We start from the raw sequence: 63,293 nt of genomic DNA, 5'->3' as shown, positions 1-63,293 counted from the left end.
ATGCAACGTCCGTTATTGTCCTTTTACTGGATAAATGTTTCGTACCTTTGCGCATAGCTGGATTCAACTTATATCAGCTTGTCTTGATCTGCAACTGATTGCTCCTAATTGATGTTCTGAACTGGTCTTTAGTTGGGCTGGTGAAATAAGTTGACTCGTCAGTTGAATTGATTTCACTTTTGTTCAGTTGAACTGATCTTCAGTTCGGTTCTTCATCAGTTGAACACTCTTTCAGCTGGCCGGGCTTCTGAGGTTCTCCTGCTGAACCACCTATCAAGTGAACATTCAGTTGAACTCATTTACGAAACATTAGTTGAACTGGTTCAGTTTGGTTGATCAGTTGATGCTTTCAGTTGGTGTCTTTGACATAGTTTCGGCTTGTAACTGATTATTTTAGTTTCAGTTATCTGCGCACTAAGGTAGATTATTAAAAACAAACAAACAAGTTTTGTTCACATCAAAATTAAGAGTGCGAACATGAAATGTTCCAACAGATATATTTCCAAGCAAGTGACCCATACATATTGCGCATGATCAGACTAAACCACAGTGTTCTGACAGGGATCATCACAGCCTTTCGACCGAACGTCCACTCCCACATACATAATATCCCCGATCATGCTTTACGGGTGGATTTGTCCTTGTTAATGCTTTACCGCTTCTCAATCCTGATCATAACCCGGTCGTGCTTTACCGGGGTGGAGAGCTCCCCGGACACGTTCTCCGGCTTCCAAACCCGTTCATAATTGGTCACAAGACAATTCGCATACCTCGAAACATACAATATTTTCTTTTTGCACATCGAGTATACTTACACAGCGTTGTACATACTAACACATACAAATGCATGCCCAAGAATTTTTTTTTCCAGAAAGCTTGGCGCTCGGGCAGTAAAAACTCCCGCCCGAGCGCCGGCCTGCGGCACACGAAAAAACACTTTTTTTTAAATATCACAATTTGAGCAGTCACACAAAAATGATAATAACTCACTCGTCTCTCATCTGAAAATTACGAATTTACTATCAAATCGAAGATATCGAAAAGTACTACTTTTATATGTTGAAATTTTTCCAGAAAACCGACCAAAAATTCGCAGAATTCGAAATGACAGCAGACTCGGTTTTTGAGATCTAAAAACTCGTTCAAAATCATTTTAAACATTATTGCTCAAACTTTGCATAACATAAACTAATTTTTGCACACAATATGAATCAAAATATTTACTACGACAAGATCGATGCGAAAAATATAAGATATACATGTCTTTGCATCAAAACGCCCGAAGAACGAATACCGACGCGGTGGATTACAGGAGATGACTGGGAGACGCTTGCTACACGATTTTTTTTCGAAAAAAGCCTTAAATGTCCAAAAAATTGGAAGGAGGAGGTGGCTGCTGAAAGGAAATTAGAACCCTACTTCTCCCTCTCAAAATCAACGTGTGTGTTTGTGTATTGTGTGTGTGCGTGTGTGGGGTAATTGAGGGGGTTTAATTAGGAGTTAATTAGGATAATAAAAATACTAATAAACAATTAACATGTTAAAAAAATTATTAACCTATCACTAACTTACTAGAACCCCTAATTTTTAAATAAAATGCACAATGATAAACTTCCAAGATTTTTAATCCCCAACTAATCAAATTAGTATTTTTGAAAAGTTTAAAATCTTAAAAGCACCTAATAAATTAAATTAGGCTTTAAATTTGCTAAAATTTCATAAATCATTTAAAATATCAATTTTCTTGACTTTATATAAAATAATATATTTTCATAAATTGCCTAAATCATCACCGGTCTCTTTTCCCGATCCCGTATCGAATAGTCTCCTGAAACATACAACTCAAGATGAAATTTTAGCGTGCTTCAAATAAACATGTAATAATTTAAAATAATACAAATCATAAATCATACATCGTTAAAAATCATTTCAAAATTAAATAAGTAATTTAAAAAATTTAATAAATGCATGGGTTTACGTGTACTGATATTGGGTTTTACAATTCATCCCCCACTTAAATAAATTTCTTCATCGAAATTAAATCTTACCAAAAAATTCCGGGTAGCGACTTCTCGTATCTGCTCCGGCCTCCCAAGTAGCCTCCTCCAGTGATTGATTCAGCCACTGGACTTTGACCAACTTGGTTACTTTGTTCCGAAGTCTCCGTTCATGTATGTCTAGAATTCAGATAGGTCTTTCCTCATATGACAGATCTGGAGCAAGTTGCAATGGCTCATAACTCAAAACATGTGAGGAATTTTCCATATACTTCCTCATCATCGAAACATGGAATACATTGTGTATTCTAGTTAGATTCGGCGGTAGAGCTACACGATAAGCAAGTGTCCCAACTCTGTCAAGAATTTCGAATGGCCTTATGAATCTCGGACTCAGCTTGTCTCTCTTCCCAAACCTCATACACCCTTCATGGGTGCTATATTTACGAATACGTGATCTTCTACGGCAAATTCGAGATCCCTCATTCTCTTGTCAGCATAAATCTTTTGGCGACTGTGGGCGGTCTTCATCCTGTCTTGGATCTTTACCACCATGTCTGCAGTCTGTTGAAAAATCTCTGGGCCAAGTTCTGATCTCTCATCGAATTCATTCCAATGAATCGGCGATCTGCACTTCCTTCCATACAGTGCTTCGTAGGGAACCATACTTATAGATGATTGAAAATTGTTGTTATAGGTAAATTCCACTAAGGGTAGCTTCGATTCCCAATTCCCATGGAAATTGATCACACATGATTGCAACAAATCTTCAAAAATCTGAATCACTCGCTCAGACTGGCCATTTGTCGGAGGTTGGAATGTCGTACTGAATAGCAACTTTGTCCCCATAGTTGAATGTAAACTCTTCCAAATGACGATGTGAATCTCGTGTCCTGTCAGACACAATAGATACTGGGATCCCGTGCAATCAGACTATCTCTCAGATATAGAGCTCTGCATACTGAGTCATGGAGAAAGTCGTCTTCACCGGTAAGAAGTGTGCCGATTTAGTAAGTTGATCCACTATAAGCCAAATGGCATTAGATCATCTGACTGACCTCGAAAATCCAACAACAAAATCCATGGTGATATTCTCCCATTTCAACTCGGGAATAGGGTGTGGCTTAAGCATCCCTGCTGGCATCTGATGCTCTGCTTTCACTTGCTGACAAGTGAGTCCTTCAGATACAAATCGACGAATTTCCCACTTCATCCCTTGCCACCAATACATCATTTGTAAGTCCGTGTACATCTTGGTACCCCTGGATGGATAGAATACGGAGATGCATGTGCCACTGTCAAATTATCCTCTCTAATCGAATCAACACTAGACACCCACATTCTTTCTCTGTACCTCACAATACCATCAGACACTGCATAGAGTACCCTGCCCTTGGCTTCATCCTTCAGTATCCATTTCGGTAACTGTTCATATGAAAGCTGACCCTTATTGATTCGGACTAGCAAAGAAGACTGGACTGTCAGATTAGAAAACTTGGGAGCTCTGTCTTTAGGATAAAATTCTAGGCCAAACCTCTGAATCTCCTATTAAAGAGATCTCTACCCTGACAGCTGTGCTATGACTGCTACTTTCCTGCTCAAAGCATCTAACACAACATTAGCTTTCCCTGGATGGTAGCTAATTTCACAATCGTAGACTTTTACTAACTCCAACCACCGTCTTTGTCTCATGTTCAGCTCTTTATCCGTGAAGAAGTACTTGAGACTCTTGTGATCATTGAATAACTGACATTTCTCGCCGTAAAAATAATGTCTCCATATCTTCAACTCAAAGACAACGGTAGCTAACTCGAGATCATGAGTCGGGTAGTTCTTCTTATGCACTTTCAACTGTCTGAAGACATAAGTTATAACCCGACCATTCTGCATCAGTACTGCGCCTAAAACGAGCTTAGAAGCATCGGTGTACAACACAAAATTTTCTTGCCCTGATGGCATGGCTAGAACCGGCACTGTGATAAGAGCTTGCTTCAAAGTATCGAAGATCTTCTGACATTCCTCACTCCATACAAATTTAGCATTTTTCTTAGTCAATGAAGTGAGTGACACTGCAATCGAGGAAAATCCCTGAATAAATTTTCTGTAGTAGCCTGCCAAGCCTAAGAAACTACGGATCTCTGACACGTTCGTCGGCTCAACCCATTCTCTTATTGCGGCCACTTTAGCTGGATCCACCTCAATGCCACTGCTAGATATAATATGTCCCAAAAATGCTATTTTCTCTGACCAGAATTCACACTTACTGAATTTTGCAAACAACTTGTGCCTCTGCAAGATTTGCAAAACTATACCCAAATGCTAATTGTTCTCCTCATATCTCTTCGAGTATATAAGAATGTCGTCAATGAATACTATATAAGAAGTCAAACTGATCAACTGATCAGTTCAGCTGGAAACATATGTCTTCTCAATTTGAACATTCAGTTGAGTTAGGTCATTTCAGTTCAGTCTAGCGAAGTCTTTAGTTCTGATCTTCAATCTTTTTAAAAAACTTAGAATCATCAGTTTTACGATTTATTAATACTTATAAGAACTTTAGTTTATAAACTTCAGTTCTTAATCCATTTTTACTTTGATTTCGTAATCAATGACCTCTCAGTTGTGTTATTTCAATTTGGTTTTTCATTTCTTTTACGGAATTGTTTGTCAAACTCTGAAAATCATAAATTCCAACAAATGTCGTTTGAGCGTTTGTCAATACAAATGGCATTATTGTGAACTCGTATTGTGCATAACTTGTTCTGAGTGATGTCTTCAATATATTTTCTTTCTTGACCTTTAGCTGATGATAGCCTGATCTTAAGTAGAGTTAAGAAAAAATTGTAGCCCCTTTGAGTTGATTGAACAAATTATCTACCCTTGGAAGAGGGTACATGTTCTTGACTGTTATCTTGTTCAGCTCTCTATAGTAAATACTCAATCTCATGCTTCCATCTTTCTTGTTTACAAATAGAAGTGGAGCTCTCCAAGGAGAGATACTTGTCTGATTTTCTTCTTGTCTAACAACTCTTGGATTTGTTCTTTTAGTTGTTTGAGTTCGGCAAGAGCCATTCGGTAAGGTGTTTTTGAGACTGGTGTTGCACCTGTTAGCAAATGAATCTCAAACTCCACTTCACGGTCTAGGATTGTTCCACGTAATTCTTCTAAGAAAACGTCCAGAAATTCTCGTACTACTGGTATATCTTCTATCTTGAGATTGTCTTTATCTCCTACTTGATTCACCATTGCTAGATAAATGTATTCATCAGACTTCATGACTTTCCTAGTTTGGGAAGCATAAAGAAGAGATTTTTCTTCCTTGGTCTTGCCATGTTATACAATTTCTTATTTTTTATTTAATCCAACCGTTAGCACCGGGAACCGCATAAGTCATCAAGCAGAATCGAACTATCTATCGAAGTGCTAAAAACAGGATGGTAAAACCAAGCAGGATGAAGTGTCACCGCATATAAGTCAAGCTGCGAAGATGTCGCGCCGTTCGCATTTCTCGTTGTTAGCTGGTGGACAAAACAACTTGCCGTTCAAAACTCGTGCTGCTATCTGAAATTTCACGGTCTTCACATATTTTCTGTCCATTTGTAGGAATTTCGGAATTTGGAAGTTGGAAAAATTCTTAAATAAGACAAAATTGATTTCGCAAAAAAATTGGTAAATCATTTAGTTCTATTTAATTATACCTGATCATATATTCTGAGTTTCCCAAATTTTAAAAATTTCTAAATCATTTTATGTTATTCTCTGCAGTTTAGACTTCATAAGAATATAAGATAAATTATTTTATTTTTAATCATGATGAATAATTTAAAAATAAAAATTTCGATTGAAAAATCTTGGTGCATGTGAATGATGGTGTTTGTGTATATCATAGAAGAGTCTCTTAGTAGCATTTTTGCCGACCCCTTCATTTTTTTAGTGAAATGGATAGCAACGATCAATATTTATAAATTGCTTAAATTTGCTCACTTATTGAAAAACTCTCACATATCATATTTCCAAATTATCCCTTTTTCACAAATTAATATTGTGAGAACCCGAATTTCCAGCAGAAGATAATATTCAGAAGCTGGTATTTTTCCAGCAGACATGTATTTTACAGCAGATTAGAATCCAGCAGCAGCACGAAACTCCAGCAGACAGTTACCAATTCAGCCATGACTTGTAACTGAAGCATTTAACACGGAATAAAGATTGTTAATGGCAGATTATGGCCATTAATTGGGAGGCTAACAGTCAGAATTTTGCCTATATATAACACTCAAATCTCTGAAATGGGTTACACAAATCTTGAGATTATCACTTGAATTTTCGAGCTAAGTGAGTGCTGATTTTCGAGCAACAGAAACCAGTAGCAAGAACAAGCTGATTTCAGATTTGAACCGAAACACTTTTAGCAAATTACTGTAAGTGGGCTTATGTATAAATATCTTGAAATCCGTTTGATAATTCTGTTTTAAAGTTCAGTTTCTGCATGATTTCTAATATATGATTTTGAAGCACTGAAACTCCCTAGTGAACTAATGGTAGGAATATATATTCTGAACATTTCTGAATTCTGATTCTGATTCTGGCCTCACCCCTTAGAGGAGAGAACATATAGGGGACTGATATCAGTTTAGCCATGAAATTCACTAACGTGTTCAGTGCTTACTAATTCTGATTTCTGTTCTGAAACCTGCAAAGTCTGAATTCTGAATTCTGTTATGAAATACGAGTTTCTGTATATTATTGTATTACTGTTTCTGTATTAAAATGATTTTCGAAAACTGGGAGTTAATCCCGCCCCTGCTTACTGAGTGACAATCATATCACTCACCCACCAAACCCATCTTAGATAAAAGTACTGAAGAAATGTTAGAAGAAGAGGAGCAGATCCAGTTCTGGGGCTGGTGAAGAAGACTGTTGTTCTCAGTTTATGTTCATTTTTATTCCGCTGCATCTGTTAAGATACTGTAATATTTGGTTTTACATTTCCGCTGTAAACCATCAGTATTCGAGTTGTAACAGACAATTGATTTATTTCGTATTATGAATAAAAGACTGGTTTCTGAGTTTCTGTACTTCTGAGGCTTGTTGTTTTCGAATGTAATATTTGAGAGCAACGCCGGTGTCAACCAACCCCCGTCCCGGGGCGTGACAGTGAAGTGGTATCAGAGCAGAACCGGGTTTCATAATCTGGGGAGGAGGAACTAGAAATATTAAGTTCTTATAGACTTCTGAAAATAAGTCCTGAAAGTTACTGAAAATAAGCTATTGTTATAGACTACTGAAATGATAGACTGAATACGTACAGTTAGGAAAATCAGTAGGGAAACAAGTCAGTAAACCAGTATATCTGAAACCAGAACCAGTAGATGTAGACCAAAACCAGTAGATGGAAACCAGTAGCCGAAACCAGAATCAGTAGATGGAAACCAGTAGATCTGAATGCAGAAGACTGAGTCAGTAGACTCGGAATGCAGCAGACAATGCTGGAAAAGCAGCAGACTGATTGCAGAAGCATCAGAGTTGCAGTAGACAGTGTATTCCAGCAAGGAAATGCAGTAGACCTTGCAAATGACATGGAAGTTGGGGTGTTTTTCGCGCCAACTTCAAACGGCCATAACTTTTGATCCAGGAGGAATTTTTACTATTAAAAGTAGGCGTTGGAAAACTCTCGACGAGGAGAACCTAACCTGGAACCATCAATCAATCTAGCACCACCGACGAACCCCAAAATCCTCCGTTTAGATAGAGATATCATCATTTCCGTAAAATTTTCCAACTTTTCGAAACTTTGAGGAATTTTCATTTCCAAATGGCTTAGTATTTTTACACCAAACTTGGCACCATTCATGTTCTTGATGTCAAGGATTTTTAGTAAATTTTTCACGTAATTCTAAGACCGAAATTTTTGAGCTATTTCTTCTGTTAATTGTATAGGCAGTACTGATTCTGTTCATTCCAGTATTTGTCTATAACTCGACCTATATTCTTGAGCTCATTTCTGAACCTTTACCCTTATGTTTTTGGATGTAGGATATGACGGACCAATCTAGCTACATTAAGACCTTAGAGAGGAAGCTATAAAAACTCAAGGAGAATAACTAATGCCTAGAGTTGGACAAATATGAGTTAGAGCGTCGAGCAGAGCACTTAGAGGGTGATGTTCAACGTTATGCTCACTATCTGCATGAAGCAGAAGAGAGGAATAGGAAGACTCAAGAGGAGTTTGAAATATCCCAAGAGACTGTGGTAGAATTCATCGAGTTACGTGATACACTACTCGAGAAGATCCAAATACTCAAGGATCAGAATCACCAACTTGTGCACCAGCACAATCAGTATAGTGAGCAGACTGATGCTCAAATTCATGAGTTGCAGAGTACTGTTGAAGTTCTTATTGACCAGAATGTGGTTCTGCATGGCCATATTGAACATCTACAAGCAGTAATAGCCAACCAAGATGAACCTGAAGAAGAACCAGAAGAGGAAGAAGAAATGGAAGAGGATCCTATGGAGTTGGGATTAGGAGAAGTGATAGATTAGACATTCAGTAGTAGTCCTTTGTATTACCATGTATTCCAATTGCATTCATGTTTTCAATTTCGATGTTTCGTTGTAATTGCACTTCTTGAGGAATCAATAAAATTTATTTCAGTCCATTGGTTTCATAGTTAAACTTTGAGCAATTACTCTATCATCATGCTTCAATTATTTAGTCTCTATTCTGCCATCAACCTTAGAACTTTCTTAATTGTAGGAAATGGATGGACGACCAGTTAGAAACAATCGCAATCCTCGCTACGGCAACCGCAACAATAACCAAAATTATGAGGATGCACAGCAACAACCCCAACAACCACCACCAGCGGTTGGACTCAGTCAGGCCGATTTGATAGCCATAGCCACAATTGTGGCAACTACGCTGCAAGGGTTTGTCAACCCAAATGCTAATCAGCCACCACCACCACCTCCAGCTCAGAATGGAACGAAGTAGCACTATGAGGCTCTCCGAAGAGCAAGAGTTCCGAACTTTGATGGAAGCACCGATCCAGAGGTGGGACAGAATTGGATGAAAGAGGTGGAAAATCATCTACGACTACTTGAGGTTCCCCAAAGGATCAGAGTAGAGGTGATTACACCTTTCCTTGTGGATAAAGCTGCCAAATGGTGGGAAGGAGTCTCACCAGCTATGATAGAGGCGGGACCTATCACTTGGCAAAGGTTCCGAGAGGCATTTCTGAGGCAGTACTTTCCGACAGCAGTTCGAGTGCAGAAGCTGTCAGAATTCGAAAGCTTGGTGCAAGAACCAAACATGACAGTGGTGGAGTACTCATCCAAGTTCCACTCATTGGGAACTTACTCCCCAACCATCATGGGAGACGAAGCCTTGAAGATGCATCGCTTCAAGAAGGGATTGAACAGCCGTATTCAATCTGCACTTGCCGTTATCGAGCCCAATAGTTTTGATGAATTGATGGGAGCCGCCATCAGGGCTGAGAATGACATCAAGAGGTGTAAAGGCGAGAACAAACTCAAACGTCCTCAGCCAAGCCAGTACCAATCGGGCCAGCAATTCAAGAGGCCTAGGTTTTTAAACAACCAATTTACCAGTGCTCCATCCAAAGGAACCACTTCATCTCAATCAAACAAAGAAGGAGTCAAGTGCCAAACTTGCGGATTCACACACACTGGTGAATGTCGTAGGAATTCTGGAGCTTGTTTCCGTTGTGGGAAGATGGACCATCGCATAGCTCAATGTCCTATTCTAGATCCAAGGAATGGTCCAGCAGGTGGAACAACTCCAAATAAGTCTAAGGAGAACAAGCCCAATGCTCGAGTTTATGCTATCACTCAAGAAGAGGCGGACAACTCAAATGATGTAGTAGCCGGTACCATTCTAATCAATAATATACCTGCTTATGTGTTATTTGATTGTGGTGCTACGCATTCATTCATGTCTAAGAGATTTGCCAAGAAGTTAGGAGCTAAGCCTGATAACTTAGAAGAACCATACAGAGTAGCCGCTCCTGCAAATCGAATTTTAGAAACTCGCACTCTATATCGGGATATTAGTGTTCTCATAGAAGATCAGAATTTCACGGCAAACCTTATTCAACTAAACATGGTGGAATTCGACGTAATTCTTGGAATGGATTGGTTAGCCAAGAATCATGCCTTAGTAGACTGTCATAGAAAGACGGTAACCATCCAAGCTCCACACCAAGAGAAACTCTTATTTCATGGTAAGACTAAAGAACGAAAGACTCTTCTTTCTGCTTCTCAAACTTGGAAAGCCATGAAAAGTGGAGAAGAAGTTTACCTAGCTATGTTAAGCGAGGTAAAGAAAGAAATCTCACTTACGCTAGAAGAGATTCCGGTAATACAAGAATTCCCGGATGTCTTTCCTGAAGAACTCCCTGGCGAACTTCCCGATCGCGAAGTGGAATTTGAGATTAACTTAGTGCCCAATGCTACACCAATTTCAAAAGCACCATACCGAATGGCTCCAGCAGAGTTGAAAGAACTCAAAGAGCAACTTCAAGAGTTGTTGGACAAGAAGCAAATCCGACCAAGCGCATCTCCGTGGGGAGCTCCTGTCCTATTTGTAAAGAAGAAAGACAGAAGCATGAGGATGTGCATCGATTACAGAGAGCTGAACAAGATCACGATCAAAAACAAGTATCCGCTTCCAAGGATAGATGACTTGTTTGACCAACTCAAAGGAGCTTCAGTCTTTTCCAAGCTCGACTTAAGGTCAGGCTACCACCAATTGAAGGTCAAATCAGACGATATCCCAAAGACAGCCTTCAGGACAAGGTACGGACACTATGAGTTCACAGTGATGCCGTTCGGATTAACAAACGCTCCGGCAGTATTCATGGATCTCATGAACAGAGTGTTTAAACCATTTCTAGACAAGTTTGTTGTGGTATTCATCGACGACATTCTAGTATATTCGTCAAGTGAAGAAGACCACAAAGAACATCTTCGTCTCACCCTCCAGAAGCTGAGAGAAAAGGAACTATATGCCAAGTTCAAGAAATGCGAATTCTGGCTAGAGAGCGTCGCATTCTTGGGACACATAATATCAGCAGCAGGAGTATCTGTCGACCCTAAGAAAGTGGAGGCAATCTCGGATTGGCCTAGACCAAAAAATGTGACAGAGGTACGAAGCTTCTTGGGACTAGCAGGCTATTACCGAAAATTTGTTGAAGGATTTTCCTCAATAGCCATACCTCTCACCAAGCTCACACAGAAGAACTCTAAGTTTCAATGGAGTGAAAAATGTGAGCAAAGCTTCGAGACTTTGAAGAAGAAGCTTAATCGAGTGGTAATTGGAGCGAACATCTGCCCTTAATTGAGTTCGCATACAATAATAGTTATCACAGCAGCATTGGAATGGCACCATACGAAGCCCTGTATGGACGAAAATGTCGATCACCACTGTATTGGGATGAGGTAGGGGAAAAAGCCATTGTTGGACCCGAAATGATCCAAGAAACAGTGGATAAAGTTTCTATGATCAAAGAGCGACTCAAATCTGCACAAGATCGACAGAAAAGCTGGGCGGACATGAAAAGAAGGCCCGTGGAATTTGAAGTTGGAGAGAAGGCATATGTGAAAGTGTCACCCATGAAGGGTGTAATCCGATTCAATAAGGCTGGGAAACTGAATCCCAGATACGTCGGACCATTTGAAATTCTTGAGAAAGTGGGAACACTTTCTTATAGATTAGCACTCCCACCCGACATGTCAAGAATTCACAATGTATTCCACGTATCGCAGCTAAGGAGATATATTTCCGATCCTAGTCATATTCTTGAAGCCGAACCACTATTGATTGAGGGCAATTTAAATGAAGAGCTGAAATATGAAGAAATTCCGATTCGAATTGTGGATCACAAAGACCAAGTACTGAGGCGACGAACTATTCCATATGTCAAGGTACAATGGTCAAACCACACCGAAAGAGAAGCTACATGTGAGCTGGAAGAAAAGATGCGAGCACAATATCCCTATCTCTTTGAAGATCAAGTATAGCCAAGTTTCGAGGACGAAACTTTTCATAAGGAGGGAGGGACGTGAGAACCCGAATTTCCAGCAGAAGATAATATTCAGAAGCTGGTATTTTTTCAGCAGACATGTATTTTCCAGCAGATTAGAATCCAGCAGCAGCAGCACGAAACTCCAGCAGACAGTTACCAATTCAGCCATGACTTGTAACTGAAGCATTTAACACGGAATAAAGATTGTTAATGGCAGATTATGGCCATTAATTGGGAGGCTAACAGTCAGAATTTTGCCTATATATAACACTCTCAAATCTCTGAAATGAGTTACACAAATCTTGAGATTATCACTTGAATTTTCGAGCTAAGTGAGTGCTGATTTTCGAGCAACAGAAACCAGTAGCAAGAACAAGCAGATTTCAGATTTCAACCGAAACACTTTTAGCAAATTACTGTAAGTGGGCTTATGTATAAATATCTTGAAATCCGTTTGATAATTCTGTTTTAAAGTTCAGTTTCTACATGATTTCTGATATATGATTTTGAAGCACTGATACTCCCTAGTGAACTAATGGTAGGAATATATATTCTGAACATTTCTGAATTCTGATTCTGATTCTGGCCTCACCCCTTAGAGGAGAGAACATATAGGGGACTGATATCAGTTTAGCCATGAAATTCAATAACGTGTTCAGTGCTTACTAATTCTGATTTCTGTTCTGAAACCTGCAAAGTCTGAATTCTGATTTCTGTTATGAAATACGAGTTTCTGTATATTATTGTATTACTGTTTCTGTATTAAAATGATTTTCGAAAACTGGGAGTTAATCCCGCCCCTGCTTACTGAGTGACAATCATATCACTCACCCACCAAACCCATCTCAGATAAAAGTACTGAAGAAATGTTAGAAGAAGAGGAGCAGATCCAGTTCTGGGGCTGGTGAAGAAGACTGTTGTTCTCAGTTTATGTTCATTTTTATTCCGCTGCATCTGTTAAGATACTGTAATATTTGGTTTTACATTTCCGCTGTAAAACATCAGTATTCGAGTTGTAACAGACAATTGATTTATTTCGTATTATGAATAAAAGACTGGTTTCTGAGTTTCTGTACTTCTGAGGCTTGTTGTTTTCGAATGTAATATTTGAGAGCAACGCCGGTGTCAACCAACCCCCGTCCCGGGGCGTGACAAATATTAGTAATTTTTTTATAAAATTTAACATCACTATTATCCCATTTAGTTGTTTTAGAGACTTGATATTTGAACTCCATTTTTTTGTTATTTGCACTCGATTTAAGAATAAATTCGACACATATTTTACGCATGAATATAAATAACATAAAATGAAATGTAAATATCAACTCCTTTTATTTTTAGTATAATTAGATACTAATTATTTAAAATTTCTTTTCATAATTTAAAAATACGATAATTATATAAACAAAATACATATGACAGTTACCTATTTTGATTAAACGAATGTCACTATTCCATCTCTTTTTTTCTTTGCGTAGAGCCTTCTAGCTACCCGGCTTAGAGAAAGGGGTGAAAACGGTCATTTCATATCATAATAGAAGTAGGGATGGCAACTTTCCCCACGGGTTTGGGGCCCCGCGGGGAAAACCCAAAATGGGGATGGGGATCCCCGATTTTTTCGGGGATGGGGATTTTTTTAAATCCCCGATGTATTTCGGGGTGGGTATGAGATTACTATCTCCATACCCGAAATCCCCGAACCCGCCCCGAAAATAATATCAATAATAAAATAATAGTATTATTAACATTAATCATATAATAATAATATTATTTTTAAAATATTAATAATCTTATTATTATTAATATTATCTCTAATAATTATAGATAATAATAACTTTGGGTTTGAGAAAATATTCGAATTCTTCATCGTCTTGTCATATTAATATTTTTGAAACGGGGATGGGAAGTTGATCCCCGAAGTTTCGGGTTTGGGGATTCCCCGAACCCGAAAAAACGAGGATCGGGGCGGAGATGGGGGTAGGGATGGAATTCGGGGATGGGGATGGTAATGGCAAACCCGCCCCCGCCCCGGCCCATTGCCATCCCTAAATAGAAGCAACGTCCACATAAAGTTGGGAAATAGTACGCACTAACAGTTATAGATAGTATAATTTTAGATATAAACAGAAATAAAATTTTCTAGAGGCCTCAAAGATAAATTGAACATCAATAACTTACAAGAACATGGCTAAAAATTGAGATTTTAAAAATTAAAGGGAAAGTTATAAGATAACATTTTTAAAAATAATAATTTATGAGCTTATATTTGATTGATACCACTAGGGGTGAGCAAGAGTTCGGTTAAACCGAATTAACCGACCGAACCGAGCCAATTCGGAAATTCGATTCGGTTATTTCGGAAATTCGGTTTTCAAATTAAAAAAATTCGGTTATATCGATTAATTCGGTTCGGTTACGGTTTTCAAAATTTTGAAATCGGTTAACCAAATTAACCGATATAATAAATATTCGGTCACCGACCGAATTATCCGATTTTAATTCGGTTCGATTTTCATCGGTTATGAAAATTAATTCGGCCGGTTCGGTTATGGCTAAATATTTCGGTTCCGTTATGGCTAATTCGATTCGGTCGGTAACCGAATTGACCGAATACTCATCCCTAGATACCACCATGCATAAATTAAATTTTATAAAATTGTAGAAAAAGGAAGATAATTCATTGGAATGCTAAAATAATAGATAAAGAGAGTAGGAACATTACAAATTATAACTTATTTTTGCTTAGTATTCTCGAAGGAAAGACATAATTGGGCTCGTACTAATCTTATCGGATCGCACTTATAATATATTAAAATTTTCACTGAAGGATACCAATTTAAAAAAAAATTGCAAAGAAAAATCAAATGAAAGTTTTGAACAATAATATTATAAAGTAAAATTGAAATTCTGCAATGCAGTATGATTGTTTGAGAACAAGTCACAATACTTAAATGCAAAAATTACAATTTTGGTATATTAAAATTGCAATTCTTTTTCTTCCGTGACGTAGTGTTGATACGACAAACGTATGCAATGTAATATCATATCAACATTCTCACGGATACAAATTTTTTTTAATTGAAACATTCAGCATTAGGACTGATATATTTAACCAAAATTATAAGTTTTCCTACATGATATATACTTCTCAGTTTTCCCGTCTTATCTCCATCCATAGAGTTGAATATTAACTTTTTAATTAATTAAACCTTATGCGATAGTTTGTGCTTTTAGTATCAGATGTACAGTGAATAATCAAAGGTATCATGCAGATATGCTCATGTTATCCTGCACACCTGGTGTGCTGGTGTGCAGAGTAACAAATTCGATATATATATATATATTATATATATATATATATATATATATATATATATATATATATATATATATATATAACATGAGCACCACCTACGTGACGGTGCATGATTGATCAGCTTTTTTTAAAAAAAAACAAAACAAAAAATTTTTTGTGGTTGTGGGCGTGCCACGTAGGCAGGCGCCCACAGGTGTGCAGGAAATGAGTGTGCAGGGTATCATTTATATATATATATATATATATATATATATATATATATATATATATATATATATATATATATATATATAATATTGAAAAAAAATATCGGATACACCCAATGTTGTATAAAAGATTACCCTACTTTTTAATTTCATCTTTACTAGCTTTCAACAACGCTTCTTCTACCTCTTCCTCCACATCTCTTACCTGCCAGCAGTTCACATGGATCAACTGTTAATTTCTGAGCTATCATATATATATATATATATCGATCAAAAAATATCAGTAGTATTTATATTCTAAAATATTTATATTCAACCACAATGTAAAAGTTCCTTGAGGATGTAAATGATACAAGGAAATTAAGTATTGTAACAAAAACGCACTTGTATTTAATTGAACTTCAGTATTGTTTATTTAATATATGTTACAACCTGTAATGCCCGAGAATTTGATTACTGTAATCTGAAATGATTTGGGTATATTTATCGTAATCTGAAATTAATATGGGATGATTTCTTGATTAATTGAAGTGATTAAAGACATAATGGATCAGACCAGGGAAGCCGGAAAGAAGTTGGAAATACGTGCGCAGAAAGGACCTCGCGCATATGCGTGACCCTGCCGGGGCGCATATGCGCGAGGCAGGCAGAAGACCTCGTGCATATGCGCGACTTGGTTCCGCGCATATGCGCGAGGGTGGCAAAAACTTGTGAAGAATGGAAAATGGCCTCGCGCATATGCGCCAAGTAAGGGCGTGCATATGCGCGAGTTGCGGTGAAGCTACGCGCCGAGACATATTGTCTCGCGCATATGCGCCGATGTATGTCGCGCATATGCGCGAAACGTGCAGTAAGAAGAACGAGCCACTTGCCCTGATGCATGCGCGAGATATATATATATATATATATACATACAAACGTTAATCAGTAGAAAAGGAAGAATTGAGGAGAAAGTTTCAAGTTCTTCTTCGACGTGGAAGATTCGTGACTTGCGAGAAATCCGGCCGTCTGATTTTAAATCTGAGTACAGCACCGTGTTTCTAGCGACGACAGCTACAACTGGACGTAAGTTTTGTTACGTTTAGATATGATTTGAAATCATGATATTGCCAGAATCGAATTTGAATCATATATAGTGTTTCTGATACAGTAGACAGTGTGTATTTGAAATCGGATCGAAGAACAGACTGATTATGTAATTATTATAATTTTCGGAGTTGATTTGATTGAAATTTGATATTAGATTTGTATCATCGTTGAGATTATGAGTTATATCGATATTGATTATGAGTTCTGGTATTCTATTTATAATATTGGAATTGACGGGGTTACGGAGACTGTACTGTTATGCCGTCGAAACATCGGTGGGTCGATATTGATTAGATTCAGTAGTGACTTCGATTATATTGGGATATTATCGATATGGATTAGATTCAGTAGTGACTTCGATTATATCGGGATATTATCGATATGGATTAGATTGTATATGATCCGATATTGATCAGTTTATGTTTTGAGTTGTGTATTGATCAGAACATGCTTTGAGTTGAGCAGTATATTAACACGATCTATTTGATACGGCTATTTAAGATTTGATATGGACAGACCTGACTTCGATACTTCGACTTCGTCAGACCGTGAAGATAAAGGCAGAGACGGATTTATTCATGGACTGTACTGAGCTGTAGCCCAGCCCACTTTTTTTTAGCGACGGTTTTTCATAAACCGTCGCTAATATTTGCGACGTTTTAGTAAAACCGTCGCCGATGAGAATCGGCGACGGGTTTAATTCAAACCGTCGCTATTAGCGACTATTTTTCAAAAACCGTTGCTAATAACGACGGTTGTTTCAAAAACCGTCGTACATCAATGTCTTAGTCCAGTCAAGTCCCGTCCATTTACAAGGATGAGACCAAATTCATCCCATATCCTCTGATCCGCCCCACCTCAATTCTACAAAATTTCTCTTCCTAGTCCCAAGCCCTTTAGCGACAGAATAGAATTGCGGACTCCCGTAGAAATCGAATTGCTCATCGGCAAGGCAACAATCCAGGTAAGAATCGGCTATACATTTTTTATTTTGTTTTTTATAGCTTCTCTGTGCGTGATTTGTGGTTTCTTGATTGTTTGTTGTTGAGTTGTTGATTGACTATTACTTGTTTATTTGTTTAATAATTATTTTATTCTTGTTTAGGATTATAACTTGTACTATTTCAAAATGGAACATTAATCTTGTTTTGACATTACCTGTGTCTACTGCCACTACTGAGCGGGCTTATTTAGCAATGAAGCATGTGAAGACGGCACTTCGCAATAAAATGGAGGATGACTTTCTTGTCGATTGTTTGACACTCTATATTGAACGAGATTTACCTAAACATATTGATGTAAATTCTATTATTGATGAATTTTATGTTTTAAAATCTCGTAGAGCACAACTTCGTTGAACGATATAATGTAAATTTTTTTTAATAATATATAACTTATCATATTGAGTTCAAGCCCCCCCCCCCCCCCCCAACTTCTATTCCTGGATCCGTCTCTGGATAAAGGTATAAATTAATTTTGAGTTGGGATTGCACAACTCGAGTGAGGTCTGACTCGAGTTTTCCTAAATCACATACTTTATTTTATTGCATTGTTATTTGCAATTGAATACGATTGATATTTTTAGTCTATGGATTTATAGACAATGTATGTCTTGAGCCATAGGCGGATATGCTTAGTCGTAGACATTTGATCTTGTGACAGAAGGGCCGGATAGTGAGGACTCGTCACTGGCCCATTGCACTTTGTCAAAGGACATGATATTGGTGATAGGACCACAGTCCATGACGGTTAGGTCAGGACACTGGATGTTTGGTTATATCGACGTGGATAGAACTGGAGTCTTTTCTATTACTGTTGGTCGATATAGGAATACCACATCTGGAAACCGAGATCCCTAGGCTAGGATTGAGTCTAGTCTAAAATGTGGAGTCACGAGTCTAATTGACAGTTTATATTGATTTATGTTTGATATGTTCCTGAATATGATACATGTCGATTTATGTTCCTGATGATGGTACATGTTTAGAATAGGAATTATTCTTGATATGAATTTATGTTCTGATTTGAATACATGTTATGAATGTCTGTTATATACGTTTATATTGATTAAATGATTGCATGTATACATAGTTTATACTGAGAATGTAATTCTCACCGGAGTTATCCGGCTGTTGTCTTGTTTGTATGTGTGCATGACAACAGGTGGGATAGGATCAGGGTCAAGAAGAGAAAGAGGCTGGACTTGATAGCGTGAAGATCCGGCTTCGAAGCAACTTAGGATTCAGCACCGATATATATATATATAGTTGAACCTAGTTGAATTCTTGTACATAACACAAGATTTGTATGTTTATGTTTAGTATGTAATTTGAAGTAAATTACATTACGTTTCCGCTTTGTATTTTTTTTAAAAAAAAATTAGACCCTGTTTATTATAATTGATTAATTAGTCCCAATGAGGATTATAAAAATATGATTAGCGTCCGGGTCCCCACACAACCTTTAGTTTTAGTGATAACAAACTATAATTCATTGTATTAGTATAATCTGTATTTTTATGTGTATTACAAGTACCCGACCGCGTCTTTATTAAGATTCAGAAGATACCTATTCAACCAGTGTCAAGGCCTCATTCAATTGGCCTCATAAAACAGAGCCATCCAACCATTGGATTTATTTATTACTTCAGTTGACCGGTCAAAAGCATTCAAAGTAGTTTGTAAAGTTAAAACTTTTGATTCCTAACAGCACTACAAACAGTCGGATTTGAATATTCCCATAAGGATATTGCCAAGTCAACTATGTAGACAAAAAAATTAAAATAGAAAGATTGCAAAAATATCATACCTACTCTCTCGTATAACAAAAAATTTGCTAAATGGTGGCCTTTTGATAAAGTATGGCCTTAAAGCCGCAAAATCTGGAAGGATATTAATGAGCATTATTAAATGACAGTTGCAGCAACTGATGCTAATATGTCCATATTTGCAGGAAATAGTACAAGTTATATATCGTTGAACGAGAAATTTCAAAAGTTACTATAAATAAAGGATGCTTAGAAGAGTTGAAGACATGAAAAAATTCACGAGAACACATATGCAAGCTTGCATTCTCTAAGAAGGTTGCTGAGCATTCTTAATCTTAATATAATCTCCACTGCTCAACAGCCCTCACATCAAGAACATTCATCAGATATTTCAAGGATCATCAAGGGATTTTTTTAACCATTCAACCATTTCTGTTCTAGACGATCGAAGAGTTGTTCGACAGTTTGAATATGAAGATTCATCTCTTTATTTTATTGGTATTGTATTGGTTGTTTGACCGAGTGTCTCAACCATTCGAGTTTAACTATAAGTTTTGAATTAGGCAGTTAAAACCAAAGTGTTCTAGAACTTTTTTAAGTTGAAGAATGGGTAACATAGGGGCTGAATTCTTCGAACATCCATAAAAATTGTGCAATTTCCTTTACCACATCTACGTATATTGTTTACTTGCTATATTTGAGTATATAATTTAGGGATGTAAATGAACCAAATCGTTTGTGAGCTATTCGAAGCTCGATTCGATAAAAGCTCGTTTAATGAGGCTCGTTAAGCTAAACAAGCCAAACTCAAGCTTTACAGTATTCGGCTCGTTAGCTCGTGAATATGTTCGTTGGTAAGTTCATGACTAATCTTTTAGATGAAAAAAAATAATAGTTTTGATATTTGATTTATTGATTTTGCATATTATTTATGAAATATATAGAAAAAAATCTATTAAATTTATTTATTATAATAAATTTACAAATTTTAATAAAACTAATATATTTTTCTTTAAATATATAATTTACTTTTAATTAATTTAATGGAAATTTAAATTTATAATTCATATTTATTAAGCTTGTTTAGGCTCGATAAAGACTTGAATAAGCTCGTAAGCCATGCATATATTCGTTAAATAAAGCTCGAGCTCGACTCGATTATAAACAAAACAAGCTCAAACATTTAAGAGTTCGGCTCGGCTCGACTTTATTACATCCCTAATATAATCATCTTAAGAACCATTGGACTGTTTCTGCTAAATTGTAGTAATCCAGAAGTTTGGCAATTTCAAAATGAAGTCTGGATATCTATTTTGTATAATGTCAGTAGAGAATATAGGAAATGTGATAATGCGCAATATGGGGACCACAATCCATATCTAGATAATTTTTATAATTATCTTCTGATATTTCTGTTTTAACTTATCATAAATACTAAAATTATACTCTTGTTTCTACATATTAAAGCTTACAATCTATCATATACATTAAAGCTATTAACCAAAACCTTAACCGATCACTTTAAGTTTTGAGTTTCACATTAACAGACAACCTTCATCATACAATAATTCACATATAATGTCATATATCGGAGCCGGCAAAGGCCCAATGCGGATACTTGCCCACACTGGGCCAAAAAAAAAAAAATATGTGTATACTATAATTTTTAGAAAAAAACTAAGTATATATATATATATATATATATATATATATATATATATATATATATATATATATATATATATATATATATATATATATTTAGTGTTTATTTTTATTTTTACGAAATGTAATTTTAGTATTTATGATGCTTAGTATTTTTAAAATTTTAACTTTTGAGAACATGATTCTCAAGCTAGTTCCAGATTCAGGGAGTGATATTTAAGTTGTATTAGAGGAAAACCAGATTCTATATTCAGCTAAGAAAAACCTTTATCGGCCTATGTCTGGTAGTATAGCAAGTCAGAACAACTCTGGAAAAGGCAATCTTGCCGTTGCGAAGCCAGCACAACAGTTAATTAGTTGATACTAATCCAATATAAACTAAGCCTGACAGATATTTAATCCAACTGAGACTGTCCATTAGAGTATAATACAAAACCAACATATGATCTCCAGCTAGCAGCTATCGTTTTCGTTTCGAAAATTTGGAGATATTATCTTTATAGAGTTTAGTCCAAAATTTTTTGTGGATCACTAAACCATCAAGTACTAGAACATTTATTATCTCTTCACTTGCTAAGTGATTTCCTTTTATCGCTAATCTTGTACAATTTTTTTTCTGGGCAATAATGAACTTAAGTTATGTATATATCATGCGATTTTCAAAAATTATTAATTTATGAAGCAGGTTGGCGTTAGGTGAAGGTCGCCTCAATACAATAATTAGCAGTAGATATTTTAAAATTGATGGTGACTTGAGAATAATCACCGGCATGTGATTCACACATTGGCAAGCCTTCTGAATAATATTCATTAATGTTCCCCAAGGAAAAGGCAAACCACGTGAAAGAATGAGTGGGATGGCATATCTTCATCAAATATTTTTTTAGCGGACGGTCTCATGAATATTTATATATAATATGGATCAACTACACGGATATTTGAATAAAAAGTTATATTCTTAGCATAAAAAGTAGTACTTTTTAATAGATGACCCAAATAAGATATCCGTCTCACAAAATACGACCCGTGAGACCGTCTCACACAAATTTTTGTCAATATTTTTACCTTTTCAAACTTATAAATGGTTATATTACCAAAAGACTAGATTATTTTTGTCTACTAGAAATTAAATTACTGTAAAGTAAGTCAATGAACAAAAAAAGAAAAAGAAAAACCACTTGCAATTGAAGCGCAGGCAAAACTTTGTAATAGGAAGAAAGTGAGACGGACCTTGTGAATGATGTCTTCAGCTTGTTTGGCTTCATCGACTGCTTTTTTAGCAAGATTATCGAATTTATCCAGGGTTTGCTTAAGCTTGGAGTCTCCGGGGAGCTTCGCCTCCACCTCCTCCACGATCTTGTCCGTTTCCTCCGCTATCTCTTCAACCACTTCCGTCAATTGCTCCACCTTCTCTATGGCTTTGTCGATCCTCGCTGTAACAACATATATATACGAAAACTCAAATACGATCTACAAACGATCGACTAGTGAGAGATAAATGTCATAGAAATGATTTGTTCTTGATTAATACATATATACGTTACTGACCTTTAAGCCCTACAAAGATTCCTCCTTGGTAGCCAACTGCAGGTAGAATCACTGTTAGTAGTATGCCTAACAACCATTTTTTCCTGCATTAAAACGTTAAAAACATTTGTCAAGCATCCATTTTTTCAAAAAAATAACCAATGTATTATGCACGAAAATGATCCTCGTTTCCACCAAAACAAAATCATTTGCTTGCATATGTCTCAAATACAAGTTTTAGTTACCATGGCGAGGTAGAAGGATCTGGAGAAGATGATGCCCTGGGTACAAAGTTCCTTGAAATAGTGATAGCCCTGTAAATTTGCAAAAAAAAAAAAAAATGAAGTCAATCTAAGCTGATCGAATAAACAATAACTAAGAAACTCAGTGTAAGGGATTGCTAATTAACGTACGTAGAAATCCCATATTTTGAGTTGAATTTCAGGAACAGCTGAGATTGATCGATACAAGTCCTACAATGTCCCTGAGACAGGCTGCGCGGCCGAAGACATGGAAGATGGAGATTGCTGCAATCTTTAACATGAAGGTTGATGTAGCGGCTTGAGATTTTGGCACTCATAACTCCAATTTTTCTACAAAAAAGTCGCCTATTGGGCAAGAATGGAATATAATGTATAATGAAGTAACGACGAAGGACTATTCAATAATTGAGATGGCTGGTTTTTATTTTTTGTTTATTATTTTTATAGCTGAAAACACACTGTTGGAGTCTTCTTATCTACTTGTGTTGGTTGTGGGGCGTTTTTTTAATAAATAATTTAAAAATATAAATGTATTTCAAAATTAATTTTAAAAAAAATTCAAATATACTTTAATCCGTGCTTACGAAGCACGGATGATGCTCCACGTTGGAGCGACCTACTTCGTAAGCACGGACCACGCTCCACGTTGGAGCGTCCGCGCTTTGAGTAAGCACATATGCTCCATCGTCCGTCCACATGTCGCATCTTCTCTCCTCACGCCACTTATCCGTCCGCCAATCTCTGTCTCTTCTCTTTTCATTCTCTCCTACTTCCTCTTTCTTTTACCCTTCCATTTTCATTTCCTTCCATTTTCATTTCTCTATTTCTCTGCATATTGCAATTTCTCCTTTCGTCACCGAACAACTTTTGAGATCGTTGCTTATCGTAGAACGAAATTTATAAGATCGACAATTTATTTCAAAATGACAGATACTTGAGGTCCAAAAGATCCCAATGTCCTTTATTTACAAGCGACACATATGTCGTCAACAGTTTTTTCATTAACCGTTGATGATATTGTCAAAGTGAAGAGGTCAGAAAATTTGATTTGGAAGTTATACACTGATAATTATATACACAATCGTGTACTTATATATTTAAATCATATGGGTTTCTATGGAGTTTTAGAATGTGGCTCACAAGTTTTTGATAATCATTTGATTACTGCTCTTGTTGAACGTTGGCGACACAAGACACACACGTTTCATTTTATATGTAGTGAAGCAACAGTCACGTTATAAGATGTTTCAATAATTTGAGGTCTAATAATTGATGGTGAAGCAGTCAGTGGAATATATGTGTCACATAAAGTTGAGGAATGACAACACATCTGTTTGGATTTGTTGCGATTTGTGCCATCATCAAAACATTTGAAAGGTGGTCATTTGTCTATGACTACACTACACGATCATTGCATGTCTAACCTTGTTAATGATGATACTTCAGAAATATTGTGAAATATACCCGTTGTGTAGCGTTAATGATTATTGGAGGAATAATGTTCCCTGACTATCAAGGAGGGTCTGCTAGACTAATATTTTTGCAACTGCTACGGGATATTGATAACGTGAAGTCTTATAGTTGGGGTAGTGCAGTTCTAGCATTTTTATACCGTGAGTTATGTAACGCATCACGTATAGATAAGACTACAATTGCTGAACCTTTATATATCCTGCAGGTATAATTAATGTAATGTGATTATTTAACACAATATGAGCATGAAGCATGATTAAATGTGTTAACCCTTACCAAGATAGGTTAACATTAGTTGTACCTCGCATTGATCCAGATGCTATTATTCCAGTTTCTCCATATGATGCAGGATAATATTTAAAAATTATTGTGGTAATATCAAATATATCTCTTATAATATTTTGATATGTAATTGTTTTTTGTTAAATTGTAGGTGAAAAATTGGAGTTAGTTACACATATTCGCCAACATATACTATAAGAATTATAAGAGATTCTCTAGATCGTATGAATTATAATGAGGTATTATAGAATTTTAATATTTAATAGTGATTAAACGAAGATTATTTTTGTTTTGAATAAATGAATTTTTAATTTGAACATTTCTATTTTTTACAGTTTAATTGGATCGTTTACCAGAAGAATGACATACATGTAAAGACGATTATTGATTCATACGACAACAAAATATGGTGATGTGTGTCCCCTTACTTTCTTTGACATCGTGGAGATGCATCGTCCTAATCGGGTTATGCGAAAATTCCGAAGATGACAATCAATTTCAGTGTCTGCCGTTGACAATGATGATATGCATAATATCACGAGAATAGGTCATCGAAATACCAATCAGAGAGATTATCATAAAAATTCAATTGAGTTTTGGAATAGTAGGTTGAGGTATGTTGCTAAAGGGGTACGACACAGGCTGATCGATGCAAACTGACGAAGACTATTTCCAATGGTATAATCGAATAACTGTACGCACCATATCACCTACAATTAATGTCGTTGGTTTTCAACCATACCCGTACAATGCTTTTGCCGGACAATTTAATGTCCAAAAAATTTCAGTTGCCTTCTCTTTTTTCGCATTAGTCATCATTAGGGTGGGGAAGTGATATGCTTAGGCAACCAAGTGAGTTTGCAGGAACTTCTACTACTATTCCGTCAACTGATTTGAATATGGAAAGAACCTATGCTACTGAACCTGGTTTTTTCATTGATTTAGGGATTGCTGAATTTCGTTCGTTTGGTCAGCAGGATTTTCAAACTCCGTCTTGGTCGAACATACGAAGTTTTAAAAATTTGCTTAATGTTGGTCCTTACCATCTTGTGCATGACATTCAACTACAGATGAATGTTATTTCACCTATCACTTTTCCAGGTTACTCGAATGAGGAAATCCTGAATATGTAGGATTGTGTAGAGGAACGAGAAGACGCAATCCACCTGATTGTGGAACATGGAGCCATTTATATCATTGTAATTATGACGATGATTCTTCTATTTAATTGTAACTATATCATTTCTATTGTTGTATCGTTTGTATTGTTGCATCGTCTAAATTGTATTATTTCTACAATAGTGATCATTAGCGAAAGATAATATGCAAAAAATCAGAAGTCCCGAATAAAAACTAAGATACACAATTAAATAAAGCTGAAATAAAAGATAAGATGAAAAAAATCAAAAGTGAAGTCTGTGTCCTCAAATTTGTTGTTCTTCGTTTCGTGCTCATCTGCGAGAAGTAAATTAAAATTAAAGAACCCCAAACTTTAGACCATATTTTATGCCCTCCAGTGAACCCTTATATAAAGGTAAATGGAAGATGCAACTGCTTTCGTGGACTCTCACTGTCGTTCAAGCAGATGTCATTCTAACTCTATCACAAGAAATGCAAGTGGTGGCAAAGAAAATAAAGTTGTTCCATAGATGGTTTGAACATCAAACCTCCATGTTTTCAAAACCATTCGAGAATAAGACTTGCTATAAAATCTAGCAACTCTGGAAGGCCGGGCGTTGGGATGGGCTGAAACATAAGAAATTTAAGTTGATCTTAGCCGGTGACCTTTCATTGACCTCCAAATGAGAAAGTGTCTTCTTCAGTTGATTATTATTTAGAGGAGAAAAATTCTGATACCACAACCATACAGCTCCTGATTGCTACTGAATCTACTGTTCTTATTTCTCCACTGATCGAGTCTGACATTCGTAAAGATGCCTCTCAATTTCTTCTTCGTTGTGAAGGCACCTATGGAGCCAATGACATGGAACATGTAGAGGAAATTCACAATAATGAAGACGACCGGTCAGATTCTGCTGATACTAATGATGATTAACCTTCGCTCAAAAATGATCAGATTGCGATCGATTTCCATTTTTCAGAGGTCAATTTCCAGCTTGAAAAGGTTCGCAGACTCATGGTAGACTTCGATGCTCGTCTGCTCGCTTCTGATGTTGGTATCTCTAATATTCTCCAAGCAGTCATGAAGAATGTATCTGATCTTTCAATAGACATCAAACTCTAAATGAATGAGTTCAAATCCTCCACGAAACACATCAACAATGACATAGTCACCTTGTCTGCTAAGTTAAATTAAGCTCAACAAAGACTTGGAAATTGTTGACGGCCTTCAGGCCATTGGCACTCAGCTTCAAGAAATGTTAGAATTATTTCATAAGAGTGATGCCAAAAAAAGGGAAGAAGAAAAAGAAGGCAAGAGGAGGAGGCCAGAAGGAAGAAGGATGAAGCTAGGAGAAGAACCGTAGTGGAAGAGAAGAAGAATATAGATTATCATGAGAGGTGGTAGATCATGAAGCCGTGAAAGTTCCTGGTTCAGAAGGTAGTATAGGTATTTATTTTATGTACTTTGGTGTAGTTGGATTTACTGCTTTTTCATTCTTTGTAACAATGAAATTCATTATCTCAATTAAATTCATTTTTTAATACAAGCATTTGATATCTCGGGGAAAAGGTCTTTTCACCAAAAAAAATAAATAAATTGTTAGAACCCTTAGTTTTGGTGATAACAGACAATAAGTTATTGTAATAGTACAAGCTGCCTTTTTGAGTGTATTAAAGGTACCCGACCCCGTCTCTATGAAGATTCAGAATACTCATTCAACCAGTCTCAAGGCCTCATTCAAGCGATGTCAAAATACAAAGTCATCCAATCGTTGGATTTATTGATTACTTCAATTGACCTGGTCCAAAAAATTCAAAGCAGTGTGAAAAGTTCAAACTTTTGATTCTCAACAGCACCACAAACGGTCGGATTTGAAGTTTCCCATAAGGATTTCGCAAAGTCGACAGTACAGACAAAAACCTTATAATAGAAAGATGGCAAAAAGATTCTACCTACTCTCACATGACATAAAATCTGCAGAATGACAACTTTTTGATAGAGTATGGACTTAAAGTCACAAAAGAATGAAGCATATTAATCAGCATTAAATGACAATTGCAGTAACTGATAGGTGAAATATCTTTATTGTCGGGAAATAGTACAAGTTATCATTAAATGAGCAATATCAAAAGATATTATAAATAAAAGATGCCAAGAAGAGTTGAAAGCACGAAAAAATTCATTAGAACACAGATTCTGTGAGAACCGAAAATCTTGCAATAATGTAACTAAAATTTGGAAGGAAATTTTATTAGCATAAGATTCTTTTATTGTATTAGAATAAGATGGCCATGTTGAAATATTTATTGCCAAGCCAATTAAATCTACACATTGCAAGCAAATTTCGAATTTTGGGGTAGGAAATATTACAAATTAGTATATCATACAAGATGCAAGGAAACAAGATAAAGAAAATCTCGGATATTCATATAAATCAAGGATATATCTCACGAATTAGAAAGAGAAATCATCAACAATGGCAAGGATATTTGGAGTCAATATTAGGAGATTTGACATGAATTTTTGGTATGATTTTAGTACCAAAATTAGCTCCACCCTCCTCCCCTATAAATAGTGCATCAACCCCACTCATTCAATACACATAATTTCGAAATCCTAGAGCTGAAAAACTCGAAAATTCAGCAACTCTCCCTAGCCAAAATATTGCCCAAAAATCGTCCAAGAAATTAAGCCGAAGTTCTGTCCGAAGGAGGAGCAAGGAGCGATCCAATTTTCGAGTTAAGCATCCACGTTTTTAGTACATCCAAACACTGTAAGTGGGCTGTTTTAAAATTTATAATTTTGGTTTATGCATATGTGAGAAACTTTCGGTTTTTTTTTTGTTTAAAAAAATACGGTCGAGTACCGTCGTTTTATCTATACGTTTTTACGAACTTTTGGTACGTTTATGTTTGACACTGTGAGAATTCCCTGAAAATGAGTGGAATTCCAACATATGGCCCTTAACAGTGGGATAGAACTGTTTTATGGCCTCGCCCCCTTAGAGGATTAAAACTTAGGGACTGACGTCAGTAAACCATTAAAGGTGAAAAATCGCAGTGTTATCACGTTATGGAATTTACGTTACGATTATGAAAAGCATGATGTACGTTTATGATATGTTTCGAAAATGTTATTAAATTGGTTATGTTGTGTTCAAAGTCCCTCATTTACTGAGTATTCTCAAAATACGCATCCCCCTTACTCTCCCCTCCCAGATAAGTCCGATGAGCAGGTTGAGGACGAAGAGACGGATCAATTTTGGGTTGGTGATTTGCCAGATTAGTAATAGGCTTTATTTCGAATTTCTGATTTAATGAATTGTAAGACGCTTCCGTATTATTTACTATTTTATTGGATTTTGTTATTGTAAAGACAATGTTTATTTCGTGGAAATTATGATATATAAACTGGTTCGGTTTATACTGTGCTACGAAACGCTTGTTGTTTCGATTGTGTGATTGTTAAACAACGCCGGTGTCAATCTCGAGTTTCGGGACGTGACATTTAAGTGGTATCAGAGCCGCCAGGTTCATAATCCGAGTCGAAAAAAAATCGATTTCAAAAAAAAAAATATATTCGGGAATTCCGGCCAAACAGGCCCTTAGCGCGCGCCGCCGCATTTTTCGCCGATGCCGGCCGCTTCCGGTAGTGTTTCTTTGATCGGAGACCTGATCTAGGACCGCCTCAATGAGATGAACAAAAGCCCTTAAACAATTTCGGATTTCGTCTTCGGGTGCAACCGGAATTTCGGATCTATGGATTTGGCGTACGAACCCTAACGCCGAATCTTATGTCGTCCAAATACCCTATCAATCCTACTCTGATTTTCAATTACTTTTACCCAAACATTATAATATCCATGGGTAACGTTTACCAACAATCAATTTTGAGATCGGATCAACTAATCGGAAACGCCCAATCTCAAGTGAGTTAACCGAGTTTGAGCGAGTTCCGGCCAATTAGGTAGTTTTCCGACCGATTCTGGCCATGCCACCACCGGTTCCGTGATGCTGACCCCTTCGCCGACACATGCCTTTGCTCCGACCATACTCCGACGAGTCAACCCGGCGAGTCAACTCGGCCGAGTCAACGAGTCAACCCGCCAGCATGTGTCCTTCGATTTTTCGTAGGAAACTCCGAATTCGGTTCCGTCAACTGATCTGAAATCCTCTCGACATACTCTTCAAATACAAATGCCTATCTAAAAACTTTCCATTTTTGAAAATTTTCAAAAAAAATTAATTTTCAGTATCTTACTCTATCCTGATATTTATTATGTCTTAGTGATTTTGTTCTAGGAGTTTTATTTTACTTTTCTTTTTCCGTTGTTGCTATTTTATTCAGTACGACTTTTATTTCCTTTAGATTGGTCATGTTCTTTCTTTTAGAAATCAATAAAAATTTGTTCTATTTGGTTCATTGATTTCAATTTATTTCAGCACAACCTATTGTATGAACTTTACTCGTACAACAAATTCTTAGAACTTGCAATCTGTAGGAAATGGCCGGCAGACCCCCAAGACAGAACCACAACCCGCGTTATGCTAATATCAACCGTGAAGTCGGACAGGAGAATGAGCAAGGAAATGGACCCCCGCCGGCAGTCAACTTAAGCCAAGCTGATCTTATGGCCATAGCCACTATTGTGGCGACAACACTGCAAGGGTTGGGAAACCCGAACTCCAATCAGCCACCACCACCTCCACCACCAAATGGAGTCAAGTTCCACTATGAGTCACTCCGCAAGAATAGGTGTCCAACCTTCAGTGGAGCCGCTGACCCTAAAGTTAGCCAGAGTTGGCTGAAAGGTGTAGAGACTCAACATCGCCTATTGGGAGTTCCCGAGGCACTGAAAGTGGACGTGACTGTGTCGTTCCTGGAAGATAAATCAGGAAAATGGTGGGAAGCAATCTCGCCAGCCATGACAGCTACAGGACCAATGACTTGGCAGCGATTTCGAGAAGCCTTTCTGAAACAATATTATCCAGCCGAGGTCTGACTGCAGAAACTGAGTGAGTTTGAAAACTTCACTCAAACTCCGGATATGTCAGTTGTAGAATACACCTCCCAGTTCAACGCCTTAGGATCTTATGCTCCGGCAATCATGGCGGACGAAGTTCTAAAATTACACCGCTTCAAAAAAGGTTTGAACAGCAGAATCCAGTCGGCTTTGGCAGTCTACCAACCTGCGAACTTCTCAGACTTGATGGACGCAGCTATCCGAGCTGAAACTGATATCCAGCGCAGAGAGAAGGAGATTAGGAACAAAAGGCCTATGAATGACCAGTCCTCTCATGGCAGTCAGTCATTCAAGAAACCGAACCATTCCGGCAAACCATCTAAAGGGACTTCGCCTGCCTCAGGCTACCAGGCCATTAAGCCTTGCCCAACTTGCCACTTACGACACCTGGGAGAATGTCGTAGAGCCAGCGGCGTCTGCTTTGGATGCGGAAAACCAGGACACCGTATGGCAGATTGTGCAGCCGCCAGCAACAAAACAACTGGACCAGGTAAAGGAGACAGGTCAAGCCCAGGGGCGAATGCCAATAAACCACGGGAGAACAAACCAAATGCCAAGGTGTTTGCCATGATGCAGGAGGAGGCAGATGATGCAAGCGATGTTGTGTCAGGTACCATATTTTTTTCAACAAGCGCCTACTTGTGTGTTATTTGACTGTGGCGTTACACATTCTTGTATATCTAAGAGATTTGGTAAGAAGTTAGGACGTAAGCCCGATAAGTTAACCGAACCTTTCCAACTAGCCACGCCTACTAGTAGAGCCATTGAAACTGACGAAATTTACAGAGATTGAAAAATCAGTATTGGTAATTAGATTTTTAGAGCCGACCTGATACAGTTGATCATGGTCGATTTCAATATCATCTCAGGAATGGATTGGTTAGCAAGAAACAATGCGGTAGTAGATTGTAAGGGAAAGGAATATCCCTACCTATTTGGAGACCAGGCCAACTCAGTTTCGAGGACGAAACTTCTCATAAGGAGGGAGGGATGTGAGAACCATAAATCTTGCAATAATGTAATTAAAATTTGGAAGGAAATTTTATTAGCATAAGATTTTTTTATTGTAAGAATAAGATGGCCATGTTGAAATCTTTATTGCCAAGCCAATTAAATCTACACATTGCAAGTAAATTTCGAATTTTGGGGTAGGAAATATTACAAATTAGTATATCATACAAGATGCAAGGAAACAAGATAAAGAAAATCTCGGATATTCATATAAATCAAGGATTTATATCTCACGAATTAGAAAGAGAAATCATCAGCAATGGCAAGGATATTTGGAGTCAATATTAGGAGATTTGACATGAATTTTTGGTATGATTTCAGTACCAAAATTAGCTCAACCCTCCTCCCCTATAAATAGTGCATCAACCCCACTCATTCAACACATAATTTCGAAATCCTAGAGCTGAAAAACTTGAAAATTCAGCAACTCTCCCTAGCCGAAATATTGCCCAAAAATCGTCCAAGAAATTAAGCCGAAGTTTTGTCCGAAGGAGGAGCAAGGAGCGATCCAATTTTCGAGTTAAGCATCCACGTTTTTAGTACATCCAAACACTGTAAGTGTGAGAAACTTTCGGTTTTTTTTTTTGGTTTAAAAAAATACGGTCGAGTACCGTCGTTTTATCTATACGTTTTTACGAACTTTTGGCACGTTTATGTTTGACACTGTGAGAATTTCCTGAAAATGGGTGGAATTCCAACATATGGCCCTTAACAGTGGGATAGAACCGTTTTATTGCCTCGCCCTCTTAGAGGATTAAAACTTAGGGACTGAAGTCAGTAAACCGTTAAAGGTGAAAAATCGCAGTGTTATAGTGTTATTATGTTATAGAATTTACGTTATGATTATGAAAAGGATGTTGTACGTTTATGATATGTTTCGAAAATGTTATTAAATTGGTTATGTTGTGTTCAAAGTCCCCCATTTACTGAGTATTCCCAAAATACGCATCCCCCTTACTCTCCTCTCCCAGATAATTCCGAAGATCAGGTTGAAGACGAAGAGACAGATCAATTTTGGGGTTGGTGATTTGCCAGATTAGTAATAGGCTTTATTTCGAATTTCTGATTTAAAGAATTGTAAGACGCTTCCGCATTATTTACTATTTCGTTGGATTTCGTTATTGTAAAGACAATGTTTATTTCGTGGAAATTATGATATATAAACTGGTTCGGTTTATACTGTGCTATGAAAGGCTTGTTGTTTCGATTGTGTGATTGTTAAACAACGCCTTGTGTCAATCCCGAGTTTCGGGGCGTGACACATTCAAGCTTGCATTCTCTGAATTATTTCTGAGCACTCTTGATCTTCATATAATCTCAACTGCTCAACAGCTCTCGCATCAAGAACATACATCATATATTTTAAGAAACATCAAGGACTTATTTCAAACCATTGGATCGTTTCTACTCAAGATGATCGATCAGTTGTTCCACAATTTGAATATGATTAATTCATCTCTTTATTATGTTGGTTTTGTATTGGTTGTTAGACTAGGTGTCTCAACCTTTTGAGTTTGAATATGAGTTTCGACTTAGACAATGGATAAGTCATAATGTTGAAGTGAGTTGTTATAAAGAGTTGTTAAAAAAAGTTTTCTAGCAAAATTCTTCCTAAGTGAAAGAAAGGGTGACGTAGAGGTTTAAGTCTCCGAACATCCATAAAAGTATTGTCATTACCTTGACTGTATTTACATATATTGTTTACTTGATATATTTGAGTATATAATCATCTTAGGAACCATCGGACTGTTTCTGCACAATCTGTGGTCCGGCCATCTCTTAAGTTTCGAGAAAATCAGGTCTTGTATAGGTAAAACTACCAAGATCGGTCGCACTATTTAGCAGTATTTTAGAGAAAATTTTAAAGTGTTTATTTACCCTCTTTAAACTCTAACCCGATCCTAAAAATTTCATTTATTGTGAACGTTTACTTAATTAAGTATTTATTTAGTTGGATGGATGGATTTTTTTATATAAGAATAACATTTTTGAAAAATATTTTCGAATCAAAATTAATTTAACTTTGTTGAAAATATAGTTATTCCTAAAATATATATTGGCTAAGATTCTTTTATGTTTTATCTATTCACTTTTATGTTATTATCACTAAACAACTATATCTTGATCAAATTTGATAACAAAAATAGGAATATTTTGTAACCACGAATATGTCACTTAATATTAAAAATTATTAAAATTTCAAGAACTTGACATATCAGTTAGTCGTAAACAACTTTAATTTTAATATTTCAGTAAATTTATTTATTTTTTGGAATACAATGGGGGGAACAATTTCGTATCTGATATAACCACTACCCACATAAGTGCCCTTATCATTAAACCAAGTGATAATTGGTAATATTTTAGTACAATTTCAAGATAACTCTCTATTATATTATACTAGAGTTTAAAATTCAGTGAAAACAAATTGTTGTTGATGACTTATAGATCAGCTAACATCAAGGTCCAAAATTCAAAACAAGATATCGAGTTCGAAACCAATCACAACAAACTCACTCCCAGCTAAAAAAAAAAAAAAACTAATTGTTGCTCTATTTTTTATTTTTGGTTTTTATTGTTCAGTTCTGAAATGGGTTGTCGTATGACTCATATCCATTATGTTTTTTTTTATACATAAATCCATATTTTTCACAACTATTTGTAGCAGAAATCATGATGAAATCAAACCTTCACCTTCCACATAGTGAGTGTTTTTCTTGTGATTGACTTTCTACAAATATATAAGAAGAGGAGAAAAATCAAGCTAATTTTTGGGTAGTGATATTATATTACAACGGGAGAAACACTCTCGGTGTATTTGTACGAAATATACGTGCAACTATGTCATTTAGAAACAAAAAAATATTGATAGACCTCACGTACTTGTTTTGATTTGAGATGTTCACAAGAACATCATATACGAAAAATGCACTGAGAATTTGTTTCCCAATGTAGCATAGAATCACTCGTTTTTGGGCCGATAATTTCCAGTTAAAGCATAAACTTGCATCACTATTGCGTCACTCTTTTCATTTTTATTTATATAATATGATGTCCTATATATAATTTACTTTCCGTCGAAAGCATGATAGGTTATATTGTTGGGGAAATTCATATACCCACAAAATTAATCATGTTAAATCATTAAGAAATGACAGAAACATTAATTGAAAGCGTACATGAAGCTATAATCTTTAATTCCTTAAAACGAGTTTTGTTCTTCTACATCTATGCCTTCTTCTTTTAGAGAATCATTAGTTTTCTTTTAAGATTTATTTTCTATAATAGGAGAAGATAATAGAGAACATGATGGCACGCTATCCTTGGATCATGACCCATATATATATCATATCTACTATTATCTTCTGATATTTTTGTTTTAGGTCATCATAAAAACTGAAATTATACTTTTGTTTCTATACATTAAAGACCCACAACCTATCAGATACATTAAAACACATTAACCAAAACCTCAACCTATCACTTTAAGAAACCTCACCCGATGGGTGTCATCAGACTTGAGTTCTGACATTATTGTTATTAATGGATCCATGCATAGGATTAAGCTAATTATGGTTAGCGCAAATAAAAGACACGAGTTGTCTTGAATTGCATGAGTAATACGAACCCACAACTAGTTGTATTCTGGAACCATTGATGGTCACACAAGTATTAGATTTTGTATTTCCATTGAGATAATCATATTCAATAGAGTTGAATCTGACGACTTTAGTTTAATGGAGATCTAACATAATGGTTATAAATGAGTTTACAAATAGATTTCATTATTGGAAGTTGTCAAAGTTAGAATTATTGTTAAATAAGTTAGGAAAGTGGAACTGCCTAATTTAGTGAAGGAATTTCCAAAATAGACAGCTGCGAAAAATGACAATGAATATTTTGTCCTAAGAAATTTTCGATTTATGATATGACTCGTTGTCCAATCATCAATCGTTGTTATAATAAATTCATAATTATTTAATTAGTGAATTTAAAATACGCTATTAAATAATAATTGAGTAGCAACGACGGTAAGATTTTCATAAATATACTATAGTAGTCTAGAGTTAATTAATTAAATTGATTAAGTAGGTAAATAATGATTATAATCTACATAGAAATTATCTTAATTCTATTATAGTCTACAGAGAAATTATCTTAAGTCTCTATCCCTCTTCAACTCACAAAATCGGCCATCCACCTCATTGCGAGACCACCAAAGCTCCACCATTCATCGTCTCCGCCGCTGCACCACTGTCGAAATTTCTAAATTCTTGCCTGAATCTCGATGCAAAATTTGTTTAGATCTCTAGCGCAGATCTATACAAAGAGTGCAATTTTTTATCGTGGACAGGACTTGACAAACGACGTTGATTCCATTTGATGGTTTGTATGGATTTACAAGAATGACCAAATCCGCTAATCTCAAACTGGTTTTGTATCTAGAGTTCTTAAACACGAAGGTAGATCAAATCTAAACACCTTATGAAATGTTTAAATATATGATGCCCAAGAATATTTTGAACATCGAAACAAAAAATTTCAAACTTTCGCTGATTCTTGGTCACAAGAAAACGATACATAAAAAGTGATATCAGAAACAAGGTTTCGCAATCATATTATTCCTTTTATTTATTATTTAATTGATTTGAGTTTTGGTTTCTAACGACTTGAGAAATTCTCAGAAACTTGCAGCGCCTAGAATTCTTTTTAGAAAAAAAAAAAAAAAAAAAAATCCTTTTCTGCGTTGTACGCGCCTGCGTAGTTTTTAAATAAATTTTTTTTGCGTGCTCTACGGGCAGGTGCCCACCTGCTTGAGTTAATCGGTCAGCGGGTGGGTACACGAACAGGGTGACCATCTCGAGCAGCCCTGTACTTCCCACGAGATGATTTTGAAATGGGGTCACGGGCATATTTTCTGAATTTTTAAAATAATTTTGACTAAATTGATATTTTATTAAAATATAGTCGAATTTATCTTGGAAATAAATTTTTGTTAAAATCGTATATTTTTCTTCTAAAATAAATAATAAATAATTAGATTTTAATTATTATGACAAATGCTATTTTCAAGAAATTGTAATTACTAATAAATTAATTGGATAATTGAGTAAAAATGTTTATTCAATTTATTTTAATTTTGGCGATTAGTGATAAATGTACATGATACATGAGTTTATGATAACATTTGATATTACAGTTTTAATATAATATTTGATATTATATCGTATAAGGATGATCGATTCTTATAATAATCAATTTGTTAGATGTATATTAGGGTATTTTACATGTTACATTTTTAATTATTTGATAATTATAAAAGTGGATAGGTTTATGGCTCGTCCCCACTCCTTAAATTTGTATCCCAATATGTCATGGTAATTTAATGTAAGTATTAGATTAAGTAAGAGATCAAGATTTAAAGATGGTGTGACTGGAAGCTTTTTTAATATCAAATTTGCATCCCTACATTCACGTAAGTTTTGGACTTGGATCCATGTATGACTCTCAAAGATCAAATAGCTCTCAGTTTCAATCATCTTTTATTATTTATAATGCATGTGATATATTCTAAATAATTAGTATATGTATTATTATTAATATAGTAATAAGAGTTGCTTGAATCTGACAAACATACCAACAAACAATAACACAAATTTTCAAAAATTAAAATCTCTCATTTTCGATAAGATTCAAAATTTATATCATGCACATAAAAGGAAAATTAAAACATACCTTAATTTTTCTTTTCTTTCCATCAATGTTGGTTGCATGATTACGTTAACTGAGGTCTATGTCTGCTCATATTATTGGGATGGCCTGGCACTGGAAAGCCGTGACTTCCGGTGACATACTTGATGTGAACTACGTGGAAATCCCATGAATTCGGCTCATATTATTAGAGATCTCATGACGACCATTCGATAAGATTCAACATTGATGGGTCGTACTCGACAAGTGAAGATAAAGGGCGTCATATTATTATGCTCTCATCAAACGTTAGACAAATTACATGATGGTTACAAAGAGTTGCAATTGGGGGCTATCTTTTAAAAATTATGATTGACTGATATTATTCGTGATCATAATTTAAAAATTGGACCTTGCATACTCACTAAGAAAATTGTATTTCCCATTTTTATCGGAGGGTGTTGAAAATATCAAAATAGTGGGAGACAATTCATAAAAACTGTAACGCCCCGAAAATTTAAAAGTCCACGCAAACCACATGCATGCAATTATTAAATCCTTTTGTATTTTAATTAAATGTTTTAATTGCATTAATTAATTATGTTGTGCATATTGGCATGTTTAAATTATATTTTCAACATGGTTGCATTAAAATGTATTTTTAAAACGTTATTCGAGTTGCGATCGAGGAACGGAGACCGATGGCGGAAAAATTGTAAAATGTTTTTATTAAATAATTGTTTTTAATTATTTTAAATATGGTGATGCTTTTTCTTATTTTTGAAAATATGGGGTTTTGAGGTGATTTTATACGTCGGGACGTAAATTTTATCGGTATGAGTTTTTCAATAAAAATGCGAGCTTTTTGGCAACCCGACTAATAAATTCACAAATTTATTTAAACAAAAACTTTGATAATATTTTATTAAATCTTAATTAAGACTAATGGGCCTAATTTGTTGGCTTAATAGGCCTAAGCCTAATTAGTAATTTAATTAGTATTTAATATGTTAATCACCTAAACCCTACACCATTCTTTCACGCCACTTTTCTGAAAAATCCCTCCCCTAATTTCACACGGCACACACTCAATAATTGGAAGAGATAGGTTCGAAAATTTCAAGGGTTTCAAGCCATCGTCTCGTCGTCGCCGTTCTTCAATCGCCAACGTTTTTCGTGCGTTTAAAACGCAAAGGCACGCCATATTCTTTTCTTCACTCATCTATCACACCATAATATTTATTTGAACACGTTTTGCATGAAAAACAAGCTACACTTCTTATGATTTTCGTTTTTATGCATCTACTTGCCTAAACTCATGAATTAATGCATCAAACCATGATTTATATGTTCATAAAGGGGCTGCCATGATTAGGAGATGTTTAAGGGTCTGTTTTTACACGCCTAAGAGGTCTTAGAACACACAAATTATGCAGCAAACAAAATAGAACAGAAGCTGGACAACAGTACGTAAGTTTTCTTGGAGGTTGTGTGCTTGTTGATGTTCAAGGCTCGTTCTTTGCATGGGGGCTCACGGGTTGTCCAGGGCTTGGGTTGGGGCCTGGGCTAGACATGGGGTAGGGTCAGGTAAGGTCCAAGCATGGCTAGGGCTCAAGGGGAGTGGCTAGGGAAGAGTCCACTTGAGCAAGGACTCTTCCCGAGCGTGTAAGGGGGGTGGCCGAGAGTTCCAGGGCTGTGGCTCTGTTTGGGGCTGGGCTAGTGGTTCATCAGGGTCCTGGGGGGATAGGCATGGGTCGGTCCAGGGGCTGGAGTGGCTGGGCTCGACGTAGCTTGAGCCAAAAGCAGAAAACGTGACTATGGCAGCAAGGGGAGCTAGGAACGCGCATGTAGTGTTTCTGATCCAGGAGGCTTGTGTGCACGGTTAGGGGCTGGGCTTGGTCTGGGTCGAGTCTAGGCGTGGTCCAGGGAAGGTTAGGGTCGTGTGGGCTCGGTGGGGGCTTGGTTGGAAGAGTCCTAGTTGGGTTAGGTGTTCTAGACATACAAGGAACCACACACACAACACCACAGATTTTTGGGTCAAGTTCCAAGAGCTTTTTGAGCGGGCTAGGGCTTGTTTTACGGGCTGGGCTTGCACAGTAGTGTCCCTAGGTGAGTTGGCTAAGTTTTGGTTCAAGGTGGCTCGGGCGTGGCTCGGGTAAATTGGGAGATGGCTCGGTATGTTCGATAAAGGGTCAAAAACGAAAATTAAAGATCAAAAAAATGATCCAAGGGTCCACGGGGGCGGCTCACGACTTGGAAGGGTAGAATAAATCATAAAAAGGTTATGTTTAAAATTTGGGGTCAAAATAACGAGTTTTAGATTTATTCGGAATTTAATCGCCGCACGAAACGCTAATTAACGAGTTAATTGAAAAGTCTAGTTTTATGCTTCATAAAATCATGAAAAATTAGATTTAAGCTTAATTAATTATTATAAGTCTAAGTTTTTAATTTGGGAATTTTATATGAAAGTTTGGTTTAATTCGGGATTAAAACGCATTAATACGTCACATTTAAAGATAAATTTAAAAGTCATCGAATTAAGCTAAATAAAAATATGAGAAAATTCACGTAAGCTTAAATAATTATTTGGGACATTTTAGAGTCATGAAATCAAGAAAATAATCGAAAACGAAAAATGTCGTAGCCAGGGGTAAAACAGTCATTTTACACCGGGAAATTAGTAAAGGTCATGGCAGTGCCCGAAATGCTGTTTTTATTGAAATATGATTATTTTGAAATGTTTATGAATGGTTCATGATTAATTGATGGTTTTTTTAAATGTCTAAAGGATTTTTATGAATTAAGAAGACATTTAAAAGACATGTTGCATGCTTGGTTTCAAAATGAAAAATGTTATGTTATGCATGATTTTTATAAAGTGATGTGAATGAAAAATGTTGAAGGATGTGAAGTGATTGTGACTAATTCGTTAATGGTGGCGACGTCGTGAGGGTTATGGTCCCAGTGGGAGCCCGACGATCGTGTTTCCATCATTGCGAATATGTGGTAACGGATATGTGGTAACGGTTTTGTGGTAACGGAAGAATGGGAATATCGTGAGGGGAGAAGGCCCCAGAGGGAGCCCATTTATGGGAAAAGGCCCCAGAGGATGCCCCGACGATCGTATTTCTATTCGATCATGTTAGGCCAAGGCTCAGTTGACCGGTGAGAGTGTCGCTGATGTCCCCGCCGCCCAGTACTGTGGTTTTATGTAGATGGATCCATCGTCATGTCATGTCATGTTGAGGAAAGTCACAATTAACGATCTGAATTCAACAAAGGAAAAGGAAAAGGAAAAGGAAAATGTTTATGATCATGTTAAAATGTTATGTCATGTTGAGGAAGAAGGAAAAAGATTAAGGTTTATTTATGCATGTCATGAAAATGTTTATGTTTAAAGTTTTATGCATCATGAAAATGTTTACGAAAATGTTTATGTTTAGGCATCTTCATGAAAACGATATTTTAAGTACAAATATTTTTCACCGTTATATGTTGACTGTATTACGTATTACTCGTTATAAAGATTATGGTGTGTTGAGTCTTTAGACTCACTAGGTGTGATGGATGTAGGTGGTTCTGAGGGAGGACTTGACGGGTGATACTACTGGACTGAAGGTGCACACAACCCGAGGACCAGCGCTTCTACTTTTCCGCATTTACGATTATGACTTATGAATTATGTTAAAGATTTTTAAGATTATTTACTTAAGCTTTTTGAGAGATTTTTGAGAGGTTTAGTATGGGCTTTACTTTTCAAATTATTGCTTTTTAAGTTTGGTAAAACGTTTGACGATTTCTGGTTTGACTTTTCCCTTTCAATTTTCAAATGTTATTTTTAGATTTAGAAAAATGTTAGTTGGTTGTTTATTTTAAAATGATGTCAAAAATATTTTATGAAATTTTATGGTTCGGCCGAATGCTATGTGAGGTTAAAAAAAAAAAAAAAAAATTCTAGTACTTTTAAAGCAATAAGAGATGAGGACGTTTCAAAAACAGAAGACCATATTTTGTCTTTTAAAATATTTTAAGATAGACAACAATGTTTATTATGTTTTGATTATCATTATAAATTTGATTTCGTTTTGTGATCCACTTTCTGTTATACTCGATCAAAACAAGCTAACTGAACCTAATTTTCAAGATTGACTAATATAACTAAAAATTGTTCTGGCATCGGAGAAGAGAAGGCATACACACTTGTTAGGTATCTTCCAAAAGAGGTGCCTGAAATGTCAGTCTTACTTAACTGGTAAAGCTTGAGAAATGGGGACCATAATATTCAAACTAAGTGTAATATGCTTGTATCTATGTCAAACGAACTGTAGAGACAGTTTGAGGAAATAATGAATGTTATTGACATTCGAATGCACATGCAAGAGCTGTATGTTGCTCAAACTCGTATAGTGAGGCACACTAATTTCAAGGAGCACATGACTACACACGTGCAAGAAAGGACCTCGACCCATTATCATGATGGCGTACATATGATTGAACTTATTGAGAATTTTGTGGGCCTGGAAATGGTGGCTTCCAACGAGTTTCATGATGAAGTTTTCTTGTTTTCGCTCTTTTCATCATTTGACGGGTTTGTGGTAAACTTCAAATGAATAAAATAGATGTTAGATTTGAAGAGCTAATAAACATTCTTACAACTTACGAGGTCATCATACACAAGAAAAAAGTTGTAACGTCTACTAATTTAAAAGTGCAGAAATATATAAATATTTTTTAAAAGCTCACATTTTGAAAATAAGCGTTTGAATATTTTACATGCATGCAATCCTACTTAAAATACCATTTTAAAATAATCATAAAAGTTTGCCATTAAAATAAAACGGAACGTAAGCAAGTAAAATTCTAACATCCAACAGTGAAATAAATCAACATATATAAAGAAAATGCTCAAATCCTCTCATGCTCAAAAAATCATAAAAGTGGGGAAAACATGCGGTCCACGGGTTGTGTCTCCCTACCAAGCCTCCCTACTCAGAGTTCGGCACCTCCAGTCTCCTCGATATCATGCTCACCTGCATCACACACGCCTAGTGAGTCTAAAGACTCAACACACCTGTATCACAAATAACAAGTACATATACATAGCACACAGCACTGAAAGTATCCTGTAATCAACATATCTTTCATGAACCTTAAAAGCATAATGTAAACGTGTCGTATGAATTTGTAACATATCAAAACAGCTATCATTAATCATCATTCATCATTCCTCATATCATTTAGTGAATTCAGTTCATTAGAAGTGACTATCGTGCATCATCATCATTTACGATGGATCCATCATACATAGAACCACGGTACCCGGCGGCTATCGGACATCAGTGACAGGATACCCATCCACTGTGCATAGGCCTCATCATCATCATTTACATATATGTCTTAAGCATTTACATATACTTCGATAGCCACAACTAATTCCCATCATTCGGAACATCTTCATTTTCATCACTTATCAAAATCATGCACATATGAAATTTTCCCTAAAACCAAGCATGCAACGTATATTTTCATACAATCTTAAAAATCGTGAGCATGATGCAAAAAAATTTAAAACATGATAAATTTCTGCTCAGGGCGCTGCCAGGACCAAAATCTCACCCTGGATGAAAAATGACCATTTTGCCCCTCGAAACCAAAAATGACCATTTTACCCCTGGACCTCTAAATTTCGACCCAAGCTTACCAAAAGGCCCTAAAACCTTAAAAGGCCATAAAACCTCGAAACCAGCCCCTTAGACCTTCGAAAAAGTCCCTGGACAGCAGCTGGAAAATCCAGCAAGCCATCAATCAACCCTAGCCGAGACCCTAGCAAGCGATTACCATCCCTACACCAAAGCTGATGGTTCTAGCCACCAACCAACATTTCTTAGACCACCCTAGGACTTTCCAAAACCTACTGAACCCACGCAAATCGGCCCATGCACGCTGGAACTCACAGCTTCTCGCTAGACCTCCAAAATGTTCAAACATGACCTCTCTTCGACTCAACTCCCTCGTGCGGCCCTAGAGTCAAGACCAGCGGTGTTCAAGCTCTTCCATATCGCGACTCAGACTCATCAGAGACAAGTCCACGGCCTGGAGTTGCCCTCACCCCGTCGGCTTCACCTTTGGTCCGAGACACAGCCCAACACGGGGCACCACTCACGCAACCTCTCGTCTTTCAACCCAAGGCCGAGCATTCCCTAGACTTTCTCCCTCTAAACGACCCTTACTTACATATACATCCCTTGCATCTCGAAAACCAGCGACCCCTCAAAAATACATGAAAACGTGAATGAGTATCAACAAAACGAGCGATAATCATGCAGAAATCACCACGGAGGAACCCACACTCAAAGATCGAAAGATTTAAATGCTTTACCACACATTTTGCATAAATATGGCGTGAATGATACATAAAAGGGAATACATGCGTGCCTTGGTGAGTTTTTGCACAAGAAGATCGAAGAACAAGCGTCGAGAAGTTGTCGGATGAATTTTTTTCTTGAAAGAAATCACTTTGCCGAAGCCTTGCAGATGTGGGATGCTGAAAACCGAGATAAAGTGATAGGTGGAGGGGAGTGTCGGCTGTTATAATGAATTTTATGTTTAGGGTAGCTTAGGGAATAAAATACTTAATTACAAGGTAATGGGCCCTAAATTGTCATTTACAAGTTTAAAAAGGGTTTTAAGCCCAATAAAATTAAAAGTAGGCCCATTAAGTCCAAACACACCCCTAGAAAATAATTCGTTTTGGTAAGTTTTTGAAAATATTACCCGAACCTTCAAAAAGTCCCTCGTTTTGATAAAATTTACGTACTGGTTAAAAATATGATCTGGCGGATAAAAATACTCGACAAAACCCATTTCTTGAAAAATACATTTAAAACACTTTATATTAATTAATAAAAATTAATCATGTAATAAAAATAATTTTCCTGATAATTCCGCGGTCTCCGTTCCTCGTTCGAGCGCGAAATGCATCTAGAAACCCTAATGCAAGAACTTTTAAAATTTCATGAAATATATTCTATCATGCAATAATTATGCATAAAAATAATTAACCACATAAATTAAATAAAACCGTAGATTGCATGCAGTCAGGTTACGTGAATTAAATTCCTGGACCTTACAAAAGTTGTCTTCTTAGTGGGCTTTTCGTCTATGACAAAAAATGATCCACAAGGTAAGGGAAAAAGCAGTCTGCCTCTTACAAGAAAAACAAGCCCAATAAGAAGTTAGCCTCAAACCCTTCTCAAAGGCCCACAACTGCCTATAAGACAGAAGATGTTTGCTTCCACTGCAAGAAGCTTGAACATAGATAGAAGATGTTTGCTTCCACTGCAAGAAGCATGAACAATGGAAGTTCAACTTCAAGGAATATCTAGCACATAAATTCTGGCAAGTGTAGGTGTTGAAAAGAAGTAAGAGGATAAGGGATGGTGAGACCTTCCTGAGAATTTGCAATTGAGCTAGGGTTGCTACGAAGGTCATCGGAGATATTTATTTATCTTTAAACAATAATTTAACTTATTTTGAGAGATGTTTTATATGTTTCTGAATTGGTTAAGAATATTATTTTCATTTCTACGCTTATTAAAGAAGTATTTTCTTGTTTATTTTTTAAAAATATTTGCAATATTTACAAGAATGAATATTTAATTGAAACATGCAAATTAGAAATTCTCCATGAAGGATATATGTGAACCATCTTATGTATGAGCGGGTCTCATGTGAGACCGTCTCATGGATCATAATCTGTGATACGGGTGAACCCTGCCCATATTCAAAATAAAAAGTAATACTCTTAGCATAAAAAGTAATACTTTTGCATGAGTGACCCAAATAAGAGACCCGTCTCACAAATACAACCCGTGAGACCGTCTCACACAAGTTTTTGCCCTTATGTATTAGGAATATAGATCGATAGAGATAGATAAAAAAAATATTATATGGCTCACCCAATCCATCTATATCTATACTATACTGAGGACATTCCCAAAAGAAGATATTTACTAATGTGTCATGATGTGAATCTATCAAAGTCTATGTGCCCCAAGATTACTGAGGAGATAGAAACCATGACTCGCATTCCAAATTCTCTGATATTGGTAGTTTCATGAATGATATATTAATATTTACTCGACCTGATATAGATTATGCACTAAGTGTTGCAAGAAGATATTTGTCGAATCCCGATCCATTTTATTAGAAAACCGTGAAGGATATTATTAAAAACTTGAGAAGAACTCTTACATTGTTCATGGTATGTGGGGGCGAATAATTAAAATTGGAAGGATGCACGGATTCTATGTTCCAATCATATACGTATGATACGAAATCGACCTATGGATTTGTATCCATGCTCAATGGTGGGTTGTCTCTTGGAAGAGTTCAAAAAAAAAACATAACGAATTCTACCGTTAAGGACGAATACATAGCTACATCAGCTATATCAAAGGAGATTGTTTTTATGAGGAATTTCATCTATGAGCTTGGAGTCATTCCAAATGAAATGATCCATTCCCGGTGTACTATGACAACACTTCTGATCCAAACATATACAAAGAAAGTTCCACATTATCCAGGATATTTTTGGAAGAAGAGAGATATCGGTTGAGATGGTCTTCTCTGCAAATAACGTTGTTGATCCACTCAAGAAGCCTTTGCCAAAACCATTTTTTGAAAAGCGTCAATGCGATTAAGATCTATGAATAGTTTACTATGGGGAAAATAAGATGTTGTTAGAGTAAGTGTTCAACAGGCCAACTTATGAATTGATATTTATTGAATATTATGTTACAAATGATCTTTATTTTGATAATATTTTATGTTTACATTCAGGCATTTACTTTGTCTATATATGAGTGCAAGCTACATAGATAAAAACTCGAACACACAATGATACAATTGGTAGTATCATATATGGTATGATATCTACTTGACCTAATATAGCTTTTGCATTGAGTGTTGCAAGAATATATAAGTCGAATCCTAGTCCATTGCATTTGAAAGCCGTGAAGGATACTCTTGAGAAGAACTAAGAATTTGTTCATCGTCTGTGAAATTGGAAAATTGAAATTGAAAAGCTACATAGATTCTAGCTTCAAATCAGTGTGGATGATTCAAAATCAACCTCTAAATTTATATTCAAACTCAATGGTTGTCTTGTTTCTTGGAATATTTCCAAGAAAGACACAACAACGAACTCAAACACTGAGGCCAAATACATAGTTGCATCAATTGCGACAAAATAGGCTTTTTGGATGAGAAATTTCGTTAAGGAATTGGGCGTCATTCCTCAAGGATTTGATCCAATACAAGTGTATTGCGACATAACCGATGTCATTATACAAACAAAGAACCAAGGTCACATCAGCGATCCAAACATATATTGAGTAAGTTCCACATGATCCGTGAGATTGTATGAAGAGGAGACATATCAGTAGAGAGGGTCAGCAAGTCAACTTGTGGCTTGAGCTTTATTGATTCTTATATAAAAAAATATTTATTTTAATAATATTTTACTATTTTATATAATTATGGAATATACTCTATCTTTATACACATGCAAAATGCATATATAAAATATTTTAATATATTATAGGTACCATGAGGTCCAGGAGTTTGGTGGATTATTAAATTCATTAGAAACTATATTTTATATTCTAAATTTGTTCCTAGTCGATTCAGCTGCCTAAAACAAGGATAATTCTCTCTCGAGCTTGAGACTGGTATCTTTGATGTAAATTGCACATTTCATTGGTAAGTGAATAGAGATTTCTATTCATACAGATGAGTACTCATTTGATGAGGAACTGAACAACCCTCCCTCATATTTTCAAGTGGTTATCACTTATCGGTGGATAATTCTGTGGTTAGGGTTGCCATTTTAGTTCTTAGACCCGTGAAAACATGGATGCTCTATGTATTAGCATGCACTTTGATCCATCTACCGACTCCATTGAGAGTACTCAGATGGTAAGGTTGGGTGTAGTTTCGAAATACATAAGAGACAATGTATTGTAGTCGGGGATTCACCACTCGCCCACGAGTGTGGATATCTTATGTGATCTGAGTAGTTAATAATACAAGGAAAATCTGGCAAGAGTAAGACATGTGCATTATGAAAATGTGTATTCTTAGTTGCACATATCATGTTATTGTTATTACTCAAAGATACATCACAACATTATCGAATTCATTTGCAACTTCTGATACACCAATAATTACAGATTCGATCGTGATATATAAGTTAAGGAACCATACTTTATGCTAACCATAACTTACTAGTTCTTGCAGGTACCATCCGTGATATCCAAGAGAGCATAGGACGATGCTTCTAGACGCTCTCACCTTGACATGACAGGTGCTATCAAACTTGAGTCCTGTCATTCTTGTGATCAAGGGGTTGATGCACAAAATAGGGCTTATTAGGGTAAGTCCAAATAAGAGACATGTTGCCTTGAATCACATGAGTAACGCGAACTCACAACTAGTTGTATCCCTGAATCATTGAGGGTCTCACAACTATTTGATTATATTTTTCCGTTGAGATATTCGAATTCAAAAAGAGTTGAATATGAAGGCTTTAGTTTGATGAAGATCGAATATATTTCTTATAAAAGAATTCATAAGCAGATTTGATTATTGGAATTTGTGGAATTTTGCATGATTGTTAATTAAGTGAAGAGCGTGCAATTGTCTAATTTAGTGAAGGGAGTTACAAAATAGGCAGCTGCAAAAATGAACCAGTGAAAAGTTTTGTTCTTCAAAATTTCCGTTTTTCATTATGTGAACAAGATTTGTACCCTTGTTATATCGGCAGTATCCGATCGTCGATAGGAGTTATACACTATTAAATAATAATTATCAAAATTTGATAATTATTAAATTATACATAGTATTTTCAAGAGTGAAAAATACAATATGAGAATTTTAAATAAAGAAAATTGAAGAATCCTAGTTCAAGAAGAATCCTGATAATATTGAGAGATCTTGTTTAATAAAAATGTGTTATAAAAATTTGATAAATATACAATTAACACAACTTAAAAAATCTACACAGAGAATATCTTAACTCTCTCACCCTTTTCAATTCAAAATCGGCCACCCACCTCACGGTCGAGATCACCACTGCTCCTCCGTGCATTGCCATTGTCCCACCTCCGCAGAGCTAACACAATTTCTTAATTTTGTCGATTTAATCTCAACGCATTATTCCGTTTAGATCTCTTGTGAACCACTATTTTTGGGCATGTCATTACTTATTTAATTATAGACATGCATAAGATATTATTTTCAACATTTTTGTGTTATTGTATATAATAATAAATCCGAAAGTATTAAATAATACATGGTATTCTAATTTTTCAGTCTATAAATATATTAAATTCGAAAATCCAATGCAATATATTCAAGGATTTCGAAATTTAGGGCTAGTGTATCAATCAAATTTGGAAGAAAATAACACATGCAAATAATTTTTTTCCAATAAGAAAGATAATAAGTTCAATGCGGTCTAAGTACGTCATGAATTTGAACAAGAAAATAGTCCACGTTAAACTACTCAAGCTAGTATAAATTCGAAATTCATGCAAACTTGGTGCACAAGTTTTTAAAAAATATGGTAATGCAAAGGATATGGAAGAAATATCTTTGCAATCTCGAAATTATGGAAAAATTATCTCAAAATTATGGAAGAAATATCAACCGAGTTATGATAAAATTTTCACATCACCTCTATAAATATCCAAGCCCCCGTTATCGAAAATCGCACCTAAACGTTCTTGGATGTTGAATGATTAAATTTTACATTCATAGGATTTTTAAACGATTTACATTGTGCATTTAATGCTTGACACCAACAATCCTAATGTTTAGGTGGTAATAGCTCTTCTTGTAAATCTATTTGAATGATCTACTTAAATTCTCCCTAGATTCATCTATTCAAGATCAGGATTAGAATTGATACACATGCTCTTTGTTTAGATTTCACTAAAAATCCTAACAAAATTATGCGTTGAGATCAATTCCCCAAAATTAAATATCTCTGCACAGATGCGGCGGCGGCGACACACGACTGATGGTGGGAGGGCTCAACCATGGGTGGTGGGTTTTCTTCATGGGTGGTTGGTCGATTTTTAGACGTGAGAAAACAAAAAGTTGATAATCTAGGATATTTTTCATGTGTACTAGGTTATATGTTTATCGACTATTGATGTTACATATTGATTATTCTTAATAATAAAATCATCATGTTATCAATACCCTTTCATCATGTATTTTTTCATGTATATTTTCAATTTTTGAAAATACATAATATAATTAAATAATTATCAACTTTTAATAACACATGATTATATACAATTAAATAATATTTAATTGATTAATTAATTGATCAATAAATTATAGAACTTTCTACAATATTACTTTGGAATGTTAAATGGTATTCTAAACTACTCAATTATACTTTAATCATTATATTCCAACTTTATTAATTAAATAATTTTGAACTCATTATAACTTCGATTGAAGATCAGACAACGTTAATGCAACGAGGGGAAACATCTCGTTCATATAATGTAAAATGAAAATTTCAAAATAAAAATTTCCACTTATCCATTTTGGCAGCTGCATATTAACTCATTCTTTGAAATGTGAACTCATCTCAAAAAATTCGTAGTCACGCTAACTTTTACAACTTCCAAATATGAAATCCATTTATTATAAACTCATTTATCATCGATATGTTTGATTTCCATCAAAAGTTATCATTAAATTCAACTCCTCGAATTTAACTATCTCAACAAGAACACATAATGCAATACATGTAAGACCCTCAATGGTTCAGAGATATAATTAGCAGTGGGTTCACAATTCATTTGATTCGAGACAACATTTATCTCTTTTACAGGCTTACCCAAATTAGCTCCATTATGCGCATCAACCCCTTCATCACAAGAATGTCAGAACTCAAGTCTGATCGCACTCATGAAATCATGATAAGAGCGTCTAGTAGCATCGCTGCATGATCCCCTATGTATCACTGATAGTGCATGCAAAAAACCAATAAGTTATTGTTAGCGTACAAGACGATCCCTTCATCTCATATATCTCAATCAAATCTGCAACCATTGGAATTTCGAGGGTTGTATACGAATTCGATATCGATGTGATGTATATTTGAGTAATAATAGTGGCATCAGATGTGCAACTAGAGAACCACCTTCTCTAAAGCACATTTATTTCTCTAGCCAGATATTCTCAGCACTATTAACTCATCATATCACATAATATATCAATACCCATAGTTGAGCGGTGAATTTTCGACTACAATTTATCGGCTTCTATGTATGTCGGAGCTTACACCTAATCTCACAATCTGATGACACTCGTGGAGTCAGTACACGAGTCAAAGTACACTACTAGTACATAGAGTTTCTATTTTTTCTCGGGTCTAAGGACTAATGATGTACAATCATAACCATTAACTACTCCACTCGATAAGTGATAACCACTTAGAAAATACGATAGAAAATACAATGAAGAGTTGTTAAACGATCCATCTCATGATCACTCATCCGTACAAGTGGACATCTACACATTCATCCAAATGAAACACGATCATTATTATTATTATTGTTTTTATTTTTATTATAATAATAATTATTTAATTATTGTGCTTGATTAATATGCTCCCGACATGTAATGCAGTAATGTCTTCATTTTGGAATCGGCATACCTACAAGTAACGAATCCCCGAAAATTCCCACTTTTGATTATTTGCCTCGAGCTTATTATGTGTGAGCGAACATATTGCAATGAGTTTCTAGAGCAATGGGCCGGCGATTTCTTATCAAACTCTTTTTCTGCAAATGCGTTTTCTTGGTACTGCAGTTCTGTTTCTTCATCTTTTCAATTGGATGCTCAGGTTTGCTCTGGCACTGGCATTTTGTTGGGATATTATGTTTGTTTGTTTGATTTTCTGGTGCCTGGACTTAAATTCTTATTTGTGCTTCTTGTTGGGATTCTTGAATTTAGCTGAGGGATTGCCTGGGAGTTCAAGAATAAGAGGAGTGAATTTGGGTGGATGGTTGGTGATTGAGGGGTGGATAAAGCCTTCGCTTTTTTACGACATTCCAAATGGGGATATGCTTGTAAGTTGGTTTCTTTTAATTTTGTTTCCATGGTGGAGAAAGGGGGTAAAAGTGCATCATTTTATATTATATTAGACCAAAGTCACTAACCCTAATCCCTCCGCTGGGTCCATCCATCATTATGTTTTACCCATTCCAATGTGATAGAGTTCTTTCGGTCTGCCATATATTTGTGGTTTGATTATATATATTATGTAGGATGGAACGGAAATTCAACTAAAATCGATGACATTGAACAAGTACGTGTCTGCTGAGAATGGCGGCGGTGCGATGGTTACTGTTGACAGGGATACTCCTCAGTCTTGGGAAACATTTCGGGTCAGACACATGATGGGATTGCTTATATTCTTGTTCCAAATGTCTAGAGTGTTGATGTAGTTAGCTTTAGAAAAGTACAATTTATCTTCCACCAATAATTTGTTGCTTTATGAAGTCATAGAACTAACGTTATGATTCGATGATTGGGGAATGTCAGAAATTATTCTGTAATGTATCAAAAACATCATATAATCAAATCCAGATCAATGGGTTCCTAAGAATAGTCCTAAAGGTTTCAATATTAGGTAATCTAACCTTTCTTTTTAAGTATTTAACTATTTGGAAAAAATATATCACCGATTAGCTTGATCAATTAAACAGCTTGATACTTAACCCAAGCGTGTTTCTCACACGATTCTTGAATTTCATTCCCCGTGACTTGCCATTAGAATGTGACAATAATTGGTATTTTCTCTTGTTGAAACTTGTTGATCTCCAAGTATTTCTTAGCAGTTATGGAGAGTTTCGGAGTCAATATTTCAGTTCCGCTCTTCTGAAGGACAGTTTTTAACCTGCAGTGGCGATGGGGACAAGATAACTGCAGTGGCCAAATTGCCATCTGATACAGAAACATTTTACCTCGAAAGAAATAATGACAATCGTGTCCACATTAAACTCGAGACTGGTTCTTACATACAGGTACAATTTCACTGATTCTGTTCAGTCAAAAGATTTCCACGACATTTTTATCAAAGATTGTTTTTTGCCTCCGGATTTTCAGTGGAAGTGCAAATGCTATTTACCCCTTATCTTTTGGACCATCAGTTGCTAGAAATATTTTTTCCAATTGGTTACTAAGATAACCGTGTTCGTCATAATCATAGCCAAGGTTCTGATTATTTTGTGTCAAATAGATCGAGGTTGGATAAATCTGTATAAAATGATGTCTATATCAAAAGTTTTCTACTGCATCGAGTGATGAGGACATGGAAAGTCATCGTAAACCAGTGCATTTGAGTTGTCTTTTCTATTAGGAAATGTGATAAAACACCTCTTTAACCCTCTGAATGATTTTTTCATTCCTTGGTAACACGAAGTCTATTCCTACCTCTTTGACGATGAATGTAATGTTTATTTTACCTGCACCGATCAATTTGGTTCATCATTCATATAGGAGATCTGCCTTTGATATTTTTCCCAATGTTTTTAATGAAAATACTTGGTTATGGGAAAAATTCTCGCTCTATGTTTAAATACATTTGTAAAAGGTAAGCACAAGCTTAACTCGATCATGACCTTGTGAGTTCAACCATTGTGCCATTTAAAACTAGCACCTCGTGATACAGAATAGACTAGCAATATGGCCAGATAGGTTTCTTATCAGTTTAGTTGAGAAGACTCGTGAATTCTCTTGCTGCAAATGTTGATAGAAATAAGAAATATGCATTTTTTATAATACATGTTCTGATTATTGTACAATGTACCCAGCCTGTATAATTCTAAGGTGTTGAGCTAATTACTGTGTAAAATGTAGCTCATTTTATCTGTAACATTTTTTTCAGATGATAATATCGGCCATTAGTTTTGGGTCTTTTGGCAATGATTTTGAAATTAATATGAGGTTCTGCCTTCGTTGAATTTGCGAGATGATATCGTTTGTGACTCCATTTTGAGGACAACTATTTCGTTAGCATATAAGTGTTCTAAATGGCGATCGAGGCGCTGCCTAGGCATGGTAGGCGGCCCTCGACCGTACTGCACCGTACCGCACCGCAAAGCCTATGCATGAGGCGGATGTTTTAGGCGGCCCAAGTTATACGGCGTTGGGGAGGCGGGTCGAGGCGGCAAGTAGGCGGGCTTGGCGGACATGCAAGATTTTTAAGTTGTAGTCAACAATTTTAAAAATCTAGTCAACAATTTTAAAAACTTAGTCAACAATTTTAAAAACCTAGTCAATAACTAATTTTAAATATCAAAACCCTAGCACACCTCACTTTCTTTATTTTATTTTTGGTTTTCACTCTCAAGTCTCAACCACCACACACTTCTAACGATGGATAATTGATTGAAACTTTCAAATTGAAACTTAGTTTTTTGGTAAAAGTAATTATATTACTTTGTTTAGCATTAATGTGATGATGAATCTTTATTAATTGCACATTATTTAGATGATATTATATTGTATGAAGCTTTTTTGTGCTTAAACATTATTTAAATGCATATTTTAGATAAAAAAATGATGACTATTTTCTATTATATTGCATGATTATCTATCAAAAATTACTTCAAAAAATTCAATCGCTTAGGCGGCCGAGTCGGTAGGCGGTCACCTACCGCCGTCTCCCGCCATTTACAACGTTGGCATATATTAGTATCTGTGATTTCTGCAGAATATTGTGAGTTTCTATGTGTTCAAGGGGTAATCTTCAGGATTCTGATTTGTCAAGCTTTGTGTTTTTTAGTTCTTTTCAGGCTTGAATTTATGGTCGTTTTGAACCCTTGAATGCAGAACATGATAAATGTTGTCGGTTTTTTCATTTTCATATTTGAAATCATTTAAAATTTAGGTTTCTTCAAAGTCTCATTGGCGGCTAAGAAAAATTATATCAATCCAAAATTATCGATTTCTAATTCTTAATCAAATTCTATTTTTTGCCAAAAAATGGAATTTGTAACTAATGGCATTGAAATTCAAATCCACTAATCCTCTTCGAGTCACGGTTTTGCAGGCCTTATTTTCATTGAAATTCGAATGGAGTGTAGTTTAGAAAGTTTTAATTATATATTTATTCGGAAAAGAATCAGTTTCAATCCTTTCATCAGGCAAGGTAGTTGATATTTTATTTCTTTAAAAGATCATTTTCAACCTGGTGCCATTTTGATTTGCATAGCCACCTACACCACCCATAAGTACCAAAAAGATCTTTACTATATATTTGCCCTCCTTATTTTTGGACTGCATTTTGATGGGTTGCCATGGATGAATTGTTTTCTGTGCAAGTTCCCCATGTCGTCCATGTTTAGACTATCAAGAATAGTTAATTGCTAGCTGGCATATTTTGCTCCTAACAAAATTGAAGATTTCAAAAGTAGCAACTTGTTTTTTACCAGGCAGTTTTATCTTTCACTAATTTGATGGTCCACGATTCAGAATCCTCATCAGTTTGAGGCTCTCATCCAAAAAGAAATGTTCTATCAAGTTAGTCCATGCTTGGTGCTTCTGTACTTTGGTGCTCTTTGATACAGATTAATACTTTTGAATGAATCAGTATCCAATTCATCTGGCATTTGAGTGTCATCGGGTGCTCAAATGGTTCTTAATGAAGTGTATGAAGTTAGAAGGGAGAAAATAAACATGATAGAATACTTTATCTGTTTAGGCTTCCAAAGACAACCAGCTAACTGCAGACTATCCAGGGACACCCGGCTGGGATGATAATGCTGCAACATTTGAGTTGATAATTGTATCTAGTAATTTGCATGGAGAGTACCAACTTGCCAACGGGTATGAACATGACGTGGCAGAAAAGGTCCTCAAGGTAAACTGATTTTGTTTGCGGTTTATTAAGCTAAGCCTTGTAGTCGAAGTGTTTGATTTTTTGATTTTTTGTGTATGCTGATTTTTCCCCGAGCCGTGAGATGGAAAGAAAGAAGAATAATGAGAAGATACATTGCTAAAAACCTGTAAACAAACAGAGATTCAGAAAAATTAATTTTTACACGACATTTTGCACTAATTGGTTTAACCCATTAGGATCTTCCACCTATGTAACACGTTTACATTCAGTATATCGGTTGTTGATGTCTGCTGGACAGCTCTTTAAGCTGCATGGCAAATTATCTGTTTTTCTCTCTCTCCCATAACATTAAGTCATGGTATTTCTGGAAACATTAGATACTGACTGAACGGATTGTTTAACGAGTCAGATGACATCAATAATTGCTGTTTGAGGTTTTCCGTTGCTAATGTGGGCAAAAAATTACTAGAAAACTAACATTTTAATATCAAATGATATTCGTCCACCGTCAAGAAATTTTTCAGTGCCATTTCAGAGTAGTGCTTGCAAAAAAAATACCCCGTGAAAAAATGAAAAGGAGTGAATTGACATAAAAAATTTGTCTGTTCTGTGAGGCTTCAGTTATGGTTGAGAACAGCCAGTCTACATGAATCAAGATATCACAAGAGTTTCTTGACTTTTTTTACTGACTACCTTCCTATGATGAAAGCTTGGTGAAAAAACACCCTTGACTTTGTCACTGATGCTAACCAAGTAGCTTGAGTAATTTGGTATGTGTTTGTTAGTCATATAGCTGAAGTAATCATAGAAATGGATCCAAGAACAGGGTTAGCTTTTGTAAGTGTTGTGTTCTAAGCCATCTAGCGGGGAGCAATGACTACGTCTATTAGCACAACCGGCAAAATGTGGTGATTGCTGTTTGTGTGATTTAAAAAATTTGACCCACCATTACCATGAACTATATTTTTTTATAAATGCCAGATGTTTTATTGTCTGGCATCTCATATTATTTTTTGTATTTTCCTTATTCTAGCCATTGTGGAATTTGTATTCAAAGTTCTGGACATATTACCATATATTGCATTATATCTTCATATGTCATTGCAGGAGCATAGAAATAATTTTATCACAAGACAAGATTTCAATTTCCTCTATATGCACGGAATAAATACTGTGCGAATACCTGTTGGTTGGTGGGTAGCATATGATCCCAGTCCCCCTCCTCCTTATATTGGGGGAAGTCTGGAAGCGCTTGACAATGCATTCTCATGGGCACAGTAGGTTTTTTTCATTCTTCCTTCTTTTTCAAAATTCTGTTCCTGGACTCTTTTGTCTTTGAGTGTGAATGTGGTACCACAAAATTCTTAAAAATATTTTACCGTATTCATTTTGCTGTGCTATCAATTTATTAAAATCCACAAGAACATTACTTTCCAAATAGGTCATGTGAACATATAAAAGACCATAAATCTAACATATATTGCTAGACCTATTCTTGCAAGACAATCATATTTCACTGTCTCAATACTTGGTGCAGAACATTTGGCATAAAGTGCATAATTGACCTTCATGCTGCTCCAGGATCTCAGAATGGAATGGAACATAGTGCAAGTCGTGATGGGTTTGCAGGCTGGGCTGCACCATACTCTATCTCCAAAACACTAGAAGTGATTGATTTTCTTGCTTCAAGGTCGATTCTTTTGCTGTTGAATTGTTGTATTTTCCTACCCATTTTGATTTCATATTGAAAAATAATTGAATCTCAACATTTTCAAAAGCCACCTATTATGTTTTTTTGTTTTTCAACTGAGATAAGATTAAGATCTTCTAGCTTGTTGTCGCTCGCTCCAATGCTTCTTCGTACTTGGTTAAGATTTTCTTTTTTTAGATTTTTTTTTCTTTGTGAATATGTCAGGGTTGTTTTAAGGTGTTTAGTTTTGTTTATAAAATTAGTTATCGTATTTACAGCTTTGTGAAGTTAAATTACGAAGAACCCCATGAAATGTGTGCTTGCTTGTTTGTTGACATTATAAAATCTTAGGGCCTAAATCTTAAGGTCCAACCTGATTCTTTTGCAGGTATGCCAAACATCCTGCATTACTTGGGATTGAGCTATTAAATGAGCCATCTGCTGCCACAGTTCCTTTGGACATCCTAGTTTCATTCTACAAAGAAGGATACCAAATTGTCCGAAAATACACCTCTACAGCTTATGTTATATTCTGCCAAAGGATTGGCAATGCAGATCCATATGAACTGTACCAAGCTAATTTAGGCACAGTAAATACAGTTATTGATTTGCATTACTACAATTTGTTTGACACCCTTTTTGCCAATATGAGTTCATTAAATAATATTCAGTTTCTATATAAGAATAGACAAACACAGATACAAGCTCTGAACGTTGCAAATGGTCCGCTGGTTTTTATTGGTAGGTTCAAAATCCTGTGAAATATTTTTCTGTCTCTTTTATCATGTTAACTATCAAACTTCTTGAATAATAATTCTCCTATTTCATGTGATCTTACAAGACAACAATGCTTAAATTATGAGATTCTTGAACTGATTGCAGGGGAATGGGTCAATGAATGGTTTGTGAATAATGGATCTCAAATAGACTATCAAGATTTCGGAAGAGCCCAGTTAGATGTATATAATGCTGCCTCGTTTGGATGGGCGTACTGGACGCTCAAGAATGACAGGAAGCACTGGGATTTTGAGTGGAACATCCTAAACAACTATCTCCAACTACAGCAAGGTAACGTTATGCGTATCCTATCATGATCATGTAATTATAGTTGACAGTTATACTGCGACATTTTCTGCAGCAATATTTTGACAGAGCAGCTTGTTTCTTTGGTGTTTTGACAGGTTTTGAAACATCTAATGGTAAGTCCAATAAATTCGTTCTGATGAGTGATCGACTGTGTTGCACTCCATTTTTAGTTACCATCTGAACGAGATACGAAAACGCCTTTTTTCTACAGGCGGTTCATCGTTCAGGCAAATATCCAAGTTTATATTGTTGCTTGGACTTGCATTCAGCACTTTGCCACTGTGATTCGAACTGAATACCTACCTAGGCTGGGTTGTTCGACTGGCCAACTTGGTTGCTGGCCTCTGCCTTGGCTATTAATGTGCACGAGGAGAATGCAAGGCAACACGAAGTTGTTTTCTATTATTCTTTCACATACGTTACACACTACACTCGCCACTGCTGCACGCGATCCCACATGTATTACTTGCATTGGAATAATATTGATTATAGATATAAACATTCATATAAGTAATTGTGACAAGAAATAATTATCATTTAGCAAATCATATGGAACTTTGAAAGGCGAGTAAAATTACATCACAATTTTGTTTACAATATATATAATCGATCATCTCACTGATGATTCCAACCAAAATTACAAAAACGTTGCAACTTGTATGCGAGAAAAATTAGTATTGGAGAAATGAAATGATTCCATCGAATGAGAAAAATAGATATTCATACTGGTCCAACTAATATGATGACTAGACTAAAACGATGACTAACTAATACCGAGTGTGTTGGTTAAGTGGATTACTAAGAATAGATTAATAGTCAAATATTTATCGTTAAAATTTTAAGTTGTTTTAATAATCATTTTGACCCGGTTTAAGATCCAATTTTATGGATAACTATTTGATTAATAAAATTGGATCTTAAACTGGATCAAAATGATTATTAAAACATCTTAAAATTTTAACGATAAATATTTGATTATTAATCTATCCTTATTTAATCCACTCAATCAAACACACAAATAAGCTTCTATTTGTTTCTAATGCTCCCCCTCAAGATGAGAGTGGATATATGTGCGCTCCCATCTTTGTTGAAAGAGCTTTGAACCATGATGGAAGCAAAGGCTTTGTGAACAGGTCTGCAAGCTGTAACTAAGGGTGTTAATTCGGGTGGGTTGGGTCGGGTTGAACAATAGTACTATTTAAAAATTGCTCAACTCGAACCCCATCCAAACCCGAGCCAACCCGAAAACTCTCAATCCAAACCTGAACCCGAATCAACCCGATCAACCCGTATAATCCGATTTTGAATTTTTTAAAGAAATTAAATAAAATTCAAATAATGATAATAATATTTAAATTTAAATACATAATAACAGATTTCCCTCATATATATGATTTAAATTTGAAAGTCTAATTATAGAAAAATAAAATATATTTACTAAATCAAATAAACAATTATTTAAAAAATAAAAAAAATGTTCAAAATAAATATTAAATTATGAAAATTTATGATATAAATATACAATAATATTTTTTCATACATACAATATATAAAAATGTAGGCAATATTTATTAATTATATTTTTTAAAAAGAAAATTAAAATTTTCGGGTTAACCCGAATCCAACCCAACCCGATCATTTTTTTTCTGGTCAACTATCGGGTCCAACCCGATCTGACCCAAACTCGAAAACCTCAAACTCAAACTTGATTTTTTTCGGGTTAGTGGGTCGTGTTTGATTTTGGCACCCCTAGCTGCAACTTTGTTTTGCACTTGTTCCTGCACAATGTGACAATCTAGGACTGAAATCAAGGGATGAGTAGTAGGTGGGAAATGAGATGAGGCAAGCCATGAAGCAAAGATAATCGCAAAGATGAACAGGTTTTTGTGATGCTTTGTTCGAACGAGTGACACGCTTGGCCTCAGATGCATCAGAACAAGAAGTATGAATGCTCATTTGTGTTGGTAGAACATTATCACAAAAGAAATCCAGATTTTCAGAAGATTGGAGTTGGTCCTCATTGATAATATCACTAGACACATAAATCTCATTTGCATCATGATTAACTTGTAACCAGGAAGATATCCAAGAAACACTGACTTGATGGCACAAAGGAAAAATTTTGTACGATGATTGGTAAGGGTGGAGCCATAGCAAAGACAACCAAATAGTTTGAGATGATAGTTTTGAGGAGGCTTTTTGGAAAGTAAATCAAAAGGTGTCTGGTTCGATATTCTAGGACTTGGTGTCCTGTTTATCAGGTAAAGAGCGGTTGAAACACAATCTCTTCAATACACCAAAGGATGTGGGATTGAAACAATAAGGCACGAGCAAAATTTAAATATGTTGATATTTTGCTCGATCACAGAATTTTGTTGGGGTCTCTCGAAGCAAGAATGATAAGAAATAATACCCTCGGATTAAAACAAGGCAGAAAAAATTAGCTTTGGAGCATTAATTGAGAGGACAATTTCTCAAATTGAGTGAGGACCAGTTTACAAAATTCTGGAAATATAGTTGTTTCTTGTGATTTTGTTTTTACGAAATAAACCCAAGTAAAACGTGAATGATCATCCATAATGGTGAACAAATATTGGTAAAGGTCCAAGAGTGAGTATCAGTAGAGAGAATCGTCACTTTATGATAGATGATCTTTGAATCGAGGGTTGCTGAGCAATAGTATCACATTGGAGAGCTCTCAGAAATCTTTTGAAGAATGGAAGCTTGAAAGGTTGCTTCGATGTGTGTTCTTGTAGTTTTACGTATCTTCAGCTTTTCTTGGTATTCTCTTTTATAGTGCTCCTTTGCATTTTCCTATTCAACGTTCTAGTGTAACTTAATAAATGAGAATTAATGCAAAAGTACTGTTTTTTCCGTCCTTGCTTGAATAGCAGTACACTTCAATTAATGAGAAATTCGGCATTTTCCAAATGTGGAAATAAATGGTCGTTGAGAACAAAAACTAACAAGTTTTGCACTATGACTTTTTCATTAAACATTTTGATCTTTTGATTTCTTGTTTGTGGTGCATGATAAAATAGTCAAATTTTGTGATAAAGTAGGTGAGATCTTTATAATACATGTAACTTGAATATAGGGGTGGGCACGGGTCGGGTTTTTCGGGTTTCGGGTAGTTCGGGTCGGGTACCCGATTTTTTCGGGTAGCATTTTCATTACCCGAACCCGACCCGATTCTGGACACTACCCGCTTTTCGGGTACCCGATAAAGTCGGGTTCGGGTAGGGGTCGGGTTCGGGTTTTTTTTTTTTTTGATAAAATAACATTTTATCATTTTGTGTCTACCAAATAATATATGACGAGAAAAAAAGCTTATCAAAGTAATATTGTCTCGTGAATGTCTACAAAAGTTAAACACAAAAATATTTATCTCAAAACATAGAATGAGTATTATAATTAACAAATCTTTAAATCGAGCATAAACTATTTAGATGCATATATAAGAAATTAACAAGTCTAATCTTGAAAATTCAACTTAGATCTTCACCAAAAAAATCAGAATCAACTTCTTGTTTGACTTTCAAAATATCTTCTGGAATATTTCATCACCTACATAAAAATATGTAAATTTATTAACAAAAAAATGAACTTCATAAAACAAAAAATAAAGTGTACCAATAATTCATGTTTTTCATCAATGCAGGAAACAAACATGAGAAAAATAAAATGCAAGAAAATAATCAAGAATAATCAAATAAACTGAGAAAAATAAAATGCAATAAAGTGTACCAATAATTCAAGAATAATCAAACATTAATAATAGATGTATCAACACCCAATTTTGTCATTTATAAGCCCACTGCCCATATGTATTTTTTAAAAACAATCGGGTACCCGATCGGGTAATTCGGGTACCAATTCAATATCCGAACCCGACCCGACTAAAATATAGTCGGGTTCGGGTAATACCCGAACCCGAATATTTACCCTATTTTACCCGAAAGTTGCACCCGATCGGGTTTCGGGTCGGGTAGAACCCGAAAAACCCGACCCGATTGCCCACCCCTACTTGAATATGAAGATATCTTACTCAACTATTTTCAAATGTACTTCGATAAAGTGACGGTTGAGTAGTCTTTATGCCAAAGAATTGTACACGCGGTTGATTAGATCAGATAAGTTGCTAAGACTGAACGGTTGGATAATTTTACCTCTCGAGATTGGTTGAAATATTTCTTCTGAATTTTCAGTAGGGTGGTCGAGTACCTGTAATTTAATGCAAAGGCATCTTGATCGAGTACAAAAGTTATTTTGTTATCATCAAAACTAAGAGTGTTGAAACATTTCATGTTCGCATTATTTATTTTGATGTTAACAAAACTTGTTATTGTATTTCTAGCATATTTACTCACGTGTGAAGTTGCAAACACAAGAAGCAAACTGAAACTGAATTTCTGGCGAGTTTCGGTGTTTTGATGATATCTCTCAGTTGGATGATTCAAATGACAATCCTCCAACTTTACTGATCAGAAACATCAATTTGGAACAAGTCGTATTTCACGTCAGTTGGGAAAAATTGGATGTTATCTAAGTTAAACTGATTGCTGAATGACCGAACTGATTGCACGAAAGCACAATCAGTTGGGTATGAGCAGTTGCGGTATCTTGGTCACATCTCTCAACTTGTTTATTTGAATGAAGCAGCGATTCAGTATGCTTTTGAAAGATAAGACGATGATCTACAAATCATCTTCAGAAGTAAAATTCTGAATCGAAACTTAAGATGCTGATAAATGACAATGAATCTACTAGTTTTGCACAAACTAAAATCAGCAAGGATGCTTTCAGCAAACCAGATGAAATTGAACCAGTTGAGCAGCAGACCAACTGAACTGAACTGAACTAGCTGACCACTTGAGTAGACCAGAACTGAGCTGGAACAGTTGAGCAGAACAGAACTGAACTGAACTGAACTGAACCAGACCAACTGAAACTGAACCGGTTTAGGATCAGAAAAAGTCCAGCAAGGTGAATTTGACCGTTACAATTTCAAAAACAATACACAAACTTTCCAAACAGTCATATTCTTGTGTCTAACGTATATATCATCATTGGAGCATATAAATACAACATCTTGAGAAT

General features: G+C 35.7%; 2 protein-coding genes across 3 annotated transcripts; one reads left to right on the top strand and one right to left on the bottom strand.

Moving 5' to 3' along the window:
* Nucleotides 1-15,630: 15,630 nt before the first annotated feature.
* On the bottom strand, nucleotides 15,631-23,287 carry LOC140830999 (uncharacterized). Its single transcript, XM_073194642.1, has 5 exons — nucleotides 23,030-23,287; nucleotides 22,862-22,930; nucleotides 22,638-22,720; nucleotides 22,320-22,522; nucleotides 15,631-15,773 (listed from the first exon to the last, which is right to left on the bottom strand). The coding sequence occupies exons 1-5, from the start codon at nucleotides 23,194-23,196 to the stop codon at nucleotides 15,705-15,707; spliced, it is 591 nt and encodes a 196-aa protein (XP_073050743.1). The 5' UTR covers nucleotides 23,197-23,287; the 3' UTR covers nucleotides 15,631-15,704.
* A 27,888-nt stretch (nucleotides 23,288-51,175) lies between these two features.
* Nucleotides 51,176-58,730, top strand: LOC140830998 (probable glucan 1,3-beta-glucosidase A). 2 transcript variants are annotated; one of them, XM_073194640.1, is made up of 11 exons: nucleotides 51,176-51,415; nucleotides 51,526-51,641; nucleotides 51,840-51,959; nucleotides 52,413-52,598; nucleotides 55,280-55,438; nucleotides 56,525-56,694; nucleotides 56,955-57,107; nucleotides 57,496-57,848; nucleotides 57,990-58,175; nucleotides 58,289-58,306; nucleotides 58,405-58,729. In XM_073194640.1, the coding sequence occupies exons 1-11, from the start codon at nucleotides 51,322-51,324 to the stop codon at nucleotides 58,476-58,478; spliced, it is 1,629 nt and encodes a 542-aa protein (XP_073050741.1). In that variant the 5' UTR covers nucleotides 51,176-51,321; the 3' UTR covers nucleotides 58,479-58,729. The 2 variants fall into 2 exon arrangements, with proteins under 2 accessions (XP_073050741.1, XP_073050742.1); XM_073194641.1 differs by lacking the exon at nucleotides 58,289-58,306 and having other exon boundaries at nucleotides 58,405-58,730.
* The last annotated feature ends 4,563 nt before the right edge of the window (nucleotides 58,731-63,293 follow it).

The sequence above is a fragment of the Primulina eburnea genome, chromosome 4 (genome assembly GCF_022965805.1).
Source record: "Primulina eburnea isolate SZY01 chromosome 4, ASM2296580v1, whole genome shotgun sequence".
Classification (NCBI taxonomy): Eukaryota; Viridiplantae; Streptophyta; class Magnoliopsida; order Lamiales; family Gesneriaceae; genus Primulina; species Primulina eburnea.
This window is presented reverse-complemented; position numbering and strand designations above follow the sequence as displayed.

Excerpts from the sequence above, each read along its gene's own strand:
- LOC140830999 (XM_073194642.1), bottom strand. The coding sequence starts at position 23,196 with ATGAGTGCCAAAATCTCAAGCCGCTACATCAACCTTCATGTTAAAGAT. Across the intron at positions 22,721-22,861 it reads GATCCTTCTACCTCGCCATG|GAAAAAATGGTTGTTAGGCA; the intron begins GTAACTAAAACT and ends GTTTTAATGCAG. Across the intron at positions 15,774-22,319 it reads CTGAAGACATCATTCACAAG|GTAAGAGATGTGGAGGAAGA; the intron begins GTCCGTCTCACT and ends AACTGCTGGCAG.
- LOC140830998 (XM_073194640.1), top strand. The coding sequence starts at position 51,322 with ATGGGCCGGCGATTTCTTATCAAACTCTTTTTCTGCAAATGCGTTTTC. Across the intron at positions 51,416-51,525 it reads CTTTTCAATTGGATGCTCAG|CTGAGGGATTGCCTGGGAGT; the intron begins GTTTGCTCTGGC and ends TCTTGAATTTAG. Across the intron at positions 57,108-57,495 it reads ATTGATTTTCTTGCTTCAAG|GTATGCCAAACATCCTGCAT; the intron begins GTCGATTCTTTT and ends ATTCTTTTGCAG.